This window comes from Rhipicephalus microplus, chromosome X, assembly GCF_043290135.1.
Source record: "Rhipicephalus microplus isolate Deutch F79 chromosome X, USDA_Rmic, whole genome shotgun sequence".
Classification (NCBI taxonomy): Eukaryota; Metazoa; Arthropoda; class Arachnida; order Ixodida; family Ixodidae; genus Rhipicephalus; species Rhipicephalus microplus.
Window position 1 is genome coordinate 380,370,786 of NC_134710.1, and position 72,089 is coordinate 380,442,874.

At 45.2% G+C, this 72,089-nt stretch overlaps 2 protein-coding genes across 3 annotated transcripts in view; both read right to left on the reverse strand.

Annotated features, from left to right (window-relative positions):
• Nucleotides 1-5,393: 5,393 nt before the first annotated feature.
• LOC119185699 (uncharacterized) lies at nucleotides 5,394-50,971 on the reverse strand. 2 transcript variants are annotated; one of them, XM_037434592.2, is made up of 8 exons: nucleotides 50,781-50,971; nucleotides 47,853-48,011; nucleotides 42,269-42,481; nucleotides 34,326-34,386; nucleotides 27,826-27,935; nucleotides 21,888-21,951; nucleotides 13,786-13,953; nucleotides 5,394-5,756 (listed from the first exon to the last, which is right to left on the reverse strand). In XM_037434592.2, the coding sequence occupies exons 1-8, from the start codon at nucleotides 50,808-50,810 to the stop codon at nucleotides 5,683-5,685; spliced, it is 879 nt and encodes a 292-aa protein (XP_037290489.2). In that variant the 5' UTR covers nucleotides 50,811-50,971; the 3' UTR covers nucleotides 5,394-5,682. The 2 variants fall into 2 exon arrangements, with proteins under 2 accessions (XP_037290489.2, XP_075737737.1); XM_075881622.1 differs by having other exon boundaries at nucleotides 5,509-5,756; nucleotides 27,826-27,932; nucleotides 50,781-50,940.
• Nucleotides 50,972-61,274: 10,303 nt separating this feature from the next.
• LOC142775391 (uncharacterized) overlaps nucleotides 61,275-72,089 on the reverse strand; it is a 20,435-nt gene continuing 9,620 nt past the window's right edge. Inside the window, exons 2-3 of the mRNA XM_075876754.1 lie at nucleotides 71,566-71,804; nucleotides 61,275-61,623 (exon numbers count right to left, since the gene is read on the reverse strand). Of these exons, the coding sequence (XP_075732869.1) occupies nucleotides 61,275-61,623; nucleotides 71,566-71,804 (588 nt within the window). The remainder of the gene's footprint in view (nucleotides 61,624-71,565; nucleotides 71,805-72,089) is intronic.

A 72,089-nucleotide genomic window follows, 5' to 3' on the forward strand; every position in this document is an offset into this window, starting at 1 on the left:
AAGTGCCACCCACCATATGCTTAGGGCATCCCAGCATTATCGCAATGGTGGGCAGAGTGTCCCATTATTGCCCACTATCTAGCCTCTGCTTTCCACCATCATTTCTGCTTTACCCATCATCTGTACACCATACCACCCAGTATGTCCCGGCATAACCACCATATTTTCCACTACGTCCCACCATAGCCATCATAATTTCCACCATGCCCACTATTATTTCCACTACGCCCACCATGTTTTCCAGTATCCACCATGGCAATTTTTCCCGATAGGGTAGCTTTACCCTCCCTGCATGAAACAAACTCATTTCCCCTTTCCTAGTCTAAGTCAGTGTTCGAACCCACGAAACAGCACCATCTCGGTAACATTACCAATCTTTAAGGTTCCGCTTTTCTTTCATTTGTGAACCGGATACAATTACAGGGCCAGAAACATATGTTATACAAGCTTTACAGTTCGAATAAAAATGTTTCTTTTTTTTCCGCAGCTAAGTATCATCTTCGTCCTACGCTTCGCATTCACGTGGCTACAGTGGCTAGAATAGGGAAGTGTGATGAGCGCGCCGGCTAGCGTGTAGCACCTTGGGAGAAAATTACCAGATGGCGCTGGCACACGTTTGCACGTCACCCAAGGCGGCGATGCGCTGCGCAGAGACGGTAATCAACCACACGCGCGGCCAATGTGAAAGATTTAAATTAAATTTTTGCTCGTGCATGGCCTCAAAAGGTGACCGAGAAAATATACTAATTAGCTTCTGGAAAACAGAATGCTTATGGTGCGCGACTGAACTGAAATATCGTCAGGTCGACAAGATGCCGAAAGTGAGCGTGTGACGGCACTGAAACGTTTTGTTGATGTGAAGTGGTAGAAGAATGGAACGATGAACTCAGCTGTGAGCCACTGCTTGCAACACTTTCCACGTCGAACTAACATTTCCTCAAGCACTAATCTGTAAATAAAGCCCACAATTCAAAATGTCCTACACAGAGACGAGAATCACGAGTGGTATTTGGATGAAATTCTTTTATTTTCTGCACGCACGTCATACAACGCATTTCTTTGTAGTGACTATCTGTTTACAACAATGCATTCTCAATAATTTGTCGCTCGTCCTTTTCATCCCCAAGAAAAAATGTTTTATAGTTCACAAGCGTCTTACAGAACATTTGGCTGCAAGCCAACGTGATGCGCCTGAGCTTCAGGTACTTTCTCTTTTCACGGGAAGATGCTCGCTCCTTATGGAGTACCTTTGTGTAAAAAGGAAATGGGTGAGCAGAGTAAAACTTGTTTACTTGATTGGCGAGGCTCGGACCAAGTTGTGCGCAGCCCACTGCAACATTTTTTTTTCAAGCAGAAAACAAGCTTTTGCAAGCTGTCACTGTGAAGCTCGTTGTAGCTAAACCACTTTGAAAAAGTGATTTCAAAGGCGTCTACAAACGCGAACAGCTTCTTCTAAAGGCCTACCCATAGATGCCCGCACGAAAGGGGCAAAAGCGGTTGGCCACCTGGAAGGGGGGCACAGAATCTGTTCTATACGCTGACTAGGCAGCGGGGCACTCTTTAAGTCATCTAAAAGGGGTGAGTAAAATCTGCCTCATACACTGATTTAATAGGAAGGAGGCAACCTGCAATGAACCTTCGCCCCCCCCCCTCCCCTGAACGGCAAGCGCGCCCATGGGTCTACCAGTTCCTTTCAATGCGGACAATTTCGCTAATTACAGTGTGCTCAAAGTGCCGGGAGATGTACCGCTCGCTTAAATGCAGCTCGCACACAGCCGAGTTTTCTTGAAGCATCTTCTCAGCACGCGGGATCACTCTCCGCCACTGCGCTAACAGAGCTTCGTCGTTCGCAACGCCGAACAACGCATGCTTTTTTTTGCTGACTTGTAGCCTGTAGTGAGCCCCGGTACGAATAAATGGCTTGGTTTTCGCGCCATGAGAATGCATACGCAAGCATTGGTGTTAGAGTGCCACCGCAATTAAAAAAAGACGAGGACGAATGCGCCCGACGAAACTGTCGGAAACGTGCAAACAACGTATAAACGATTGCGCGCGCCTCCATGCGGCTCCTCCTCGGAGGCTTCAGTGCGCTCCATAGGCGCCGCTTGCCACTTATCACACTTTCCTATTCTAGCCACAGTAACGTGGCTGCCAGCGTGAACACTCCGCGAGACGTTCGATTTTGCTTCACTGTCATCATCCCTACTGGCCGCTTACTTGAATCCAAATCCAGGTCTTTAAGCCCACCGCACGTCGTGTTCTGGTCACGTCATCAGCGTATGAAGGACTCCGTGAAAGGCTTGTCTACCGCACCACTAGCGAATGCAATGTTTACGCTAGCTTCGGCTCTGAAGAATTCGTTCATTGTACGTTTCATTGGCCACGCTTCCGGTGACTTGGACTGGAACGTAGCCGAGGAGGAGTTCACTAACCAATCCACCGCGATGCTTGGAAACCACAAGGGGGCTGTTCCAGATACCGGGAATCGCCGAGTGTCACGCCTCAAGGCACATTGCCGCAACCATTCGAGCTGGACGGGTCTAGGAAGCAGATTCCGGAGCTGCCGACGAAGACGCTCTGGGCAGCAAGTCGTACCTTCCCTTAGCTCTACAATGTTGGCATAGCCCGGCGCACTTGTCTTCAAGGCGGCGTCAACCCCTTCGCATATGTTATCGCCAGTTCGCTACGGCAGGCTTTCGTCGCGTAGTCAACGCCCACCATCAATGTAAGGAAAAATTTGGTCTTCAAAGCTGCCACGCCCTTGTCACAGGCCCAGCATGAAGCAGTGGATCGTTAAAGCGAATCTTCGGTTGCCTTTTAAAACCTGGCAAGCGCAAGACTTTACTTCGCATGACCTAATCATCCTCCGAGACGCCTAGCGCATGGCTAGAGCTGGCACAGCGATCTGTATCGCACGCCGCCGGTGACGATGACGTCATTTTGGTGACGCGGAATGTCGAGTACGCGGACAGCTCTGGACCGTTCACCGGCTGTTCAAGCAGCGTTATCAAGCGTCGTAGAGCAAGCCGACACCATAAACTTCCCACGCTAACCCGGGTACCCGGACGCTTGCACACTACGGTAAGGCATAACCACTGTAGTCATTCAGGGCCACGACAAGCGTCTGTTTCCACCAGCCCGTCACACGTCCTCGGGCGTCTAACGAGCCAATACAAACGTCAGTTATCGAGCCCCTCATCGACTACAGCTGCAGAGGAAACGACGACGTCGCTACGCGCACCTGTAGCGTACTCGTATAGCACCACGCCTGCGGCTGATGCACCTTCAAGTCGCACACGCCACACACCTTCATCGTTTTTCTGTTTCGGGCCGCAGTTGCCCGGGTGAAGGCAAGCGAGCGGTCACATCTCCGACGAGCAGAGGTGTACCGAGGAGTTCACGACCTGTGATGCGCGGCGAATACATCATCGGGCAACCGGCAACCGAGTGACTAGGCCCAGTAGAGCGCCGTAAACGCCGTGGACAACTTCGGGGTAGTGAGACCGAACTGCTGGCTACTTACATGGATCGAGGCCGGACAGCGTCGTCCACACGTGGAGCCCACGAACCACAGCCTGGCGTTATCAACGGCCTACCTATGTTTCTGAACATTGTAAATATTTGAATAGTTAGATTTTTTGGTTGCCGCTAAAGTTGCAATTCCTGTAGGTCGTAATAAATGTCTTACGAAGCGAATGCACCTTTTACTTAAGGGTGAAGGGGGGGTGTATTAGGTGTTTGATACGCCTGGGTGCTCTCGAGCTTAACCCCTTAACTTGGGTTAAACCAAAATTAGTAAAGGAGGGTAAGATGATTTGACGAATACGACCTGCTGCTCATGACATGATTGTCACAATCCCGTCGTTTACGTCCTCGAACACTTTTCGACAGAGGGTGGCAAATACCCGCGGGTGTTACGTGCCACTGGTGTGTGGTTACGTGCAAGCAGTGATTGAGAGTTTACATCAACCCAGCAATGGGAAGTACAGTCATAGGTAATTTTAACGCGTGAGCATCAACAAAAAATTTTTTAATCTTGTAACCTTAAAAAACCGGGGGGGGGGGGCGGGGGGGACTCATGGGCAGACCGTTGGCAGGAGCACACCACTACTTCATCTTCAGTTTTTGCCGAACCTTGCGATCTTGAGGGCTTCACATAAGAAGCGGGGGAGGGGGACGCTGCAGTTGGGTGCCTTGATGCTTGCTCTTGCACGCATTGGGGACACTACGCTGCGGCGATTCTTCGCCCCCTTGTAAAACACCAAACAATGTACAAGATAAGGCATGCCTGTGGTGGCAATGATTAAATCACCTAATACATCGTGGTGCACACATACATATGCAAGACTCGTCGGTATTTGCATGCGTTGCACGATACATATAAAAATACCTCATTTACACTCACACAATTGCTGTGCCCAGATTTCAGAGTTGGTTTTACAGAAAGTGTGTTGTCCTTGACAGTTGAGAAATTGAAACAAGACCCTTGGGACAATTGCGAATGATGTCTTTCCTAGACTGAAATCAAGGGGAGTCATGGCAGAAAGCTACCATGAGGGATAAGGCAGAAAGCTGGATGCCACTAATGCCATGGAAGCTTAATTGAATAAACATTTTGTCAAATTGGATGGCTACTATTATAATATAGAAGCTAAAGTTAACTAGTAGAGGGACCCACAAGTGGCGAGATCTTTCTCAGCTTTACAAGTTTAGAAGCTCAAGGAGTGCTTCACCATGGTTGGATAGCGATGCAGGTCAGTAAAGGTGAATTTGTCAATCTGGCGAACACTGTGATTACGCCGATGTTGCATAAACTTTTATTGCATTATTAACCATGCAAATCAGAAAAGGTGTTTTCACTCAAAGTAAGTTTTACAGATCTTCTATAAAGGGAAAAGACTTTAAACATATTGCCACGTTCCATTTCCCAAGTTTTTGTTATCGTCCCAAAACACCACACGATTCTCAGCGCAAACCGCGCCTGCAGTTTTGGAGAAGGTTCCGGACTGTAGTAGATCATTTCGATAAGATCACTCCCACTGCGCGAACGGTACAGATTGTTCTGGAACCTACGCCACCGCCAGCGATAACGCTAGAACATTCGACGGCAAGAGTATAAATGCCGACACGCTTCGCCGCTTGTCAGTTGTTGAACGAAGGCTGACGCTCCATTCGCCGCTATCAGTCCGAGACTGCTATCTGTGCGAGACTGCTGCTGTAATTGGACTTTCCGTTTACCGGGCACAGGTTCGCCCAAATAAACAGTTAAATCCCAACACGAAGTCTCCTGTCTTCGGCCACGTCATGACCCCGTGACATCTGGTGGAGGTGCCGGGTATCGATCCCAGTACCTCTCGCATAGGTGATCCTCAATTCGGACAGAGTACGCTGCATAATTTTTAAACACTTTATTTACACTCTGTTCTGGTATGTTCTTATGGGTAAAGTGTACAGCAAAGTGTTGGTCAGAAGGCACCTAAAAGGTAAGGAGGCAGACACAGCACACAATCCAAGCTGTCAGATTATATTTTCTTTGCTGCAGAATGCTTGGAGTGCCGATGATGTGCTGCCTCTCACAGAAAAAAATATAAAGACTTGAAAGCAGTGCACGCTGCACATAGCTCAGTTGACCAGGAACAGACGTGGGCAGTCGCAGATTGAAGGCACAGACGTGGAAATTGCTCAGTCCAGAGGCACAAACTGAAGTACGCTTTGTGGGACAGGCTTGTCGATTGCCTCCAGGTCCACAAAGTCATCTGTATAAATGGTGGATGAGAATGAGCACATACCAAGAAAATTTTACTCGCAGCTTTGGATTCAGGCTAAATTAGAGTTTAGTCATCTCGGGGTGACATGTTTTATAATAAGGTGTTCCATACAGTCAGCTGCATTATATCTCCTTCAGGCACAATGTCTACCTTTCAGGACAAGACATTTCCATGAAAGAGCAATAAAAACAGATTTGGACTCATTTAACCCTCACCCTATTCAGAGAGAGATTTCATTTCTCTTCAACGGCCCCGCCGCGGTGGTCTAGTGGCTAAGGTACTCGGCTGCTGACCCGCAGGGCGCGGGTTCGAATCCCGGCTGCGGCGGCTGCATTTCCGATGGAGGCGGAAATGTTGTAGGCCCGTGTGCTCAGATTTGGGTGCACGTTAAAGAACCCCAGGTGGTCGAAATTTCCGTAGCCCTCCACTACGGCGTCTCTCATAATCTTATGGTGGTTTTGGGATGTTAAGCCCCACATATCAATCAATCAATTATTTCTCTTCAACGCGCACGTATTTTTGCAGAAAGTAAGCTTTTCTGAAGACATACCTATCATTGCGGAGTGGCTCAACGTGTTATATTCTGGAATCGACATCAAAAATAGTGTATCATTCGTTGCCTCGCAGTTAATACCACTAATAGCAAATTGTACATGTACTATTTAAAGTCCTTCTACTAATAATTAAACATATCTTCTTACGCCGTAATTTCATGTACTTACTAAAGAATGCTTTTTAACATAGAATCAGATTTTACGGTGTGCCTCGCAATATGGTATGCCTCACAATAAAGCACAGAAGTTTGACAAGACAACGCATCACAATTCACACCTTGTTCTGACAATGCATGAGGGACAACTTACACCCGCGTTATCGCCGCCGTAAGCTTTTATTTAGGCGTTCCTGCTCATTTAGGCGTTTCTTCAGTGTAACACACAATGTGACACTTTCTATTGTATCACACCCCTATATAATGCCACTGACCTCGTGACCATAGTAATCATGTCACTCTGTTGGAATGCGAAGGCATAATTCTGGCTTCAAAGACGCAGTTGAAGAGGACCAGATTCTAGTTCTAGATGCCTTTGCTCTCATGGAAGTATAATGAACAGGATGCATATTGTGATAAGAACCGAGACATGCACATGTAGGTATAAGTTCGTGACAAATTTTTTAAATGAGGGACAAATAAAGTGTACTACCAAGGATTAGCTGGAGATGGTCACGGTAATAATACGAAGAATCTTGAACTTAGTGCCACAGGCATGGAACGAGGTTTAGCTATGCCAAAGCGAGTATGTGCCATGGTGTGAAAAAAGAAGAGGACTCTTGGTGTGCTCGTGCTCTAACGTTCGGTTTGGCTCGACGTCCAGCGCTGCTCCTGTGAACAGACGTTGTGGTCGTTCTGTAAACATGGGACATTTTCTGGTGGAGGTGCTGGGTAGTGTTGTATGCACTGCAATCAGCAGCAAGGTCCCGACACTAGCCGCGACTTGGAAGAACCAGCTGACCTACTGCGTAGCAGGCGACAACTAGGCCTACCTCCTGAATTCGGACCATTTCCACAACTCTGCAGTACTATGGCTAGTGCGGGAACGCAAACCCAAGAAACATCAATGCTGCCTCGTCCATGGTTCTTCAATGCCCCGCGAACCCCGAAGCCGTTCCACGGTGACCCTTACGAGGATGTCGACGACTGGCTTGACGACTACAACCGTTGCGGCAGCGTCAACGAGCGGAACGAGCAGCGAAAGCTTCGGTATGTCTACTTTTATCTCGAGGACTGTGCACGCACTTGGTTCAAAAACCACGAAGCCACTATGACAACCTGGCCAGAGTTTCGCAACCTGTTGCGGAATTCCTCCCGAAGCTCTGACCGAAAGGAGCAAGCGGAACGGCTCCTCAATTTCCGAAACCAGCGTCCGAACGAGAGTGTTGCCATGTTCGTTGAGGACATATCGCGGCTGTTCAGGTGAGCTGACTCCTCAATGACTGAACAGAAGAAGGTGCGCCTCCTAATGCAGTGAGTGAAAGTGCAGCTGTTTGCGGGACTAGTGCGGAACCCTCCCAGCACTGTAGAATATTTCCTCCGCGAAGCCACGACAATGGAGAGAAGGCTAAGGCAGCGTTCGTACCAGTAAGAGCGTCCTGGCAGTCTTTCGTCAGTGTCGTTGGCCCTGCCAACACCTGACATCACGACTGTAAGAGACCTGACGGAGCTCGTGCGCAGTATTGTGCGCGAGGAGCTGCAAAAGCTGAACGTGGTGTCTTCTCCACCTCATGTTGCTGCTCTAACGGATGTCGTTCGCGAAGAGGTCCGGCAGCTGCTGCACCCCGTGACGACTCCCGCGTGCAGCCGAAGTCCAACCCTTGGCGGCCCCGTGTCCAGCCAAAGCTCCGCTATCAACGTACGCCAAAGCAGTACGTACTCCTGCACCAGCTGTTGGCTATCCGTTCCGTCCGTCCACCCTGCAGACGGCGCCGTCATTCTACTCAGGACCACCGCAGTACGGCAACCCACCCCTTACACGAAAATCCAGTGTATGGCGTTCTCCCGACAACCGGCCTCTATGATATCACTGTCGGGAACCAGGTCACATCTACCGTGAGTGCGTATACAGGCACATGGGTCTTCCTGGCTTTCGTCCGGATGCTCGTCGACCCAGAGATGGTGAGCGGCCCCGTGCTATCGCCGAATACTTGGCAAGCCAACGATCCTCAACCCTTCCGTGTCACCAATCCCGCTCACCGTCTCCACGGCGTTCCACGTCACCCGGCCAACAATCGTCCTTGCAGGAAGATCGCCTAGATCCACAATCCCGCGCCGGGGAAACTAAGAACAGCGACATCTGGGGGTGAGGCCGCTGTTGATCGACCGTTACAAGACCCTCCCCCGATCTGCCTGCCGACATCCGACGATATCCTTTCACCGACGTGTGCCATCGACGAAAAACGTGTATCTGCTCGCATCTCTGTCCTTGTCGACAACCACCCGCTGACCGCTCTGGTAGATACGGGTGCCGATTATTCCGTTATAAGCGCTGACCTCGCTGCACAGTTAAGAAAGGCAACGACACCTTGGGGACATGGAACCAACCTCCGGACTGCGGGAGGTGACCTATTGACACCGCTGGGAATGTGCACTTCCCGCCTCCGAATTCGTGAGACGACGTACATTGTTTCCTTCGTTGTATTGCGCGAATGCTCCCAAAACCTGATTCTCAGAATGGATACTCTTCGCGAGCATGGAGCCATTATTAACCTTCGCTACCTGCTCATAACGTTATCCAACGACCATACAGCCCTAAAAAAGGATGCAGTTGCGCAGATCACAACACTTCTAATTGCTGATGACACTATCGCACTTCCGCCGCGAGCCAGTATGTTGGTAACTGTGGAGAGCGACTGTGACAACAAGAGTAGTGGCATCGCGGAAACTAACCTCTCGGTGCTCTTGGCTCGGCACATTTGTGTCGCGCGCGCTATCGTACAACTGAAACATCGGAGGACTGAGCTTCTGATCCCGAATTTTGGCGGCCAGTACCAACACTTGGCAAAGTGAACAGCGATCGCGAGCTTTGAAACCATCGATGACGAAGAATGTTCCACTATCGCTCCGATTGTCGCTGCTGCCGAAGGTAACACTGCATTAGCCAGTACAGTTGACGTGAATTGCCAGCTATCCTCTGCACAGCAGCAGCAGATACGCATGATTTTACGTACGTATAGTGACTGCTTTGCGTCCACCTCCAAAATCAAGCAGACCCCAACCGTGAAGCACCACATTATAACGCCTACCGAACGGCCTATGAGACAGCACGCCGACCGCGTGTCGCAAAAAGAACAAGAGGCAATACGTTTTCAAGTGAAACAGATGCTCGACGACGACGTCATCCAATCCTCGAATAGTCCATGGGAGTCACCCGTCGTACTTGTCAAAAAGAAAGACGGCACTCTTCGATTTTGCGTCGATTACCGCAAACTAAACAAGGTGACGAAGAGAGACGTCTACCCTCTCCCACGCATAGATGATTCACTGGATCGACTTCGACATACTCGATATTTTTTATCAAAGGGTTTACGCAACGGCTACTGACAGATCGAGGTCGATGAACACTACAGGGAAAAACAGCATTCATAACTCCCGTTGGCCTCTACGAATTCAAAGTGTTACCATTTGGATTGTGCTCTGCACCGGCAACGTCCCAAAGGATGATGGACACAGTCCTGTCCGGTCTGAAGTGGGAATCCTGCCTCGTGTATTTAGACGACGTTGTTTTTTTAAACATTTGAGCAACATTTACAACGACTCCAGTCCTTCTTCGTCGCTATTCGATCCGCAGGCCTATTGCTAAAACCGAAGAAGTGTCATTTCGGCTACGAAAAACTGAAGTTCTTCGGCCACCTTATCAGTCACGATATTCTACCAGACCCAAAAAAGACCATGGTCGTTGCTGCATTTCCTCCACCTTCGAACAAACGGGATTTGTGCCGGTTTTTTGGGTCTCTGCGCCTACTACAGGCGCTTTATTCAGAGCTTTGCCAACATCGCTGAACCCCTTACCCGTTTAAAGAAGGAGGATGCTCCTTTTGTGTGGGGTCCAGAGCAGAGAGCCGCTTTTTCCAAGCTTCAATAGTGCCTTCAGAGTGAACCCTTACTAGGGCACTTTGATGAAGATGCCGCCACCAAACTTCACACTGACACAAGCAACATCGGTCTTGGTGCAGTGCTCGTCCAGTGGCAAGACGGCACTGAACGTCCCATCGCTTATGCTAGTCGCATTCTGTCATCTGCGGAAACTAACTACTCGACCACAGAGAAGGAATGTCTTGCTTTTATTTGGGCGATAACAAAGTTCCGACCGAACCTGTATGGCCGTCCATTCAGAGTAGTTACGGACCATCATGCCCTCTGTTGGCTGGCCAATCTCAAGGACCCTTCAGGGTGCCTCGCGAGGTGGAGCCTGCGCCTTCAAGAATTAGAGGTTACAGTCGTCTACAAGTCGGGCTGCAGGCAGACTGTTGCTGATTGCCTTTCGCGCGCTCCCCTCACTACGACATCAACTGACGATGACACCGATGGCGATTTTCTTTGTGCAGTCAGTGAATCTCACTTGGCCCAACAACAGTGGAATGATTCAGAGATCCGACAACTTATCAAATACCTTCAAGGTCACAGCTCGAGTCCACCATCGGCATTCGCACGTTCAGGGTCATTTTGTCTCCGCAACGACATCGTCTACAAAAAGAACTTCGAACCTTATGCGACTGAATACCTCCTCGTCGTTCCACCAGGGCTACGTGCTGACATTTTATCTGCCTACCACGACGAGCCTTCCTCCGGCCACCTAGGATTCGCACGTACCCTTGCCCGGATTAGGACTCGCTACTACTGGCCAAAGCTCACCCAGGATGTCAAGCATTACGTTAAAACGTGCAATCATTGCCAGCGCTGTAAAGCCCCACCTGTGTGCCCTGCTGGTTTATTGCAGCCCGTTGCACCCCCGTCACAAACGTTTGAACAAATTGGCATGGACTTGCTTGGACACTTCCCGAAGTCACATGATAGCAACCGCTGGATCGTAGTCGCCACTCACTATATAACGAGGTACTGCGAAACGAAAGCCTTACAATGAGGCACCGCCAAAGAGATTGCGTATTTTTTTCATCAACAACATCGTCCTCGGCCATGGAGCGCCAACAGTTCTTATCACTGACCGTGGAACAGCCTTTACAGCCCAATTGATGCAAGACGTCACGAGACTTAGTGGAACAGCTCATCGTAAAACGACTGCATACCATCCACAAACCAATGGTCTGACGGAGAGATTAAACAAGACGCTCGCTGGCATGTTATCTATGTACGTCGACCGCGATCACAAAAACTGGGACGAAATTTTGCCATACGTAACGTTCGCTTACAACACTGCGGTTCAAGAGACTACGGGTTTCACTCCCTTCCGGTCGCTTCACGGTCGAGAAGCAGTTACGATGCTGGATGCCATGCTCTTGCCTGACGTGACCGATATTCCTACTGATGGGAACGAATTTATCCGGCTTGCCGGCGCGGCCCGCCAGCTTGCGTTCAAGCGGATCCGAAAACAACGGCGCATCGACTCGCAGAGGTACAACTCCCGTCATCGCCATGTCATTTATCATATGGTGGTTTTGGGACGTTAAACCCCACAAATCAATCAATCATTTACCAACCCGGTGATCTGGTGTGGCTGTGGATCCCCGTTCGCCAAAGGGGCCGCTCGGAAAAGTTACTTCATCGCTACTTCGGTACTTATAGAGTACTACGGTGCCTCACCGATGTCAAATACGAAATACTACTTGAAGACACAACTCTGCGATCTCGATGTTCCCAGCAGGCGGACATTGTTCATGTGTCATGGATAAAGCCAACTACCCCCGAGTCACCTGACATTGCTTCATCATGCGTCTTTGTGCGTGTACGCGATTACTTTACCTTTTAATCCGCATTGGCCATCGGGGTGGTACTTTTTTTTCGAAGGGGGGTAATGCCACAGACATGGAACGAGGTTTAGCCATGCCAATGCGAGTATGTGCCAAGGTGTGAAAAAAGAAGAGGACTGTTGGTGTGCTCGTGCTGTAACGTTCGGTTCGGCTAGACATCCAGCGCTGCTCCTGTGAACAGACGTTGTGGTCGTTCTGTAATCACGTGACAGTATGTACCAAAATCGAGATATGAATTTGAAGCATGACGTAGTGGAGTGCTGCGGAAATTTCAACCACCAGCCTCAACCATTTCACCTCCGTTGAAATGTGACCGCCACGACCGGGATCGAAACTGCAACCTTTGGGTCAACTGCCAAGCACTCAAACCGCTGTTTTATTGATGTGGACAGCTAGGAGTGGTCAGGTGAAACACTTGACCGTGTTATATCACTAATCTATCACCCTCACCTTTCGACATTTCAGAAGACTGAACTAATACATATTTACATCAAGTGATAAACTTGAAGGAAGAAAAATGATAAGAGCTCCTAGGTATCTTACTTCCCCTGTTGTCGTGACATAGGGAAAGTGAAGGCGAATGTCTGATGCGATGTACTAAACCTTCACAAAAGTGCACCATGAAATCGGACAGAGCTTGCCAGATTTGTGGCAGGAGCATAAAAAGCCTCACTATGGGCCATACGAACGTGTCAAGCAAAAGACAAATCTGAAACAGCAACGCTGTCTGCGAGATGCCATTTCGCAGTTGACAATTTTCAGCTTCCTGTTTGTACTGGTAATGAGAGAGCAAACAACAGAAAACCAAACAATGAGAGACACTTGCGACACGCTACGTGCCCAGTAAGTGTGAGTCTGTTCTCCAAAAGGTTGTGCTGCCTCGATTCTGCACCAACTCGACAAGAGTTACGGTAATTTTTGCATCGCTATTGGTGTCCAGTGAAATCCTGGCAGCAAAAGTAGCTTTGTTCGAGCATACTCGGACGATGCCCGCGCACGCACGTTTCCCGTCCCGTTGAGCCGTGTTCCGCGGCAGCTCCAGCTGCAAATTTCTCCTACAATGATGCATCATCACCGCGTCGTCTGCCAGCGCGCATAGGCTGGCGGAATCGCGCCACGTTCCACAGTGAACCTCAGCAGTGCCGTGGTGGCTTGCACTCGTGTCGTGGCCGTTCCAGCCAAACAAACCGCACTGCACGCGTCGTGCTCCGCTCAACGTATGGCACCGCAAGAGTGCACAAAAATCTACATCGATGCCGCCAGCCAAAGATCCCATGAGATTCCACAGTAGTTTTGCCATTTCAGGTTGCCATTTGCAGTAACATTTTTACGACACAAGGTAGTTTTTAGTAACATGCACCAACATCAGCATCACCCAGAGTGATTGTGCCAGGACAACACAAGCAAGCATAGCCACGCATTACCACAGTGGACATTTCTGGAGTGAGCTTATGCTTGCTGTGACACTAAATTCAATGTCTCCATTCTGAAACAACCTCAGCACTCAGCCTGGAAAAGTAATTTTTCAAGTGCTCACCTTCCATGTAGCCCAAGTCCAGCACGGGCGGGGGTGGAATTTCTGGGGGAATCGGTGAAACAACCGCCACGCTGCGCCTAAGATGCTGCCTCGCGCCACGCAGGTCCCTAAACACCTCGAAGTGCTTGTCCTCCAGTTTGAATTCCTTAGGCAAGTCGAAGAAGCTCTCTGCAGAGAACGCGGAAAAGTGGTCGAATGCGAAAGGTATAGCTCACCACAAGTAATTTATATTTTTGTAATTTGCTCAAGAAAGGGGTATAGAAGTATAGTACTTCTTCGTTAGGCCCTTGCAAATACTCGCATATTTCGAATATTTGAACGAATATGACAGTATAAGAAATCACATCAATGCAAAGTTATTAAAAATAAATAGACCAGACCTCTACATGTTACAGAAACGGGGTCTATAGTTGTTTACTTGACAAAAATTCAAGGGTTTTCAAGGACTTTTAAAGCTATGTGTGCAAAGTTTCAAGGACCACACTGTCCGTTAAAAACCCAATTACCACGTGTTCAGGAGAAGATGAAGGCTTCAAATAACTAGAATTGATCGAAAAAGGGTAACATCACTGGAGCAGATGTTGAAAACATGGCTCCAATGTGATTTTCTTACTAGACAACTTTCAATCAAAGTTTCTCAGACTTGCATAGGTAATCACTTTCACTATGACACAAGTTGCAAACTTTCACTCAAATAGGAAAAACTATGGAACAAATTATGCAATACCTTGTTGTTTTTTCTTAATTTTCGCATCAATATCCACTATCTCCTGCTGCTTGTTCGTGGCAGTCTTCCTAAGGACGTTTGACTTGATGCACATCAGGTCTCTAATTGTCTCTGCATTCTCGGCATACAAGTCTGTGGTAGCTGTAAATTCTTCAACAGCAGCTTCTATTTTCCTTTTTTTGTAAGCATTGCGCACCTCTTCCTGAGTGCAAGATTAATTTTTGTGTTTCTCTTCCTCCTGCTCCTGCCTTTTTAGAGTTTCCAGGAATCCACGGTATTGGTTCCTTGAAGAAGCTACCAATTTTATTTCTTTTATGATGAGCACAAAGAAAAGAAATTGAAGGATTTCGAAGGATTTGTGGAAATTCCACCACATTCAATGCCTTGAAAATACTTTATGAACTTTTGAAACTCAAGGGTATTCAAGGATTTCAAGAACCCATGTGAACTATGAACAAAATAGGTAGTAACTTATTACAATTACTTTAAAACTCAGTTGATCATAGAGGTGAAGTACAGTCCTCAAAAATAACTGAGTATTTACAGAAAAAAAATCAATTACTGTTGCATTACTTTGCTTGACTACTTTATTCACATAACACAAGCACACAAGGTTACTCAAACTACAACGAACTATTGCTGCTTGCATGGTCAAGAGGTTCAGAAGCTTGCGTGAAGGCTGGGTGGCTTACCGTGGCTGCTACAATGTAGTGTTACAGCTTTTTTCAATGAGAGTTCATTATCAAAGTTGTGGTTGCCGATTCTTTCATGTTTTTTTTTTTCATTAAGAGGTAAGCTCCTACACTAAACACTATCTTAATCCATGCGATAGAGGGAAGGGTGATGTCACGTAGGAACACCATGCACACCAGCCTAGGTTGAGTACTGCTTTGATGCTAGTGTCGATGTCCTCTATGAAGCGACACGCTTTGCTGTGGCTTATTTTTGGGTAATGTGTTGCTGGTAAGACCAATAAAAAAGTGAGAAAAAAAGGCTCTGACGAGGGAGGGGGGCCTACAAAGCAGTTTCATAAGTTTTAGGACAAAAGCTGCTGTAGAAAACTGGTTACGTGTTTATTTTGGAAAAAAATGTGACAACCTGTAATCAATTGCAAGAATGTCATTGAATTTTCCAGCATATTACAGTTTCTGAAAAGTAACCGATTATATTATGAAACTACAAAATGTAATTGATTACAAAGAATCTAACGTTACCGAGTTATTACAACTCTGAAATGTAACCGCATGTAGTCCTCCCTGTAAAGATGGCTTCAATGCAGTAGAGAGTTGCTGTTCTGTGATTGTATATCCACCTATATGCATCTTTAAACAAAGCAGTGTTGCGTTTGGCGGGCCACTCTTTTGCCGCGGACGCCAAAACGGAAGAAAAGCAGCCGCCTCATTTTGTGGAGATAAGAAGCAGCGTCAAAACGCCCTGCTGTTTCCATGTATGGGCACTGCACGGCTGAAATTACACTACGGAGCACCGCTGACGCCACGTGTTGCGCAGAGAGGCGACACGTGGCGTCTTCTTACCCCGGTAAAAGACACAATACCATGCTTCCGCCGATTACAAACGTCGGACCACCACACTGTGCGTCTGACTGGTGAGCCACCGACTCTCGAATCAGTACGAGATGTCCAGGTATGGCCCCTCGAAGGCGCCTAAATCGCGATCGCCGTTCGACAAAGCTTGGGTGGTCGGCGCGAGCGGCGAGATGACAAACACATTTCACCTCGCTCGCTGGGAGCAAGATTCGCCAGAGGAGGCAGCATCGCCGGGACCATACTTGTGTTTGGTTTGTGTATGTGTGTTTGTTAGGGGTGGTGCCGGCATAATGAAACTGGTGTGTGCTGCGCGGCATGTTACGGGACAGTGTCATAAGGACCATTTCCGCGATCTAGAGATCGGGGGAGATCAGACTGTATTTATTCAGCCCTTGCGGGATGCTTAGAGTAGTTGACTGAGTTCAATAGACAGCCTTTTTCAATGTAGAGCTTTCAATGCAAAGCTTCGGGTTAGAGAGCCCGTGCCATGTAAATATTGTAAATAAACCCTCCCTACGAAGTTCAACCTCCTCCTGCCTCGAAGTCTGGATCCCGGATCTCCGGTGCCGCAAACCCCGGTTGCAACAGCAGGCAGTGTAGCTGCGCTAACAAAGTCACGAAAACGTAAAGTATATTACATCAAAAGACTGGCAAAAGAAGTCTCTGGCTTTCCCATTGTCTGCCGTTGACTGGGCTGGTGTACACTCCAAGACTTCACTTTGAGAGCTGTCACCACACCCTAATTATCAGGGGAGGCACCCCATACCTTACTCAGTTGGAAATGCATATACCGCCATTCCACTAATGTTTTCAACAGTAACGGCTGCCGGGGACTTAGAATACTGCATTCCAAGAACTGCCTACTTCCCCGAATTTCACTCCCGACAAGCTGGAGAGCAAAAGGAAGCACTTCTGAAAAGCAGTACATCGCTTTCTTATCAATGTATGTTTAACTTCAATGCTATACTACATAAAGAGATCAAGAAAAGGGGTACTGGCGATTGTGATGATCAGTAAAATGACTACCTATTTGCTGGGAAAATGCTCGTAAGCCAAAAAACGCAGCAGGTGACCAGAGAATCGTACAACGGGCTCTGCAACAACAACAACAAAAAAGCCCAAATCCGCCTATTATAGATGGAACTGGCTCCTTTGGTTAGGACTCCCAACGAGCACAGTGAACAACAGTACAGTGTACTTTAACTGTCTTGCTGTCAACTTATGCAAGCAACGCATGGCTGAAATGTTCGAGGCTACGTCACATTGGTTCATCGGATCAGCTGGCGCCACTACCTCACTGGATAATCAGCTTCACAGAAAACACTAGACTTAACCCCTTTCCTCCCCCCCTTCCCCGTCGATGACTCTATAATGGACACTGGGTGCATATAATGATTTGCCGACTCCGTAAGACAAACTTATGGCCGTAAAGTCATAAGGTCAAAGCTGGCCAAAAAGTGCCAAAAAAGGCAGATCCTACGTACAGTAGGAATCGATGATATCCCTATTGAAAACCCTGGGTTGGTGGATGCTGGAATCGTTGGTGGATATGGTGGAAAGAATAGTTGATATGGTGGAAATATTAGTGGATATGGTGGAAACTGTAGTGGGCATAATGGCTGATGTTGGTGAGAGTGTAAAAATGACGGCAGATGGAGGTGGCGAGCCAATGGTGGTGGCGGTGGCGAGCCAATGGTGGTGACAGTAAAAAATGCCGGCTGATGACGGCTAGAGTGGAAAAAATTGTGGCAGATGGTGGTAGTGGTGGCGAGCCAATAGTGGTGATGGTGGAAAATGCCGGCTCATGGTGGCGAGGCAAAACGTGTTTGGTGGAAGGCTTGGTGAGCAAGGTGGGTGACGGGGGCATGATGGAAGTTTGGTGGATGGCGGAGGCATGATGAAAAGCACATGACAGTATGTGAAATCACTTATCTGTAGTGTTTCATTCTTGAATGCGCAGAGATATATGTTTACAGTCAAAAGAAACCAACGCTGCTCATTACGCTTTCTAGTACGTTTTTTTTTCATTCCTATGGTGTCAACAACGCTTCAATTTTTGTGGAGCATAGAGTATGCGACCGGGAATATGTTTACATTTCGCGCACGTACTTACATTAATTTGACATCCGCGATGTGTTTTTTTTTTGTTGGGATGCTTAGAAGACTGAAGTTGTCACTGTGAGCATGACAATAAATGTTTTACATCGGCGCGAAGTTGTCAACAAATAAATGGGATCCAGTTCACAATTGCCCCTTTCAATGTTAGAGCAGAACACAGCGCAATCACTTGATGTCGCCACGCTAGAAACGCAACTCTGGTAATTCTTGCAAACCATTGTTTGAGCCGTACCTTTAGGTTAACAAAGTGCAGGCGAATACGCATAAACTTTCAACTTTCGACATGCGTCGAGATGAGGCCCAGCGAATTCGACTTTCACCGTTTTGTTCTACAACCATGATTTCCACAAAGGTTAGTCACACCGACCGAGATCGTACAGGTGTTATCGGCGCTTCAGGGTTTCAGAATACAAAATTTTGACGAGTAGAAATGACAATACAGCACAGCTGTGGCATCGTTTAACCTAAATGAAGCCTTTTTTATTGTGTAAAGTGTCCGCGCAAGAAGCGACAAACATCAATGCGACGCGCTTGCAGCACTTCCACCAAAGGTACGCCTCCCCTCACCGACAGCCACCGGTCGCACTCACCGGCACTTCGCTGGCTCTTATGTGAGAACAGAGGTACGTCAATTCGTACACCTACTGAACCAACATGATAGCATAATGTTTTTGGCACACTGAATTCGTTTTGGACAAGCCGTTATGTAGCTGTTCTTAACGACAGAGCAACAGCGGTGCGCTGGCACTACTGCGGTGTACGTTGCGCGAAAAACATCAAAATCAATTGCGTGGGCGTATCTATACCGAATGGGCATAGAAACGTAATAAAGCCTGAAGTGATATCGCCCTTTGGAAAGAGCGAGAAATGAATAATAAACTCTCCAGTAACCACCGATAAACTCTACCAGCTCCTCAGCCCACTGAGTTGTTTTTTTTTCTCTTGCGGTGGTAAATGATAACAAATACATAGCACCGTTGCCATTATCGCAGTGGCAATTGTTACAGGCAGCAGTTGTTCGTGTTTATCAAATGGGCAAAGTTTAGTAGCAGGTGCAGATCCTGTCCCTGCCGAGTGAATGAAAAACAAAACCGAAGTTAAACAGTGATTTTGTGAGTTGACTACTTCTTTAACAGCAGTGACGTCATCTGTCGGCGTGGCGCAGTGGTTAGTGCGCTCAGGTCATAATTCGGAGGTACAGGTTCAATCCCACGCTGGCGCAGCTTTTTTTTTTCTTTTTTTACGGGTGCTTGCTACATTCTTTTTTATATAATAATAATAAATATTTCTTTAGTGGCAGCTCGTAACGGTGGTTCTGGCGCTGATTCGCGCTCCACCATTGCCGGCTGGAGCGCGCCATCCACCATCCGCTCCACGATAGCCACCATACATCATGTGCCACCAACATTTACACCGCCATAATCCACCAAAATGGTGGTTGGTGGAATCCATCATTCCGGGCGTTTTTTCAATAGGGATGTGAAGCAAGAATGAGAAATTTTGATATGTCACTTTGAAGTGGGCACAACATTACGAGGTGGAAGTAAATGATGCCGTACATGACTTCCGTGTCATGATTATGTTTGGATGTGTCGTTTACCTTCGTCGACTATTCATGTCACGTGATACCAAATTTAATATATGTGGAGCTAGCGAAACAGCCGCGAGCACGCTAGGAGCGTGGTATGTTGTCATATTTTCACATGACACGCGTCCCATGATTATCATGTTTGCACCAGTCATATACCTTCGTCATCCATTGACGTCACATCACACCAAATTTGGTATATGTGGCGCTAGCGAAACGGCCTCGACTGCATCATGAAGGGCCCAATATACTCCAATTTTGCGTTGACGCGCGGGCAGGCTGGGCACAGTGACGCTACGTTAGCAAAACGCGAGCGCTCTATAGTCTGACGCCAGGCGCGACCAGCGTCCGTCGGTGCGGCCTGACGGAAACCGGCGTGAAATGCGACATGCTGTATTTCGCGCTGATGCGTTACCCAGACAACACTGGGTCTCCCTGTGTTCGTGACGGAGGCACGCCGGACGCGCTGAAACGCGCATGCGTCAAAGCAACGCAGTGCGGTGCGCACCTGTGAGTATATGGCAGGACCGGTGCCTTGCGTGGCAATGCTGGCGTGACGCACTGAAATGAACGCCGGCGAGCACGTGCACCGCGTTGAAATGTATTGGCGCCTTGAATGTGGCATGTAGTCATGTTCTCACATGACAGGCATCTCATGATTATCATGCTTGCACCGGCCGCATACCCTTGTCACCATAAGCATCTGTCAAGTTTGGCATATGTCAAGCTAGCGAAACGGCTGCGAGTGCATCATAAGCGTGGCATGTAGTCATGTTACATGACACGCATGTCGTGATTATCATGTTTGGATGTGTCAATTACCAATGTCGTCCGTTCACGTCACATAATACCAAGTTTGGTACATGTGAAGCTACTGAAACAGCCGCCAGCTCATCATGAGCGTGGCATGTAGTCATGTTGTTACATGACATGCATCTCATGATTATAATGTTTGCATCAGTCACATACCTTCGTCATTTATTCACACACTGTAATACCAAATATGGTTTATGGGACGCTAGCGAAACGCCTGAAAGCGCATCTTGAGCGTGGCATGTAGTCATGTTATTACGTGACACCCATGTCATGTTTTTCTTGTTAAGGTCTGTCATTTGTGTTCGCCGTGCAATCATGCCATACCATAGAAGTTTTGCAACAAGCCATGTGAACGAAACCACCGCAAGAGCTGCAGGACCATGACATGTAAATTATGACATTCATGGCATACATGTCACGATTCTCATGTTATGACCAGTCAATTATGCTCACCATACAGTCATGTTATGTCATACCAATTTGGTATCGATACCATTATCGAAACGGCCAGGAGAGCTAAAAGTCGTAGGCGGCTAGATAGATAGATAAATACGCTCAAAGTCGCCGAAGTTTTCTAAGAAATGCTTGACATTAAAAAAAAGCAACAGCTTGCATTCAGCCAGAAAGCCTTGCACAGCAGAACTGGACGTACACGATTCTGAAGATTGATCTGGTAGCGCCTAGGTCGTCTTTATAGGCCTTAGCTATAAGTGATGCAGCTAAAAGGTTGATTTTAAGTTGTTGCTAGACTTTAGCTAGGTCGTTTTTATGTCTATTTTCAGCTAGGAGAAGTTCGATTTGAACCGCAGATAGTGACACGACACGGGCACGTCATCATCGGCGTAGACTAACCGTCACTTCGGAGCCTTCTAACAGCTGCCGACGTTTCTCCCAGTACCTAGTATTATCTCGTCCTTGGCTCACCGCCCTTGCTTCGCAGCCATTTGTTGTTCAGTTAAGTGTTGCCTTTACCTTTAGTTCACCATTGGTGAGTAGTTGGGATTTACACTATTTCTGTGGCACATACCCGTTAATGATAGCTTTTTGGTTCATGGACAAGGAACAATTTGCTGAACAGTTTCCCATTTGAAAAAGAAAAAAAGCTATAAGGACTATAAGCTATAAGCTATAAGACCTGACACGAGGACGCTTTTGTTTAGAGTCCCCCCATCAATGTGATCTGGATTTTTATTTTATTTGAAAGAAGTTGCACAAGGCCTAGCTACAGAGGTCAGCCTAGCATATCGCAGCAACATGAAAAAAAAAACTGAGGCTTCGAGCTAGAATTCCCAAACCTATGACATACCTGAGCAATCGAGCTTGTTGTGCATCTCTTCCATGGAAAGGTCGCCAGCCTTCTCTTCAGGACTCTGCAGTAAGCAGCACACAGGCAGTCTTGAAAACAGCAAGGTGAACTTCCAAACCAACAAACTAACTTCTAGTCCAACATCACACAATACGGACATCATCATCATCATCATCATCATCATCAGCCTGACTACGTCCACTGCAGGACAAAGGCCTCTCCCATGTTCCGCCAGTTAACCCTGTCCTGTGCTTGCTGCTGCCAATTTATACCCGCAAACTTCTTAATCTCATCTGCCCACCTATTCTTCTGTCTCCCCCTAACCCGCTCCCCTTCTCTGGGAATCCAGTTAGTTACCCTTAATGACCAGCGGTTATCCTGTCTACGCGCTACAAGCCCGGCCCATGTCCATTTCCTCTTCTTTATTTCAACTATGATATCCTTAACCCCCGTTTGTCCCCTAATCCACTCTGCTCTCTTCTTGTCTCTTAAGGTTACACCTACCATTTTTCTTTCCATTGCTCGCTGCGTCGTCCTCAATTTAAGCTGAACCCTCTTTGTAAGTCTCAAGGTTTCTGCTCCGTAGCTAAGTACCGGCAAGATACAGCTGTTATATACCTTCCTCTTGAGGGATAGTGGCAATCTACCTGTCATAATTTGAGAGTGCTTGCCGAATGTGCTCCGCACCATTCTTATTCTTCTAGTTACTTCAATCTCGTGGTTCGGCTCTGCGGTTATTACCTGCCCTAAGTAGACGTAGTCTTTTACAACTTCAAGTGCACTATTACCTATCTCGAAGCGCTGCTCCTTTCCGAGGTTGTTGTACATTACTTTCATTTTCTGCAGATTAATTTTGAGACCCACCTTTCTTCTCTCCTTGTCTAACTCCGTAATCATGAGTTGCAATTTGTCCCCCGAGTTACTCAGCAATGCAATGTCATCAGCGAAGCGCAGGTTACTAAGGTATTCTCCATTAACTCTTATCCCTAACTGTTCCCATTCTAGGCTTCTGAAAACCTCCTGTAAGCACGCGGTTAATAGCATTGGGGAGATTGTGTCCCCCTGCCTTACACCCTTCTTAATTGGTATTCTGTTGCTTTCTTTATGAAGCACTATGGTAGCAGTTGATCCCCTGTAGATTTCTTCCAGAATGTTTATATATACTTCATCTACGCCCTGAATCCGCAGTGTCGGCATGACGGCTGATATTTCTACTGAATCAAACGCCTTCTCGTAATCTATGAAGGCTATGTATAGTTGTTGGTTATACTCTGAGCATTTCTCTATTACCTGATTGATAGTATGAATGTGGTCAGTTGTTGAGTAGCCTGTTCGAAATCCTGCTTGTTCCTTTGGTTGATTGAATTCTAATGTTTTCTTTACTCTGTTAGCAATTACCTTTGTAAATAGCTTGTATACTACAGAGAGCAAGCTGATCGGCCTGTATTTCTTCAAGTCAATAAGGACATACTGATTCTTAACTCGTGAATCTGAACTGCACAATACAGAAAAATGTCACGAGACATAATAAATTTTACTGTGACAAAACAATACTATATAGCAAAATTAATTGCCAATTTAGGATTTGAACCCACTACTCTGGGCCAGCAGTTGAGCACCAAAACCACTAGACCGTTGAATTGGGAATGTTTACACACCCATCATCACACCGAATCATCATCACACACACAATTCTTTCATATGTCGGGTTTAACGTCCCGAATCCAACGTATGATTATGAGACACGCCGTAGTGGAGGGCTTCCGAAATTTTGACCCCCTGGGGTTCCTTAACGTGAACCCAAATCAGAGCACATGGGTCTACAGCATTTTTGCCTCCATTGAAAATGCAGTCGCCATAGCCGGGATTCGATACCGTGACCAGCAGGTCAGCAGTCGAGTACCTTAGCCACTAGACCACCACGGCAGAGTCTCACACGCACAATAATCTTGAATCCTTGTCCTATCCATTGACGAAAAGATATGCCAGTCTGTGTTGATTTGGTTCATATGTGGGGTTTAACGTCCCAAAACCACCATATGATTATGAGAGACGCCGTAGTGGAGGGCTCATTCCAGCGCACATAATTTTCACCGAAGGAAGTCGTGGGTCTAGAAGCTCCAGCTAGTTCATTTAAGGGACTTCGTGAATAAAAGCGTGACCCACACCTTGCTGCCTGAATGATATCTGAATTTCATCAAGACCCTGGCGGTGAACGTCAGTATTTCCAAATATAATATCATCGGAGTAGCTGAAAACGACACATTACGGATTACCAAGACGACCTTCCTGTCTGTAAAACCTTAAAACAATGTCACAGATCATGTAAGCGATGCATGGTTTTATGCACATCCCACATTTTTAGACTTACGCACTAGGCGTGAAACAAAAGTACTTTAAAGGTAAAGTAAGTAAAAAACTTCTATGTTAAAAGAATAACTAAAACTTCTAAGTAAAAAGACTAACTAAAACTTTTAAATAAAAAGACTTTTAAAGAAATACCCCAACCTTCCTCATTTTCATACACCATTTAGTTGCTTACGCATTTTACAACCTGAGCAGGCAGAGGGGAATATTACAGGTTTTAGGGGCGAAGCGCCTTAGGTTGTGGGTCTGTCCTGTGGTTCTTTAACATGTCCTCCAATTTGAGCACACGGGCCTACAACATTTCCACCTCCATCGGAAGTGAAGCCACCACAGCCGGGATTAATTCCCGCGGCCTGCGGGTCAGCAGCCGAGTACCTTAGCCACTAGACCACCGCGGCGGGAGGTGCCGGTCTATATTGCTGCCACATTTGCCGTTCAGAGGCACTTCTTCGCTACGCAAGTTTGAGGAAGCCTCGACAAGTGACTGTAGTTTTGTTATTTCAGTCTGAACACAGCTGTGTCTAGAATGCATACGCCATGCATGCACGGGGGATGGAATTTTCATTGCAATGCGCTAAACAGAGCCTGTATCGCAAAAATTCAGGTGTCTGCGGAGTTGTCCATAAACAAAAAATGGACGTCAATTCCCTTTACCCGTGTAGTGGCCGATGTGTACACCGAAAAGGAATAATAATAAAGAAAACCGAGGAGAAGCAAAGCATGCAGGGAAGGGTGTTCGAGCTCGACTAACACGAAATCTGGGGAGGAGTGAAGCGCGCACCATTTTGAGAGATTGCTTTGACGAGGCACTAGTGGCACAAAGCCTGAAACTGGGCATGCAGCGAAGGGAGTTACTGCTGCACTAAAGTCATCGGCTATTTGTTGGGCTATTTGTTGCCTTTGTTTTCGTCGGACTGGTCGCAAGTAGTGGAATTTAGCATATTTTCGTGACACGTAGCCTTTTTATGATGGACTGCAACTTGACACGCCACGACAACACTTGACGCCGACAAGCAGGCACCGGAAGGTGCTTGACAACCAGTAATATCAGTTGGAATTTTATGCACCCAAAATTCAAGGACACTTGAGCTTCACCTTCAAGAGTAAGGCATAACAATGTGGTTGGGCCTCGCACCCATCGCCTCTTGAACTGTTAACCCGTTTCAATACCTGGTTCTTGCCTATGTAGTGTCGTAAGGCAACGAACAACTGTGCGCATAACATTGGCGGTTTCAAGGCATCACTGAATGGCTTTTGCAAGTACACTAGGTAAAGAATATTTCTTTTGCAATCAGCGAAGGAGTCCCCACATGTCTATAGAGCAACGCGCCGCAGCTGTTTAATTTGTGGATGGTTCTGGTGCTGATGACAATTGAGTCATTTGTCTCAGTGCTTCGTAATGGTTGGGCCTTTCGAATATCCACTCCTTGCTAAATTCACATCTCCCGATGCCTGGCACTTTCAGCTTCTCCCACGCAATATATGATATGTTAAGGGATCTCTTTCCCCTACACAACATCCATAGTGCCTTTTCCCAAAGCAGTTTCAACAAACTTGTGGCTTTGTGGTAGAATACCAGCTTGCCACCCCCGTTTGATCCTCACTCAGAACCGGAAATTTGTATGACTTATTTTATTTGCATCTTTTTTTTGGTCACGCACAAGATGATTTTTTGTTGCCACCAACGATGTCCACACTGACGCCTGAATTTTCGCGAAATGTGCTCTTTAACGTTATTGTGTTTAAACCACTGCAAGAATATGTGGGACGCCATAATAAAGGACTCCGGAAACTTCGGCAAACATCGATTGATATGTGGGGTTTAATGTCCCAAAACCACCATATGATGAGAGGTGCCGTAGTGGAGGGCTTTAGAAATTTTGACCACATGGGGTTCTTTAACATGCGCTCAAATCTGAGCACGCGGGCCTACAGCATTTCTGCCTCCATCGGAAATGCAGCCGCCGCAGCTGGGATTCGACCCCACGACCTGCGAGTCAGCAGCCGAGTAGCTCCACCACGAGACCACTGCGCCGAGGCAAATTTCGGAAAACAGGGGTTCTTTAACCTGCACCTACATGAAAGCACTTGGGCTTCAAGCGTTCTTGCCTCCATCTAAATTGCAGCCGCCACAGCCAGGATATGATCCCGCGTCCCGCAAGTTGCCCACCTCGACCACTAGACCACTCGAAAACGAAGCATGGCTAGCGCATCAGCAGAAAATGTCAAAGAGGCCCAGAAGGCTATCTTGTTGAACTATTAAACACAAAGTTTACGTATTTTGCAAGCCTTTTATCTCCCGTTTGCTATGGCTCATCATTCTCACGATCCAAATGAATGCTTACAAGCGCATCTTTAATATTTTCCGTGCACTGCCTGTCGAATCCAAAGAGAACCATGCAATAAGAGCTAGAGCAGCTCGAATGCAGCACTATGCTAGTTGTCGTTTCAGTGTGAGGAAGCACATTTTGTCTACAGAATAGACAGCATTAAATGCTTTATTCCCAAGAAGGAAATATTAGCTCTATTTGAAACCTTTATTTCGCCCTTGACCATACAAAAAATTGTGGAATGTTTACTTACATCTAAGAAAAAACTAAAAAAACCTATTGCTTTATTTTAAATAAATGTAATTATGTTATTTAGTTCAAGCAGCTGTTAACTGCCATTTTGCACACAGATTACGTGTAAAAGTTAATTCGAACTTGGTTAGAGGCTCTTCAGTAGTGCTGTCTCCTACACTGAGTAAAAGTAAACCACGAGAGCCTGAAGAAAAATATAATCACTTACTGTGACGACATAAAAGTTAAGTCTGCGGGGAAACGGCATTTTAAATCTTATCATGTACCCTAGGTGGCCAAAATGACGTTGAGCAAAAAGTAGCTATCTTTGTGCGGAAAATTTTGGTTGAAGATAAAAAATATATATATTTCCTCCACGATTAGCTGTGCTTGCTCAAATAATGGCCCCAGACACAGACTGAAGAAGTTAAAGCTTAGGTACTCCACGAACTGTAGTAGGTTACCATATAAACATAATTTCTGGCTCACCCTATACAGGCACGGAAGCCTCCAATGATCTCGGTGTAGTACTTCTGACATGCAAGACGGAAGAGCTACATTTTCGTAAATAATATTGAACAAATTTTGGGAACACAAACAGAGCGGTTGTCTTTAAACAAAAGCCTTAGATGCCTATTCAAACAGGAAATTTGACTAATGGCAGCCGCTGCCCTTCAGCGTCTCAAACGAATGATTCACAAAATATTATCACGTGATCATGACACCATGATGGCACAAATTCTGGCGTGACATCATGAGACGTAATGCCAGTCGATGCCGCCACAGAGCAATCGCAATTCTTTCGGCGGCGAACAATACCAAAGATCGCGCAACCTGAAGAAAAGAAAATGGAGAAGGCGCTTGGCGGTGGCCTGTGAAGCCATGACTCGTGCTCCCTGCTGCCTTGAACATCAACCGAGCAGAGACAAGGAGATGGCTTTCAACGAGTCATCTTAGGCGAATACACAAAGGGCCTTGCGAGTTATGATTGCGGCATCGATACACCTCACCTGAGGAATGTCCTCTGGAACCGGCACAACCGGTTCGGGACTTGGCACATTCAGGCATGTTCGTGCTGTGGCACTGTGAACTTCCACAGGGCGCAGCTTCGTCCCATCTGCTGCAATAGATCGACAATAACATATATCTCAAAGTTAGCCATGAAAAAAAATCATTTCCAATAAATGAGGAGAAAGCGGCGGCCTGATATCCCTTGGAGAGGTCAACGAACCCAGTAATTTAGGAACGACAATGGCTCCTTGACATGGCCTGCAAGAATAGTAGCAACTAGATGCACCAAATATGTAGGCTAGGGCAAGTAGTGATTTTGGTCGAATAATTTTGAATCGAATTCGAATAGTCTAAATATCACATAGTATTGTAAAAAAAGGAACATAATTGTCATGACCAAACAAACCTGCACAATATTTCTAAAGATTCAAACAAGGCCTGTGCAAATGCCGTCTTTTTTTTGCATCAAAGGAACTGGAAATAACTTGAATTGTAGCAGGATTTGACTTTCCATAGAATGCAAGTGATAGCCTGTAAAATATGTTAAGTTTTAAAATTTGTAATACTTAGAGTCTATAGGTCGGTATAACGAGCTTTTAAACTGAAAATAAAAAAAAATGAAACAATGTCAGGCTAATATCTTCATGTAACCTTGAAGTGGGGCTTCGCGGCAGTATGCATTTCTCCTGAATACGTGTTTTCACGCACCACTTCACAACAGTGAGGCTACTTGTACAAAAAGTTACATGTGAGATGGATTTTCCCAATATTAACTAGAGGGGACTCTGGTGCTGCGATCGCTCAGCAATCATGGGAATGATGGGTGGTATACGGATTCGCCTTGTCTTCATACTTGCAGGCGGCGAATCGCACTTGTGGCTTCGTTTATTACTGTGTTTTGGTTTTGTTTCGAAGGACAAAACGAACCCTTTTGAGCCTCAGAGCCAGATGTGAAATGTTCAGCCTAAAAGAATAAGGTGGTAAAGTGCAACCGCTGTACATAGACAAATCCATGTACTACCCATCGTTCCCATGCTCACCTACAAGCAGTGCATTCCAGCTCGTATGCACAGTAGCGGCAGAGCTCCTTCTAGTGTATATTTAGGAAACTCTATAACATGTGAACTAATATATACTTAGAAAAATGCTTTCACAGCACAGCACAATTCTACTGCCGTGAAACCACTTTTACAAATTATTACACGCAGACTAATAAGCACCTATATGTTCGTCTTGAATAATTAGAAATTTTCAGTAATTTAAATCAAAGCAAATTCAAATACTGCATCATATGTGTGAATGTTCGAAGCACTTGAATATTCGCCCAAGCTATAAATATGCTGAGAGTAACAATCTTGGATTTTACATAACACCTTTTGGTAAATACAAGTGATGAGCAGAGGTAGAACAAAAAACGTTGTTGTCTTGTCAGCTGCTTTGAAGACAAAACGTTCAGTTCAGCAATGTTTCTTGTTCTACCACTGTTCGTCACTTCAAGCACCCATAAGGCCTGCGAGCAATCTCGTTTCAGACTACCAACCATAGAGTTTCCTAAAATTAACTAGAGAGGACTCTGGCGCAGCGCTCGTTCAGCGACCATGGAAATGGTGGGTAGTACACGGATTTGCCTAATCTTCGTGCTTGCAGGTTTCAAACACACTCACGGTTTTGTTGTTTACTGTTGTGTTTTTTTTCGAATATTAGAATGGACCACTTTGAACTTTGCGACCCGATTTGTCATGCCACGGCCAGGATCGAAATGCGGGGCACGTTTCGATTTGCTAGCTATTCTTCGCGTGACCTTACAATTTGTTGCTATCACATTCAATGCTTCGCCTTTGCAGCAAAGCTGTGGCGTTTTTGTTCTCCAATGATCAACCAACCCACTTGCATTATAGCATACTGCATTTTCACGCTTGTAACTCACACAAAATATGCAGTGAACTTGACTAAAGTGATCTTTCACTATAGCAGGGGTGCTACAGGCAAAGTAGAAATTCTAGCGATTTGTGGAGCAGGAACACTTTGCTTTTGGAGCAGATAAACCCGAATTTGTAGCAGATTACGGGAAGACATACCTCCATTTTGGAGCAGAAATTTTAAATTTGGAGCAGTTAAACAAAAAATTTACTTTTTGCCATAAGGTGACTTAAATAGCAATTAAACAGCCAAGCACACTAGCACAAACATAATAACAAACTTTCACACCTACTAACAAGACAAAAACAAGTGATCTTGCATATGGCAAGAAGCTCATAAAACTTGATTAATAGAGACATGACAACTTGACTAGTCTAATCACTCAACTTGACTAGTTCAGACACCATTCAACTTGACTAGTCTAGACACCACACAACAATGCTTTCTTTTTTTAGAAATATCTTCAAGCTCACTGAGCTTTTTAAGCGCAGTCTCCAGGCTGGCGTTCCCCTTTGCCAACAGTACATGGCCACTTGACACTTTATTCACGTCTTTTTCTTGGCACCAGCGTTAATTACTTCTTCTGTACTCGTGAGCAATGCCTCGCTGGCTGCCACTTGGTTCTCTAAAGCAGCTTTTGCTGCTTCGTGAGTGGGCTGCTCTACGACAGGATCTTCCGTTGCCTTGCGCTTGCTTGAGCTTGCCTCGATGCTCAATCTTTGTGTATACTTAGCCCGAGCTTGCCTCACACTCTTCAGCAGGTAAGGGTTGAGTGGCACCTTAGTTGCATCTCCGTCATAATGCTGAAAGAAGCTCTTCACTTGGCGCATTCCATTGATGCTGGCAATGCTCAGCGAGCTTCTTCCATCTAACAGGTTCTTGTTTTCGCTGAACCCTCTTTAAGCATCAGCATTGCCATGTGGTAAGGAAAGCAGTGCTTTGATAATCTTAGTGTCACAAACGACTGCAATTTGCATATCGTCTGCGTTCCCCATCGTCCAAGGAAGGGCGCTTTTGTGTTGGGAGGACGAGATCCGGCGACTAACCACCCAGCGATGACGCCGCCTCGTCTTCCCTACACCTGTACAAAAAGGGGCACGTGCGGTATAAAAAAAGGAAATGAGCTCCAGATGGGACGGGAGCACGCGTACGCCCACGAAAAAGTTTGGACTGCATCCGGAGGGGCAGTTGACGTACAGTCAGCAAGATGTACAGTCGTCGGTGTCGCGAGTCTCGCGTAGGCAGCGAGCATGGAGTGACCGATGCAACGTATTGAGACGGCTGCAATTCCGGGCACCCTCGTCGTCTACCAAGCCGGCGAGATCTTCAGCGGTACCCATCAACTCCCCTACGTGCGCCAAAAGCTGGCCTAGTCCATATGGAACTTTTTATTGCGACTTTTTTAAAAACCTTAATTATAACCAGCCTTTTTTAACATTTGTCGTTGTGTGCGCTGCAACGCACGTAGAAATTCAAAAGCGTGACCATGATCTTTTTCATGTATTTTCTTGTATCTCTTTTTGATTTCCATCTTGTTGCTATCTTTTTAATATTCCGCGTATTTGTCTTTTGTCTGTACCTCTTGTAGTGTTGATTTGATTGATTTGGGGGGTTTAACGTCCCAAAACCACCATTTGATTATGAGAGACGCCGTAGTGGAGGGCTCCGGAAATTTTGACCACCTGGGGTTCTTTAACGTGCACCCAAATCTGAGTACACGGGCCTGCAACATTCCCGCCTCCAACCTCTTGTAGTGTCCTTCTATAGAATAGTTTGTTATGTAGCTGTTCTTTTCCATAGCGCGTATCAGTTTTTCTCCTCTGTTATTTTTCTAATATTCTGCCTTTGCCCCTGTTTTAAATGCTTGTTTGTGTGTAATCAAATCTCCGCGTCTGTTCTATGAGTGCGTCGGTCAGGCCCACACATCAACACACGGGCAACCCCGCACGGGTCGAGCAACCTACAAATAAATTGGAGATGTGCTACTTCGAGGCCTTTCAGGCGTCGCAGGGCGAAGCGTAAAGTGGAAGCCTGCGAGTCTGCTGCACGTCGATGTTGGATCGGCGGGGCCTCACCCGAAGTGTGTGACACTCAGACAGCAACGGATACTTCAGTTCTCTGGTGATAGTCTTCAGGCAAAGCACCTTAGCCCCAGTACACATCCACCCTTCCTTCCAAGTGCAGGGTGCCTCTGTCCCCATCACACATAAGCATGTTCCATTCGTTGACCAGCAACGACACTCGATCCCCACAAATGACCTGAGGCTGCAGCTGCCAGGCAATGTACCGCAAGGACCGCATCTCCTGTTCAGCATTCTCACACCTTAAGGCAAGGAATTTTGCGTACATGATTACTTTGTGAGAGGAAGCTTCTGGAGAAGTGCTTTTGCACAAGTGATGTAGAATGCACGAGCCCCAAGGTGGAAAGTTTTTTTTCTCTGCAGAGTCCCAGTCTTCCATAGCCTTCTCAGTGTCCATCCCAACTTCCGGGTGCACCTTCCAGAACGCTCCATTATCCAGGTTCAGTTTTGTCAACTCTTCTGCAGTCTTGGTGCAATACACTTCACTTCTTAAAACACGGCTCAAAACTCGTCGCACCAGTGCCAGGATCTCACCATGAAGGACAAGTAGAAGTGGCTCCACCTTCGAAACGAGCGCTGAAACTCAGCAAAAAGTTCTGCTGCGTGTCTTAGAAACAACATTTTAGCATTGTCAATAGTATAGACAACAGCAACTCGTCCTTTCGGTTTGTTCTGCAGTTCGTGTAACTCTTGGCAGGTTATAATGTTAGCTATAAAAAAAGTGATAATAAAGGTCTCCTTCGTCATATTCAGAGTCATTATTTTTAATCTGAGATGCTTTCTACAGATGCTCTTTACATGCATCGAGTATTCAAAACTTGACAAGTTCAGAATACTCGATGACAAGCTTTCAATACACCATATGGCTAATTTGTGCATTTTGAAGTTTTTAGTGCATGACATGCTAAGTTGTGGCCATGAGTGCAAGCAATACTCTGTGGCTCACTAATCACAGATATGTGTTGATCCACTCATTTTTTAACCAATTATATTGGCGATGCTTTGCACATAAAATTGAGAAATTTTTGCTGCAGAAGAGCATAACACCCAATGTTACAATTAAATAGCAGAGCAACATCGAATATCCTTGTTTGCTTGTTTTTTCATTATGCAACATGCTAATTTTCGTCGACAAAAGCGCTCATCACTTCAACCTGTTATCTTCAGAGTGCCCCAGGGCTCCGTTTTAAGAAAGGCTGTTTTTCTCATTTATATAAATTATATTCATCAAGGTATACATTCCCGACTCCGGCTATATGCAGATGACTGCATTTTGTATTGACCAATAAGATGTAAGGATGACATTGCTAAGGTACAAGATGACGATTGAAAGATGGTGTTCACAATGGCAAATGGACGCGAATACAACTGAAACAAAGCTTATGAGATTTAACACCTCCAGCTAAATTACAGAGGAAACTCACATTCCTAATGATAAAGCCTTAGAAAACACAGCATCGTTTAAATATCTGGGTATTCATCTCTTCAGTAATTTGTCTTGAAAAAATCATGTGGATTTTGTTGTTTCTGCGGCATGCAAAACACTTGGCTTCTGTTGTAAGCTTCGTAAGGCTGACAGTGGTACTAAACTTCTTGCATACACTACCATACTCTACCCGGACCTTGAGTACGCCTCTTTTATATGGAACCCGTACCACATGTATCTTATCAACAAACTGGGATCTATGCAAAATAAGGCAGTGCGTTTTATTTCTGGTAATTATTTGCAGCAATCAAGCATCACAAAAATAAAGTATGAACTTGGTCTCACCCCCTTGTAGACTAGAAGAAAAATATGCCTGTTAGCCTTTATTCTTAAACTTTTTGATCAACCAAGTACATTCTCTCAAGCGCACATCTTACCTGCCAAAAAGATTTTTTCTCGTATCAATCACAAACTTAAGGTTGAGCAACCTTTTGCACACACTAACCTATTACAGTTTTTATGCTTACACCTAGCTACCTCAGAATGGAATCGTCTCCCCAGTAACATAGCTGAAATAAATGATAATGCAGTAATTAAAAGTGCTCTAAATCAGGAATTTTTATAAAGGTACATCCTAGCGTTAAGTATTAGAGATTACTCTTAACAAGAAAAAATGTGTATCCTAATCATATTGTCGCGAAACCTCTATATGCAAGACAAACAATGTGCGTGTAATTCCTGTATAACGAAAGAAATGCAGTACGTTGATGCCGATTGATGACAAGTGTACTACTAAGAATTTCTATTTTTGCTTCACTGTTTCTTTTTTTCATACCTTATTTTGTTTGTTTTGCGCTTTACAAAGGGGGGAGCATAACATTTCATGTAATGCCCACCTTGTACTCTTAGTGAAAATAAATGAAAAAAAAAAGTGAGAATAGCCTCTAGATTAAACAGCAACCTTATTGCAACCACAGTTTTAAGAAACTACTTCATCGGTCTACACCAATTTAATGTTTGTTTTCGCCTATTTTCTGAAAATTTCCATATCTGCTCAAAGAATTGAGCTCACCACTGGAGCAGATTGTAGGCGATTGCCCTTGGTCCACGCTGCTCGTCTTTTCACTGGGGGCCTGCAGAGCAAGGTTGTCAAACAGAAAATCGTTAGCCAAGAGGAGTTCCAAATCACACTGCTCTATTTAGAGAAAGAACTTTATGGTTGTAAATGCTTTGAAACACTGGAGTTTCCTAGGTCAATGAAGCCTGTAAGATCATTGATGATTAATTGATATGTGGGGTTTAACGTCCCCCAAAACTGCCATGTGTTTATGAGAGAGCACGTAGTAGACGGCTCGGAAAATTTCGACCACCTGGGGTTCTTTAACGTGCACCCAAATCTGAGTACACGGGCCTACAACATTTCCGCCTCCATCGGAAATGCAGCCGCCGCAGCCGGGAATCGAACCCGCGACCTGCGGGTCAGCCGCCGAGTACCTTAGCCACTAGACCACCGCGACATGACAAGCCTGTAAACTCAAAATTGGAATTCTGTTGAGGTGCACCTAACAGCACAACTGACAGTTACACATTTCTTGAGAGCTTCACAATACTCACAATCCGAATGCTTCTCAGACTTGACCACTTCCTGTACAGGCAGCATCAAAGTGTTTTAAAACTTCCGGGCCCAACTGTGTGCGTGTGTGAATGCAGACGAGTGCATTCCCCTGCCTTTGTATAGGGCCCAGGGCTTAAAATAATTGGTGTTGTTGAATAATATAGTTGAGTAACTGTTCAAAAAAAGAAGGTAGGACTCGGTTCAGTAAACTTGTTTAGGAAGAAGTAAGGATCAACGTACAAGACTCGACTCACGAATGCATGCGCCAGTCGTTGATTACAATAAGGGTCGCGTGCACCATATACAGCTGTGCGCCACCGCCACCGGTGTCTGTAACCACTAATGCGCAAGAAAAGAAAGCGAAGTTGATCGAGGACACCAAGGGCGCAATGAGATTCGAACCTATGTCCCGTGCGTGTCAGCCCAGTATTCGACTTTAGAGCCACGCCGTCGCTTGAAAATTTGTGGCAAACTGGCAGGCTTGATGTGAGTGATGAAGTGTTGTATATAACAACAAAAGTACAACCAGGCGTCAGACAATGCTAATGGCGTAACGAGTGGTCGTCGAATGTTCGAACAATTTACGAAAGCTTCAGGTATAATTCTTTATCGTCGTCAGCCACTGCATAAAAAACTGTACGAAATTCCATGCAAGTGTTTAGCGGGTACCCCGCTTCCACTAACATTGACGAAGAGTGGCGTAGTGAATGGCTCCGTACTACACAAAAATTATAATCAATAACGGTGTAGTGGATACCCTTCAAAAGTTATTCTAGCAGTTACCCAAAGAGTTTAAAAATGCTCTGAAAGGCCGCTCTTCCAGCTTTCGCTGTGACTGTGCTGCGGCTTCCGCGCAGGCCTGGCAGTTTTTTCTATGTGCGGATCAAGAAAGCAAGAGCGCGAATCTCGTCATGTTCGTGTACCGGACCGTGGTGCAGGAATCTTGAGCACATTATGAGGTCTCGAGGAAATCGCATTTTGAGGAGTGCATGATAGGTAGCGTTCAAGTGAGCCAAAAGTTTTATTGTAGTTGACAACAGCTTTTAGTGTCGATGCTACTGACTAGACAAACCATTAAGGCAGCAGTGCATGGTGTTGCAAAAAAGAAAACTCGTCGTGCCATTCTCTGGTGATACCCGAGCACAGTACGTGCTCCTTGATGTAGACGGCCACGAATAGCGACAGATGGAGACAACATGTATAGCAAGTTTTAAGCCATGGGACACATAGAGCAGATCTGATGTGTAGAGTTTGTACAGGGTCCGCTTTTTAGGCCACCCTTCTCTCACGCTCGTACATATTTAGTTCAAAATAATGTCTTTCACAACCACCACCATCACATGGTATATTGAAGGTAATTGAATAAATGGGCTCAAAACAATAGAAAATAAGGTAGAAAGAAGAAGCAAGCATCACGAACAGCCACCACACCACTTCTCCAAGCCGAGCATGTGCGGAAGCTAAGCAGCACCCACCTGTGCACCCACCAGTGGAAGCTAAGCAGCACTTCCACTGTGCAGCTAAAGGTGTGCGCGATGCGTTCGATTGAACAAAGACAGCTATGGGGCGTCCTAAGAAAGTGTGGTCTGCCTAGGAGGAACTCGAGCATATCGAAACGAGACGTGTTGGTCGACGGGAGTACGAGTGATAAAGGGCCAGTGCTTCGCTGTGCCAAGCTTTGTGCGACAGTGCTAACTTCCCGAGAATTTTGAACATGAAAGTGTTTTATGCCAGTGTCTACCCCGGCTCCACTGACGTATTTTCTTCACGGATATGACGTAAAATATATACTAACCGACTGCAATTGAAGAAAATTTCTGTCGCCAGGTGTCAAACCTACGCCTCTCGCTCCGCGGCGCGCGGCACGGAACGCCCATAGAGGAACGCCTACTGTACCACAGATTGATCATCCCACTTGCTTCCAGATTTGTTGATATCGTTTAGTGACTGCTTTTCTTTATTTTGACACAGGTATCATAACAACTTTGACCGCTCACGTTTGATGCGCTCGAACTCCACATTGTCGTGAAGAAGGTCGTCGTCGTCATGCACCCTTCCTGAAAGCATGGTGCAGAGTTCGTGAGATCTTTAACCCTGTTAGGGCTTGTTCTCGCGTATTGGTGAAGTCGAGATTGACTTCACGGCACAGACGCACCTTGGCATGGAACTAGGCCGTCATACTCTCGTTGCGCTGCTGCACACGCTCTTGCATCCTGCGCCATGTTTCCGCCACGAGAGTCTGGCTGATGAAGGTCCGACGGAAGCATGTCGCGAGCTCTTCCCTCGACGAGACTTGAAAGCCCCTCGAACGGTACCAATCCTTGGCAGCTTCCACTAGTCGGGCCTTAGCAATTTCTAGCGTGTACGCTGCTGGCCACCCATAAAGGTTGCACATCGCTTAGACATGGCTCAAGTCGGGAATCACCTGGAACGTTGGCGCTAAGGTTGCGCCGCACCAGCCATAGACAGTAGTTCCAGCAGGGTTGCTAGTAGTCTATCCTTTTCTTGGAGAGCTTGGAATCTAACGAGTCGATATAGTGTTGCCACCGCCAGTCGGGTTGTCTCTTTCGTCAAAGCATTCCATCTTAGGTTAGGGATACTAGTTCCGTGCACTGTTAAAACTCGCGTTTATTTTTCTTGGGTGACTGGATAGGCAATCCCACTTCCGAAATGTTATCCTGCGGTGTATTGAAGCACCCAATCCGTTGTAGGAAGGGAAAAATTTACTTTACTTCCGAGAAAACACAAGCTACACAGGCTACACACCACGCAGGTGAAACGGCACGAGCGTCACTCCGTCTTCATCATCGTCTTTTTTCACACTGTCTACAAAAGGGCACATGCATTTCTAAAGGCTGGTGCACACCAGCGACTTGCTGCGGTCACCTGACCATTGGAGACTGACGACTGAAAAGCGACTGATGTTCACACCGGCAGAGGCTGCATGCGAGCGACCGGAAGTCGCAAAACTGGAGAGTCACGTACGGACCTCGTTATCAGAGAGAAATCTGGAGACCGGCGCCGATCAACTGATTGCCACCAGCTGAGTGAACGGAGTGAACCGAGCGCGCCGCATTTATTCTTTTCGTCTGTACTCGCACAACGTTGAAAAAAAAACAAAAAACAAAGATTGAGCATCGCTGATGGGTTCCAGCAGCTTTGCGACTGCAGTCCGGTCAGGAAGCGACTAGCCAAAGCAGTCGCTTTGCGATTGCTTGCGACTGTTAGCGACCAGTCGCGTACTGTCGCGCCACCACTGCTAGTCGCCGGTGTGCAGCAGTCTTAAAGTATTCAGAATGTTCAAAAGACACCAGCCCTTTAGCTAGGCATTTGGCAGTCTACAAGTTATGGAAGTTAAACATTGTGCCATTAGACAGTCATGAAACTTCACTTGAGGGTGCCGTCGTGCTCACCAACAATCTTTAAAAAGTGAAAGTCAACGAAAGAATCACTTTAAGTCCTGGCCCTATGTACAGTGTCAATTTTTATGAAAGGGAACACTAAAACCCGTGGCCTGCGCACTCCGGTGGCTGCTGGCAGGGCGTTCAAGGGGCAGCGAAAGCAACCAGTCTCTTTTCACGTCATCTTACGGCGAGGAAAAGAACCATTAATTACCAATACAAAACGAGCGAATAAATTGCAACCCCCTCCCCCTTCAAGGTGATTATGCAAGAGCCAGTAATCGCATTAAAGGTGAAGGGGTTGCAATCTTGCCGTTCTATATACGCAACAAATGGTTGTTTTGCTCGCCGCGAGATTTTTTTTATTTATTTATTCAGATACCTACAGCGCCCAACTGGGCATTATTGTAGGGGAGAAACAAACAGGAAAAGATACAGGTAGTATATACAACATGAAAATCAACAAACATGTAGGAATAAAGATAATATCAACACTCTACACATAAATAACATTATAAAAAGACTAAACATCACGTTACTAAGAGGTTGATAAAGGTTGTACAATACGAAAAAGCAACAAAACATAATATTAAAGTAAAACATTTAAACATAAAAAAACTTTATAGATACATAACCTCATAAGAAAAACAGTAGAAAACACAACGCGAAAAGTGTGGTTGGTCTCGCTCCCGCTTGAACGCACTGCCGCCCCGCCACGGTGGTCTAGTGGCTAAGGTACTCGGCTGCTGACCCGCAGGTCGCGGGTTCGATTCCCGGCTGCCGCGGCTGCATTTCCGATGGAGGCGGAAATGTTGTAGGCCCGTGTGCTCAGATTTGGGCGCACGTTAAAGAACCCCAGGTGGTCGAAATTTCCGGTGCCCTGCACTACGGCGTCTCTCATAATCATATGGTGGTTTTGGGACGTTAAACCCCACAAATCAATCTTGAACGCACTGCCAGGAGCCGCCAGTGCACGCAGGCCACGCGTCGTCGTGTTCCCTTTAATGCAGCGCATGACTTTTGTTGCAACGCATGGCTTTGCACATGTTGCGAAAGCCCTGCGCATGGCTTTTGGACGCGGCATCCATCTCTTTAAAGAGAGAGAGAGAGGATGTGCGGCTAAGCAAAGCTGCTTGTTTTCTCTCTCCACAGGAAGAGGGTGTGACACCCAGTCTGAAATCCATGCGCTGATGGACTGCAATGGGTACGTGTGGTCAGGCCTTTAGACTGCTGCCCGAATAGGCTTGTGCAAATAGTGAATTTCAGGTTTGAAGCGAATTCGAAGCAAATAGGAATTTTGGTCGAATAGTTTCAAATCAGGTTCGAACAGTGTCTATATCACATGTTATATAAAAATAGAGCCTATGGCCTCACCCAACTAATCTGTACAATATTTTTAAGAATTGACACAAGGCCTGTGCAAATGCCTTTTTTTTTTTCATCAAAGGAAGTGGAAACTGAATAGTAGCAAGATTTCACTCTTGGTAGTATGCCAGTGACAGCCTGCAAAGTACTTTAGGTTTTGAAATTTGCTATACTTGGAGCACGAAATTCGGCATTTAAACTTGGGAAAAGTGAATAGATGCGAGGGTAAATATATTCATGTAACCTTCAAGTGGGGTCTGCGGCAGTGTGGATTTCTCCTTGATACACGTTTTCGCGGCTTAGCACCACTTCAATGCAGTGAGACTTTTACCGAGAATTTTACAGAAAGTTACATGCGAACCAATATGCATATATATAGGTGTTTTCACGACTCGACATTTCTTCATTGCATTGAAACAACCTTTAGAGGCAACTCCTGCAATTTTTTGAGGTGAATGGATCTCAATTAAATTCTCTGGATGCGTTCCTTTGCACATTTCCGTCATTTATGCCAAATTGCAGTTTTGAGAGATGCACCGATTGTTTGCAAATGAGCTTTAAAGATTGCCTCAAAAAGCTCGTCTCGCTTGCCAGAATTATTGGTAACACTGTCTGTGTGACGTCATGTTTGGCCAGTCAACGAAAGTGACACAGCTGATGGCATCGTTACTTTCGCCGCTACAGCGTTTATTGTGCGGCCACAAGACGACTGCAGTGGTGTTTCGCATGGGTATAGCACAGGAAAGCTTTCTTCTTTCCTCTGTGCTCTTGGGCCGGCACTCCGCTAGTCTGGCTTTCACAGTTTACATACTCTGCGCCGGCGGGACTCCGGTTCTTGCCAAATAGTACGTCATAAGCAGACAGGGGGCCCGGTTTGGTTTTGGTATTGCACTTTTTTGCTTATTGAAAATTTTCAAATTTCCTGCGCATTTGAGCTACTGGGCTAATTATAAGAGTGTCTGAGGAACGTAGAAACACCAGTACCTTGACGTGGTTCAAAAATTGCCGGTGTTGGCCTTTAAGGGGTGTTACATGTAGCTAATATGCACCTATTCGTTAGTCTCGAATAAATAGAAAGTTTCAACAATTTAAATTAGATTTGGAGGCAATTAGAATACTGCACTATTCGTTCAAATATTCGGAGCATTCAAATATTCGCACAATTCTACGCCCAAAGTGTCAGCAGCTGATGTGCTGAGCAACCTTAGCAGTAGCACATTTATTAAACAGACATGCACTGAAGTGTCGATGAAATCGGATATATGTGTGGGAAAACATAAGACGCCTATGCATTCCCACAGATACGAGATTGGGCACGAGATTATGCAACGCTGAACATTGCCCAGTTGTCCAAAGCATAAGCACTGAAGCGCACTTTGTGCACTTGACTCATTCTTCGATTTAGAAGATTCCTGGCTGTTGGATCTTTTATCTCGCAATGAATGTACAAGCAGTAAGGGAGTGTATAGCGAACTATCCCATTGTTGTAATAGCAGATGCATACTTGACACCGGAATTTCTTGACAATGTTAAGCACTGGTGGCAATGCCATTTCACACGCGTCAGGCATTCACAAGGGCTAGCTTTTTTGTGACTTAAATCATCGAAGAAGGGCTGCACTGCGAACTATATATATAAAAGCTTATTCCAGCAACCGCTTAATAGTTACCACAAGTTTGGTGTGGTAATTTGGCACTAGCGACGCTGTAGATTCTATAGTGTAAGAAAACGAAGGGTGCAGACTATGCAACAGAAATGAATGCCAAGTATTGGATGAAGTCTTGCATGCTTCATACGAGTGTTTTAGAAATCACGCCCATATGCATGACTCGACACTGGTGTACAGTAACAGCGAGTTGATTCAAACCCTGGGGTCTATAACACAGTATAGGTTGCTAATAACACAAGTCGTGAATGTCCGCACTATGTCCAGACAGTGGGCTAGTCCGAGAGGACGGTAACGACAGTGGCCCGCTTTAGTCGCTGTTGTCGACGCCATGAACACTTCCCGGAGCTTCCTTGAGTGCAGTGTTGGTGAAGTGCAAAGTGTGAGCAGGCTTGAGATCATGGCACTTGCGGCAGCCAACTACCGTACTAAACAATGTAGCATCACCGATTACTTAGACAAACTTTTTTTTTCGTCGCATGAAACATGACTGTCATTTCACTTTATAATGCGTTGTTCTTGTTTTTTTTCTTCATTTTGGTTAATTAAAAATGCATTTAAATCGAAGAGTTTTCGCGGTCCAGTGGTCTTCAAATCGTCAAGGTTTTACTGTATAGTATTTTCAGAACACTGAGAATGCTTCAGCTTCGGAGAAGCTAGGCCTCCACTTTTTTCAACAAGACTACAAACCTTCAATAAAACACTACCTAGAGGCTTAGTTTCATTGAAATGTACGCTCGTACCTCACTATAATGAAATTGCATCTTACGCAAAAATAAGCTTACTATACCTAAAATTTTAATAAGAGTACATTCTTAACATCATGCAAGAGTATTCCTTATTGTCTTTATTAGAACCGATATATCCTATCTGGTTTCGTTAGTGTGAGTGTGCATTTTTTTCAGTATCTTTTTTTTTAAATTCGGCGTTTTAGGTTACCCAGCATGGCTTAGCAATACGCATCTCACCTCAAGGGATGCCATGTAGTCGAAATTGTCCTGTGCATACTGGGCACACATCTGTGGCTCGTTGAGGTCGGCTGCATCGATGTCTGGCACCCCGGGTGGCAGTAGAGAGGCAGAGAATGCCTGGGCATTTACAACAGGCTCCTCCTCCTCCTCGTTGATGGAAGCCTTTTTCAGGCTCTGGGACAGTAGAGAAATCTCCTTGCCAGCCGCGGTCTGCCAAGGAACATCAATAAGTAGATTACGGCATTGACAACAAATAAAGCGTTTTCCAAATTGTAAAGTTAGCTTTCCAACGGTGGCTGGTCATATAGTGCAAATAACCTGGTCAAGTGCGGTTCGCTTACACAACGACATGAAAAATGTCGAGTCTCCTTTTAATATAGAATCTCAATAGAGGAGCTCCAGCACATTCAACTAAAACAGAGTCTCTGCTTGAACTATGACAAGTGCCGGCATCATTCATTCAAATATGCATTGAAAAAAGCACACTTGCAAATTATAAAAAGGGTCCATTGCACGAATTCAATACAGAATATTACTATGGAAGTAATGCTCAGGGAGACACCCAATGCTATAAACCTTTCATTCAGCAAAATTTAAGCACACGGTTATATTTTTACACTTTAAATAATCGAATTCACTTTGGAGTGCATTCAATGTTTACCAAATCTTGAAGCATCCCAACTCTGAAGATTCGCTGTGGCGTGGAGCCACAATGTCGCGACACATATTTAGGGAAAATATAAACTGCCCCAAAAGCACACGCCAAGCTTTACCCCTTAATGCCTGAATTATGCAACTGCTGAAGAAAATAAAAACGTCTCATTTTCCAGCTTTCAATAGCAACCCTTAAATGATTCCACAGCTACACTACTACAATGCACAATTAATGCATACTTCTATGTATCGTATGTCTTGAATTCTTAACATGTCACGGAAGGCCGGACCTTGCGATAAAGAACATACTTCAGAACTACGCAACATGTGTGCCACGTCTCGAGAGCGTACACACTAAATAAACAAAATTTTATTGAACATAGAACTTGTGTCAGCCAGGCAAGAAAGAACGAAGAAGTGAGCGCTCTTGCATGCACTGTCCGCCAACAGCTACGGAACAATTATTCCAGCATAAAATGCATTACATAAGATGGTGCTAGATTTTCCTTGCTGAAAGGTACGTTCCTCGCAAGTACTCGACAGTCAGCATTAAAGGCAGCCCACATTCCGTGACTTGCTTACTCGAAGTACTTCGGTATGTCATGAATTCGTGACATTAGACAACAAATCGTGAAAGGGACACTAAAGGTAAACAATTTATGTCAGTCAAAAGTCAACGTTTGAGAAGTGAGACTTCAAAATTTTATGCAGCTGTACTCTACTAAGCGAAAAATACACAACATGTGCGCATACACTGGAATCTTTTGCAACGAGCATTACTGTGCTGACCTTGCGGCGACTTTCCCAACAGAATCTGAAAAAGAGCTGCTAGCCAGCCAGATAATGGGTCAAATGCGATCATCTCCTTCAAACCAAAACTTTTAATTAGGTGACTGAGTAAAAAGAACACAAAGCAATGAATAAACAAGTATGGGGCATTCGAAACCGTATAAAAGCGGTGCAAATCCTTTGGCACACAAAGACACTGAGGCTTGAAGTTCTTGTCCTCTTAGCGCTTCAGCACAAGGAAGAAAACGAGTAGTGGCTTCACACGGTGTGTCACCAGAAGTCGCCTTGAGCTTTTTGGAACCATTAGCGACCGAAGGCACCCCACTTTTCCAGAACGAAGCCACAAACACACAGCCCCGCCACTGTTGAATAGTCAAGGCAGTCAGCGCTTTGAACACTGTGCGCTCCGAGCGCATAACAGAGCGCAATGAAGTTAAGAGTACCGTGGATAATTACTAGCATGCAAAGTAGTTATAAAAATAACTGGCCATGCATTCCAACATTGTCACCTGGAGAATAGCAGTTGGCATCAATTTGGCGGATGGAGAAGGTGGGTCAAAGGTTTTACTAGAATACGTTCCACTCGCTCAGTCCTCAATATCAGAGTACCGTATTTACTCGCATAATTGACACACTCGCATAATAGGCGCACTCCCCTAGTTTGGTCGCGGAAAATATGACTGATTCCGCACATAATAGGTGCACCCCGAACTTGGCCACGATCAGAAATGATTCTGCCCCTCAGCGGTACAGTTGGAACGCGGTCCCGTACCCTGGAGAAAAAAAGAACGCAAATCGACGAGGAAATAAACGTTAATGCAACGACCTAATGGAACAGGTTTGTCGAAATAAAACTTGAAAAATAAATAAAGAGTCTATAAGCAAAAAAAAATGGCTGTTCTATCTATTACTGATACCCCTCCCCCCCCCCCCCCCCCAATGTCTCTTTTCACTCGACGAATGTGCAGATTTAAAACGCAAGAACCGAGTCAAAAAAAATTTTCAAACATTTTACCCCGCGATTGGCGCACCCCTAACTTCAATAATTGGAGTCTAAGTCATCTCCCACCCCTAATTTCGAACCGAATTTTCTGAAAAAAAGTGCGCTTATATTGCAAGTACACCTATAATGAGAGGTGCGGCTGTACGCGTGCTTGAGAGAATTCGCAAATGTTTCTTTTGCTGTGGTTTTGAGCAAAAACAGCAGTTTCTCCCAACCAGCTTTCTAAACTTCGCAGTGCTAGCTTTACTATTATGCAAATTTTTTTAACAGACGTCGGAATGAGTGCGAGCGTGTGGAGAGTATTGAAATCAGCACTCTGGTGAAAAAAAAGCAGCCGCTCAAAACGTGTTGCTAGCAGCGATTTCAGCCTAAAAGACAAAAGTTCTGTATTTCAATTGCCATAATGAAATAAGCATTCTCTTTTTGGTACATTCTGATGTAAAATCATTAAATTTTTTGCATAACATACGCAACAATTCGTATCGTATTTTGAATAGCTTTTTTCGGTTGTTGCCAAGCTTTCCTCTAGTGCAACTTCCGCGAACTAAATCTTGCAATTTTTTAGCGCAGTTTCTTTCCCCACACTATAGAATCATGGAATTGGTTACTTGGCGACATTCGATCACTCCTCCTGAATGATAATAAGACGTGGTGAAAATCGTTATGTATAGGAAAAGCTTAATTTTTTATTTTTGCAAATAGTTTGTTAATTCTCATATCTTTTGTCTGTTAAGACCTTTCCTGCATTATTTAATCACACTGCTGTAACAGCACCTTCACAGGCCTGCAGTAAGTAAATAAAAAATATGAATATAAACCACGACAAGCCCAGAGACTACCGATATATTTTTCATGCCCTAGGCCTTTAACCCTAAATGGAAATTTTTCTTACCTGTTTCGCACCGAGTGAAATGTGGCTGCTTGTGGCCTGGTGACTGCCGTTAGTATCGATGCTTTCATACTGTTAGTGCCAGCGCACTTTTTAATATTAGCCTAAAATTAAATGCTACACTTTCTCAGCAGCAGCAGCCATTGTGAAAAGGGGCTAACATGAAGGGCTGTTGCATACACATTCAGCAGTGAGAAAGCACAATCCATTGGCCACACAGAGAGCAGGTACACTCAAACCTCAATTTAACAAAGCCACACCTGGCACGGAAATACTTCGTTATATACTAAAATTCGTTATAAACATTTCTATCACTGTAGCTATGACATAGCTATTCTTAATTTACTTAGTTATAACCAATACTTTGTTATATCGAGTGTAGTCACCTAGCGAAAGCTTGATTTTCTGTTAAACTGCGACAAGTATTTTAACAGGAGATCAATTAAGTGACTGTGCAAACCCTACTTTTGTACACAGACTTCCCTTAGCAAGCAAAGAAATGAAACTTGGGTGCTTTGCCGGCTGCAAGCTTTTCAACTGGCGTGATACCGATTCTGCACAACATTTAGGCCATTGAGATCAAAATTCCAGGCAGCAACAATGCAATAATGTGTTTTGTGCACATACGAGTGCACACCGATTAGAAATTATCTTATGCGTCCAGTATCTCTAGGGCCTATTTTCCTTTGTCGCACTACCCGCGGGCACACAATTTGTTCGACGCAATCGTCCTACACCCGCTCTTCAACAGTCAAAAATTACACGAAAGATCCACAGAAAGTACCACAGCCCTCAGCTTGTGTCGCACCGCGGAAACATTTCGGCACGCATACGATTCCCTCTGTGGCACAGCAGCACTGCAGCCCCTTTTTGCAGCGTATGAAGCTGCCCCATAGCGTGACTGCAAAGTTTTGAGGAGTCTTGAATGATTGGCAAGTTTCCACCAACATTGTCCGAACATTGAGGTCGTTTCGTCTTGGGAATGAAATTTCAACAGTCTGCGCCGAATAGTATTTTGCCGTTAGCGTACGTTGAAGTGAGCATATCTGTTCCCTAATTATTCCCTTTCTTGAATATTGAAAGAGTGTAGGTGGGGTCATATGGAAAAGTCTGACTAAGTGACAACTTACCGCTCATAACTCTCACTGTTACTTAAATCCACCTACTACCAGAAAGAATTTGATGTAATATAATAGAATGCAAATTTCTATTCCCTATGAACTTAAAAAAATATACCAGCCTATAGAAAGTCCAAGGGTTCAACATGGTGCTGAAGGCACTCACTTTTTATAAGGTAGTGTTCGCGCAGGGCTATGCAGCCAACAACTTACTGGGAGCCTAATATGGAGCTGTATTCAAATTGAAGCACTTTGTAGCAAGCTAAATCTGCAATTCCACCATAACATTGCATTCTCAAACACAGACAATAGAGAATGAAATACATTAAAAGAATATATATGCACATATACACCCCATAAAGTGAATGGAGGTGTAGCAGCTGTTGTAGCTCGGTTGGCAGAGCATCGGACGCGTTATGCGAAGGTTGAAGGTTCAGTCCCCGCCCATGGCAATTTAGCTTTTTGTACACTTTTCTTCCCATTGGCATTACCTAATAACATCCCCTATACTTTCCTTGGCAAGACTGTCTGTTAGATCACAATAATATTAAAAGAATATGCCATGAAACTAATTTCTCTGTGATGATATTGCTATACTCCGCAACAACTTAATGAAGCGAAGGTCATTGAGGTGGGACTCATATTTGCGTTGCTACGCTACTAATACAGCGGCTGGCAGCCAAATTCCTTTCTGTTTGGTCACATTGTTAACGCAAACTAAACAGCGCATTTGCGGGCACACAGTGACCTACTATTTCGTGGATGCCATGCTCACTCTGAAAACCATTGAAAACCATGGGAAGGCTGCAAAGATGGCGTCATTAAAGAAATGAAAAGGAAGAGATTCTTGCAAATCAAACAAATATTTCACCTACAACTTTCCACAACTGTGTGTCTCGAAATAAAGCAGCGTTCATTTAACCGGAGAAAATTATAGTAAACAAGTACAACTTAAGGCATGGTAGCAGGCACAGGTTTCGTTCCTTTAGCTTCCACAATGCAGTTAAGAAAATTTGTCGCCTAATATGGCACCACACACCAATACACCTACTGCCCACAGTACTTGACAACCTGTGCAGTTTACACTGGTGATTGCAATGCTATGATGTGTTCTACTGTCAGTCTTGCCTTTGGTGCTGCGATCCTGTTTGGCGGTCGCAGTGGTGTTCTCTGTGGCGATCGGTTTGCCGGCTTTTGCACCACTGTGCCGAGCTTCTGACCAGCAACGGCTGGCTTTTGGCTCGCTTGGAGTGGCTTCTTTGCAGCAGGCGAATTCTCAAGCCAAGTCTGTAAAAAAAAAACGTGCACAAAAAGCATGTCAGAGGTTGCATCAAAGGGGCAATAAAGTCATATTAACAATTTGCGTCAGAGTGAAAGCTCAATGTATGACAACATATAAAATGACAATATTAACAGTGCACTACTTAATAGTGAAAAATTCAAGGTAAATGCAGAAGAGAACAAGCGCCGAAGTAGGACATTTTCAAGATGATCCCGATGACATCAGACGGACCGCCTACAATAAATCACTAGTAATCAATCTATCTGCACAAAATAAAGAACCTTCCATGCATCAAGAGACGCAATAAAATACTGCTTGTTCGTTTCAGTTTGATTTGAAAGAACCGCCGGATGTTACCATGAGGAACGGCCCAAGTGGTTCAATTTTCGTTTGGTTACACGGGACAGGTGGTGCGATCTAGCGGGACGAGGTTGAAACAAAAAATGTCTGCAGTCTCGAAGCGAATGGCGGGAAATTGATCAATGGCCGTTGTTGCTGCTGTGGTTCCTGCCGCTTTCGGTCACTGAGAGTAGCACAGTAAAGCCGGGCAACGTTGTGCACGGCAACAGTGACTCGAGTCTTTCCGATCGATCTGCTTCTTGAGGCGGGTAATTCGAAGTGCGCTAACCCAATGCAGACCATCAAAACACGATTTTATTTCAAAATAAGCTCTTCCTAGGCACAGAACACTACAAGGATTTAGGACCGCCATTACAACAATCAACGTCGAGACTTAACAGTCGCCTTTAGTGTCCCTTAAAAGACGAATGGATCGTTTGGCTTTAGTAGAAGCAGCAGACCATGCGAGACAGAAGATCACAACATTGGTCCTGGTCGACTCCAATAATAGCATTTCACCCAATGGTGAGGGTACCATTGAATGTGAAACAACGTTTGCCAATCATGGAACAAGGCAGGGCCTGTCAAACTCAACATACATTAAAGGAATGTCGCACACACACTTGTGTGCGAACACTGAACGAAAGGTTCCTTGCCAACCATACATCCACGTTCCAGTTCCCCAGATTTCTTATCGCCCCGAAACACTACACAATTTTCAGCGCAAGCCGCGCCTGCAGTTTTCGAGAAGCTTCCGGACTTTAGTAGACCATTTCGCTAAGATGACGCCCACTCTGCGAACTGTACAGATAATTCTGGAACCTACGCCACCGCCCGCGATAACGCTAGAACATTCGATGGCAAGAGTATAAATGCCGACGCACTTCGCCGCTTGTCAGTATAGTTGATCGACGGCCGACGCTCCGTTCACTGCTATCTCTGCAAGACTGCTACTGTTATCGGGCTTTCCGTTAACCGGGCACAGGTTCGCCCAAATAAACAGTTAAATCCCAACACAAAGTATCCTGTCTTCGGCCACGTCACGACCCCGGGACAATACAGTATTGAATATGCCTCACAGGCATCCTGAAGGGCATTGCATAAGATAGCATCAGCAATTACAAAACAAAAAATACAAGCAAAACCCTAACAATGTTGTACAATAACACGCAACAGAAATCAGTTTATCACGGAAAGTTTCACTGAGAGAGACTGATGATTGGGATCGAGAAGACTGCTCCTATATACAATTGCTCTAGGCTGCAGCGACAAGTTAAATGCCTGCTAAGGGGCTCTGAATGAATGCCCACAAAACTGATTGCGTTGCAATTACTTCGAGATGTGTGCACGGGAGGATGAAGCTGAAAAACGTAAATTATCACTGTAAATGTACCTAAGCAACAGACAAGACAAATATGCAATGATGTTGAAAAGACAAACACAAGGTGCTTTATTCAGGTAATACTCTAACAATAGGCATAGTTGCAAGAGGCTGCTCTATTCTGAATGGCCTCCAACATATGGACTAGATAATCTTGTTTATGTTGACTATGTGGATGAAGACATTTGTGATGCATTAAACTAGTCCCAAAATGTCCAAGCAGTCGGGCTGCTATGAAGCCTAGATGTGAAATGGGGGCCGGGTGGGCCGATGTGGTCGACTCATTTTGCGCTCCGAATGCCACGGCAAAAAATTTCGCAGACGGGAGACTGTGTGTGACCCTTGGCTACGCCATTGCTTCCGCAACTCGTGAACAGGGAACTGCCAGAAAACGAAACTCTAGATTTCCCAGAGGCATCGACTTACGCCACGAAGCCTAGCGCAACGTTGGAAACCGGGCAAGTCATGCATCCCCCATTGCAAAAAAAAAAGCCATCCCGTGAATGTTCGACTCGAGCCCAAGAGACCTTAAAGTACAGAGAAACACGAACGAAAAAATTGGCTCCTAAAATCACGAACTAAATTAGGACAGCGCACGTGCGTGCATTCGGTGATCTAGGAGCTTTACAATGAGCCAGCGTCCACTGCACACAATAAAAATTTAACAGAGCCTGTTTAACACCCTGCGTAGTCTATACGTCACGATAAGTGACCACGCGAAAACCTTCGAAAATTCCCGCCATACATAGACCGAAATACCAAAACGTGTATTGGCAGCCACGGCGGGCACCTTGAACAAGATTCGAAACAAGCGGCTGGCAGGACAAAATGGAAATCATTGCGCTACGTAAGAGCGCACCGCTGTTTAAGCACGTTCACCCAATGACATTCAATTTAGGCCACAAAAAACACCAAGGAATGCCGATTCCGCAGCGTCGAAGACTATTACAAGAAGCTACCAGGCGCGCTACAGCAACGGCCCACTGCAACAGCTTTCGTAAAAAAATGGGCTAGCATTGTCAACACATTCGCCTAGGCTTCGTTGGCCACTCACCCATCTTGAAGAACGTCCAAAAGTGGCCATGTCTTCAGGAGCACAGACCTTTCTTCGAGACTTCGCTTCCACGCTGCAACGGTCGTCCCTTTGAATGTGCCGCTGATGCACCAGCCAGCCGTCCCACACGCTCCCGCAGCACGTATGAGCCTTTCTCAACGGTTCCAATGCGTCATATTGGCCCACGTGACCCGGCCCCAGGCACCTGGGGGCCACGAGCTGTAGTACTAGTCGTAGTATCTATAGCGCAAACGTTCGCGCGTAATTTGAATTGTCGTGCACACGCGCAAACCAAATAAATAAGTAAGTAAATATGTTTGTTTGTTTGTTTGTTTGTTTGTTTGTTTGTTTGTTTGTTTGTATCCTCTAATCCATGACTCGTACCCACTCTGGGGGATTGGTCGAGAGAACATATAGTCTTATATGGACAATAACTGCATTATTGCTTACAACGAAAAAAAAGGGGGGGGGAGTTGTATAGGGAAGACAATATGTTAAAAAAAAGAAAGAAACCAAAGATTTGGATATTGCGAAAAAAGAATCAACAACAAAGTAGACACTAATAGCTATAACTTGATTTTGGGAGCCGACCAGACAGCTGGTTTTGCCAAACCCGATTAATTTGGTATGTCACGGATTTATCCAGAATTGAAAATTACTTTTTGACCCGGTTTTTTTTTTGAGTATCTGTTAACGTGGGCTTTATGTTGAAAAACGTTTAGAGTCTTGAATAAAAGTACCCACCGCATCGAATGCATCTCTGTGGCAATTTTCCAAAACAGAGGCACCAAAACTTAGAACATTTTCTGTGGTTAAATTTAAACCTAGCATCGCAAATGGAATATCTAAAAGTCGTTTCCTAATTAATGCATAGTTACGACATGAGCCAAAATAATGTCAATAGTTTCTGATTCTTCGCAAAACGGACAAAGAGGAGAAAGTCTCAGGCCAGCTCTTTGTAAATAAAAATTTAATGGGGGGACACGGCACCGGCATCTGGAGAATATAATTTCAAGTTTTTTTGACAGACTCCACTGGGCTTTCTATGAAAATTTGAGGTGCTGATAATCTGTCCATTGTGTGATATTTTCTAAACTATCTGTAAAAATAGCGAATTTTCTATATCTAACCCGTTATAAGTATTCTAACTCGGGAAGTACTGAAATTACTGGTCCATCGAGTGATGCACATGCCAAAGCATCTGCCAATTTATTTAATTGTAATCCGCAATGACCTGGGACCCACACTAATTTGAGGAGTTTTAAATGCGGCCGTGCTAATGTGTGGAACGCTGCTAGGGCACGAGATTGTTCAGAGGTTGTCAGAGCTGCAGACACCGAAAGTGAGTCTGTTAGGATGATTGCACTGGTCTCGGTCGTAGGAATTTTACGAAGAGGTAAAATAATAGCTACTAGCTCGGCTTCAAATATAGGAGTGAAATCTGGAAGCGTTACTGAAAAAGACCAGCCGAGGAAATCAGATGCGATTCCTATGCCTGCCTTTTCATTTTCGACAGAAGCATCTGTAGCTATTACATTTTTTGTTTCTGCATGTACCAAGTAATCGTTTAATGTAGTGGTCAAAAATCTAAGAGATTGCAACTTGGCTTGTGGGGGGAAGATTTCATCGTACTCTATTATAATGTTGATGGTTGAGGAATTAGTTTCAATTACTGTGCTAATGTCTACATTTACGCAGTCCAGTTTCTTTTTAACGAAAATTATCTGAGGGGTATGAAATCGAGGCCAATGTGCAAGAAAGAAAGAGTCAGGGTCGCTGATAAATGCGTACTCTGATATTCGCACTGGTATACTGTAGAACTTTAAGAAGGTTTGAACCGTTAGAATGCGGAATCGACAGAGGAGTGTTGGCAATCGCGCTTCTTGATACAATACATTAATCGCCACGAACCTGGGAAGTCCCAGGCATATTCGCAGGGCTTCTCGCTCTAACATTACTAGCGGTTTAATTTTATAACCAGCGGCCCCCGAGAATAATACACACCCAAATTCCAATATTGGTTGCACATACATTTTATATATTATTAACATCGTGTGTCTGCGCAGCTCGTATTTTCTGTTGCTTAACCTGCGTAATAAAACTAACGCCCGTTGTGCCTTTGCTGTTATATATTCAATGTGTGGGCTCCAATTTAGCTTTTCATTATAAATAATTCCTAAGTACTTGACTGAATCTACTTGTGGAATAGGTTCCCGATTATACAATACAGAAATTGAAACTGTATCTGCTATAGGAAACACCAAGCGCGCACTTTTACTGATGTTCAATGACAATGGAATCGATTGCAACAAAATTTCTAGTGTAATAATATATCTTTGCAGTTTTTGATGTAGTGAGTAAATGTCGCTCTCTGCAGCGAAGAACGCGATATCATCTGCATAAATGTAGACACTGACATTCTGAACAATTGGAATAGAGCTCATCAGTATATTGAATAATGCTGGAGATAGGACGGACCCTTGGGGAACACCATGTTTCTGTTTGAATTTATGCGAACAACAGCCATCCTTCACGCAATACAATTTCCTTGATTTTAGGAACTCTGCTATCCACTCAGTAATATACTGAGGAAACTTAAGACTCTGCAAGGTGGTCAGTAGAATAGAGTGCTCGACACTGTCGTACGCTTTAGCTATGTCGAGAGTTACTAATGCGGCGTACTGTTTCCTTTTACGAGCAAGCTGTATTCGTCTCTCTAAATCCGCATGGGCGCACCAAATTGAGCATTCACAACGAAAACCAATTTGATTTGGCTTTAATATGACCTTATTCGTCATCCAGGAGTTTGTTCGGCCTTTTAGAACCCTCTCTATGAGTTTCACCATGTTCGAAGTTAGTCAGATGGGTCTGATTATTTTCATGGTAAAACCTAATCCTTGCTTTTTTAATAATGGGAATACCTTAGCTATTTTCCAGTCATACGGTATCCAGGCATTCTTTAAAGAGTAGTTTATAAGATTGAGGACGTCGCCGGGGGATAGCTTGAATAAAATTTTAATCATAGGAACGGTGATTCCATCTGGACCAGGAGCTGACGATGGTAGATCTCGAATGACTTTTGATGCTTCAGACAGCGTTACGTTTTTGAAGTCAGTGCTTATGCTAGACTTTTGCCAGTTGAAAGCCATTATCGAAGAAAATCTAATTTCTAGACCTCTGTCAATTGACTCTAAAGAGTTCTTCGCTTCTTTCAATGATAGTTTTTCATAATCAGTATTTAATGTAGACGGCAGGATTTTGCGAGATCGCATATATTGAAATAAAGCTTTCTTGTTTTTAGATTTCGAGAGAAAATCGAAATGCCTTTTATCATATTCTTCTTAGTTCAGGCCACCGTGTGTTTAAATACAGCGGCAAGAAATTTATCATCTGACCAGTTCTTAGGGGACTGATTATGTATTAGCTTCTTCCAAGCTGCCTGTCTTCATCTGTGATCTCGTGAACAGTGGGAATTCCACCAGGGGTTATAGGGTACTCTCTTCTACGATTTAACAGCAAATTCAGCGTTCTTGTATGCCCTTTTGATTACTGTGCTTATTTTCATTGCTTTAGTGTCATCTCCATTCTGAGAAGGAGCATCTAAAGCAGTTTTTAGGTCGTGTTGAAATTTTGCATAATTTATATAGGTCCGGGCATGGAAGCATGATGGTTTGACGGGTCAAGCGATCTCGAACATTACTCGAAAGTGGTCACTAATGGAGGCGCAATCAAGGGCTGTCCACGATGTACTAGCAATGGCCGAGCATACAAAGCTTAAATCTAAGGCGGAGCGTGAATGATCTCGAATAAATGTGGGAGTTCTAGCGTTAAGGCACAATAAGTTGTTGTCTACCGACCAGTCCCACAACCGTTGTCCACACTGATCTGATCTAAAACCCCAGCAGGTATGGTGAGAGTTGAAGTCGCCAACTATAATTTTTTCTTTACAGCCTGAATTAGCAGCCATATCTAACAATCTCGTGTCTTGAACGACTACAGGAAAGTAGACGTTTATTAGCGAGAAAGGCAAGTATCCTGGAAAGGTAATATCTAACGCGAACGTTTCGCATTCAGAAGACATACATTTGTATGAGTTTTTGACTTTTAAACTAATTTGATTGTTTATAAAGAAAGCTGAACCTCCACCTTTGGATGGACGGTCTAGACGAAAGGTTTGGAAGTTGGGTAGGTGAAATAAATGATGTGTGGATAGCCAAGTTTATTGTAATGGAATAATAGCCGGATCGAATTTGGAAGACAGGTATAACAGATCTGTTATGGCTGAGTGAAGAGATCGGCAATAACAATGCATAATTTTAAGAGACCCTATGATTTCGTTAAAATGGTTTCGGCAATTACCTTATCTAAAATACTTCCTTTTAGAAAATTGGTTTTTGAAAGGTTGTCTTTCTGGTATTTCTTGCTTTTTGCATGTTTTGGCGAGCCAGGTTTTTTCTATACAGGCTATCTAGAACGCTTTAGGCATTTGAGATCTATGTCCATATCTTGTGTGTCCTGAGAAGCTTCCTGTGCACCCTCGCTTTGCCTCTGAACACCTTCTCCACAGGGCTCTGCAGACTATGCATCCGGTGGAGTTATCTCAGATTCTCAGAAGCCTTTGTCCACTGCAGGACAAATGCTTCTTCCATGTTCCGCCAGTCAACTCGGTCGTGTGGCTTACTGCTACCATGATACAACCGCAAAAGAGACAAGGAGCGCGGTGTTAGTTCTATGCTTTCAAGTATTTTTATTAAGAAGTAGCATCTGCTTTGAGAGTTTTTCCTTCAGAAAATCATTCTGGCAAAAAATATCAGGTTGTGTTAAGTTCGAAAGACAATCAGACCTGCAATTGATGACTCCTTCAAATAACTTTTAAAATACGGGCAACACAGAAAGAAGATATGAAATTCCATCACATTACCAAATTTGCATAATGGACATAACCTGGTAATTTTTACGTCATAAGAAACACACCAGCAATAAACATTAAATTAGTGAAATAAGACAAAACGTTTAATATTTAGAAGGCGCAACCTGAATAATGAGAACCTATATTTATAAAGTGACACCAAGATCAGAACATCGTCAGCTCTAGTTATAGGAATGACACTAAGATACAAAATGCACCATCTACAACTATGATACAAATCAGGCATTTCAAGAAAGAAATGCCATTTTACCCCTGCACCACTTTGGAGGGCCAAGCGCAACTCCTTAAATGACGACACATTGCAGACTACCGACCACCGCACCTCAAGCGCGTTGGCTTTGTTGGGCTTCGCAGTTTAAGTTCGTGCTGGGCCCTCCCATATTCAAGTACACTCCAACCGTGCGAAACGAAACGCCCGATGACATTGGCCACTGGATTTTATGACGTAGGGGTGGCGGAATACATCTGTCACAGTCTCTTAGGCCACTATAGTAGATGACTAGAATATCATGAGTGTTCATAACAATGATTATATTTGTGTTACTTTCTCATTATTACCGCACGTGCACTTTGCGTGCTATATTCCGAAGTGCCTTTATCTCATACACCCAATTCGAAGTCGACCGACGGTTGATATAACAATGCTCACTCATTCTTGAAGTCTCGGTAGAATTTGGCAGTTGCACTGTTCGGGGTTTTTGGTTTCGCTTTCATTGTTCGGCTAATACCAGCAACTGCTTTTTTGGAATGCTCCACCGGACACAGCATCTTTGCAGGAAAGGCTCCCGTTCTCTCGTTTAGCCTGACGAACCAACTCTAATTTTTTCATCGTTCATAAATTTGATTTATTTCAGTACTGCGATATTGAGGTCTCTACTAATCTTGAGGTCTCTACTAATCTCTGTACTGGATATTGAGGTCTCTACTAATCCAGCCATATTAAAAAAAACGCCAGGCCTGCGCGGAAGGCGCAACACAGTCACAGCGAAAGCTAGAAGAGCGGTCTTTCAGTGCTCTTTTCTATTCACTCATTGGGTAACTCCTGCAAGCCCACTTGCTCGGTAACCACTACGGCATTATTAATTAAGCATTTAGAGTAGTAGGCGGGCGTTTCCTATGCTATTCTTCAACATTCTTTTGGGAAGCGTCGTATTCGCTAAACGATTGCGAAGATTTTTGTGTCAAGTTGTTCATGAAGCAGCTGAACACGATGAGGAATTAGGCTTGAAGTTGGTATGCGCCACAGTTAATACATAATAAAGAACAAGCTTTCGTAATTAGTTGGAGCTTTAGACGACCCACTGTTTGCACTGTTCGCAATTTGTGACGCCTGGTTTTTCCGTTGTAGTTATAAAATACTTTACTACTCATAATATTACGATTTCTTTGCTGACATCAAACCTGCTTAGGACAAGTTTGCCTACAAGTCCCAAGCACCGGCGTAGCTCAGTAGTAGAATACTGGACTGGCATCCAGCAGACCCACGTTCGAGCCCCACTGTGTCATTGGTATTAGATTTTCTTGCTAATTTCGCGCGATGTGGGTACGAAGGCCTGCAATGGCGGTGGCGGAACAATACGGCGCGGCGCGAGACCCGAGTCGTGATCTCATAGGAGCGTTTGCTGTACAAATACTTCAGGTAATTGTGAAAGTAACGAGCAAGACTTGAATTACCCTTATGTTAAAGTTTTCGCAAGTGTTTCATAATAATGATTAGACTTTAGTATCCGTAGTTTGACGCACCAAAACCATAGTATGAGTGTGAGGCACGCCACAGTGCAGGGCTCCTGAAGCATGGCCACTCGTGTTGTTCACGGCCGCTGGAACGGAGAAGAACACAGGCCTCTGCCATTTCGCCTCCATCGCCTTGGGTCAGCAGCCGAGTACCTTAACCGCAGCACTACCTCGACGAACAGGTTGCACTTAGGGAAACACCTCGCATAGTAACATGATAGGGCATTGAAGTTTTTCGTTATTTACTTTCGCCAAAGCATCAGGTGATACCTCATTTGAATATTGCATATATTAGGTTGGCGATTTCTGGGGCTGCTAAATCTTGTATCATTTAATATTTCTATTTCATTAAAGCTGCAAGTTGATAATCTCTGGTTTCGGAGAGATCACTGGGAACGATTTATTATCAAAACACATGCTTTTGTAAAACGCATCTTTTTTTTTTCTCTTTTTGGAACGACGACAAGAGCCTAAGGTCATCGAATGCCTCTCACAATCAACGATTATCAAAAGTAACGAAGGAACAAGGTTTCTTTTTTTTTTACCCATTGTCAGCGTGCATAAGATGTGTCTGTGCTAATAAGTATGTTCTCAATTGTGGGCATCCCAGTTGACTTGAATTACGACTCGTTAAAAAAAAATTTAGATGATTTTCGGGTGCGTGGTAAAGCACAATGCCACAACCAGGATGAGGATGATAAGTAGAAGACACAGCGGTTAGATTGTATGTACAACAAATAATTTTGCGGAGCTAGTTCGTGACACAACCCTAACTAAACTGTCGTAGCGCTTCAATTCATGAGGAGAGGACATGTTCTTCCTCACGATGGTCATTTGATCGCCCCGGGCACAATAGTATTGTGAATGCAGCTTACACAGCGATTCGTTCACTTCTAAGTAAGTATGATGTCCCATATTGTCGCTTTTTTTCTTTCTACTGTTCGCAATTTTCTTTTCACTTAACAAAGCAGAAAGGTCCAGCCAGTATTTCGTGCATGTATTTATATGCTGCAATTTCAATTTCTTCTTTGTACCTATTTCGTTTTGTGCCGTGCAATTTTTCGCTGACGTGATGTACCTCTATTTGAATTTGTATACCCCCAACAACAATGTCCCCACAGGGCCCTGTTGATACATGTATAAACAAAGAAAACAACAGGGCTGCGTCCCGCCTAGCCTGCTTACGTGTAGCTCTGCGCTGCGCATGTCCTGAGCTATCTAAAGCGTCAAGCACTGCGCTGCAAAATGTGACGAGTCCGATCTAATACAGACACTTTATTTCCCTTGCACAGCTCTCTAACAAAGCACAATGACTGTTCCCGTGTCTGGGTGAAGCAAAAGGTTTCCACTCTGGAAAAGGTACCTCCAGGCTTTGCTGCACACTCTCATGTGCTGCGTTACAGACGCCTAATGGGTACTCCAGTGTCGCGAATGGAAGAAATATGACATAGAGGGCATTTTGCAGTGCTACTTACTGTTGGTATCATATGAAACTTTTAAAGAGTCAATGCTACACGCGCACGTGTTTCTTTTCTAGCAGCGTGCTTAATTTTCCCACCACGAAGTGAAGCGAGACTGCCAAGTGAGAAGGCGCTGAGAACGATGCCCAATTAGGCAATCGCTTTCTACTTTTGAGACGAAGCTCAAAGCATCCTTCCAAGTTTTTTGCCCGTAACCAGTAACGCCGAAGCTGAAATGTATACACAACAAGCTCTTTATTGCCTGCGCGATATTGGTCAGCTGTTGAGAGAAGAGGCGAAAGCCACGAATAACTAAAAATTTGGATGTTACTGAATTACATCTGCACGAAAGTCTTTTGTTAACTGAGGTTCCTCACGTAATATTGAATACATGCAAAATCCCTCCATAAAATAGTTGACGGATGGAAAGTGCCAATATTACAGTAGCTTATAATTGCGAATTGTGACCGCAGGAAACACAGAGGAAAATTTACAGATTATGAAGAGTGGTTCATGTTGACCATTTTGTGTGTTCTGTCTCACTTTTTAATGTGCTTTTTGCGACCACTTTTCCGAATAATGTGTAAGCAAATGAGCTACACTCCAGCCATCCAAGTCCTAAAAGGTATACTCCAACTTCCGACATGTGGAAGCAAAAATAAATACGACAAAGCAACTCTTCCTTCATCTGTCTGAGTAGTTGCAGCACAGGAGAACGAAATCGTAGGGAACCATTGAATTGTCAGTAGCTTACTACTCCGTTCGTTGGGATGAAACAGCATTGAAAGTGTTTTAATTATCCCACACTATAAAAAGTTCGTAAAGTGCTTCTTTCTAGTGACTCCTTTCCTATTGCTGTTACGTGACTGGAACAGTTCATCGCGAATTAAACTAGTTTTTCCACAGTCTGATTTATCTCGTATACGTGTATAATGTAGAACATAACGAAAGATCACGTACTTTATCTACTTATGTGGTGTTTCTTTTACAAAAGGGTCTAAAACAGAGAGAGTAAGATATTATCATTCTTCCCATTCGCTCCAAGATCGTGGATTTGAAATGAAAGACAAATAAAATGAAGGTATTGGGCACTTTAAAAAGTACTGATCTTAAATGCCAGGACATAAAGCAGTTAAGGAGGCATGGTAGTGTAAACCCCTCAGGATATCATTTGCATTTTTGTCAACAAAAAATGTACTGTACTCTGATAAACAAAGCTATGGAAGCCCGACATCGAGCGGCCTTTCTAAGTGGTTTAAAAGTCGCGTTCAAGTGCGCTGCCCGCACTCTGGTGTAAGCAGTAAGCACACGAAAAACCTAGTTTTTCAGAAATGGCGTTTTCTGTACATTTTTCAACTTCAATGTACCTTTCCTCAAATATTTTTGAATTTATTACCACGAAACTTTCTATGCGTGAACTACAACTTATTGAAAAAGGTCTTAACCAAAAAAAATGCCAATTTCGTAAAATGTGAAGCTGCAACAAAATACACAACAATACGCACCCTCGTTCGTGTTGTGAAAGCAGTATTTTCATATTTTTACATAATTTATGAAACTAATACTTCTTTTAGTACGGATATAACCTAAGAGTCTCTACAACAACACGGCCGAATATAGTTACAATACTTTTGGTAGTTGTAGAGAAGAATACATTAAATAAATGAACCCCCTTTAAAATTTTAGAGTAGGCCATAGGAAGGATAAGCAACCTAGGATTACAAAAAGGGTGTCACTTGATACCCAGTGGCATTTTTGTGAGCACGTGAAATTAATGATAATACTTGCAGCCGTTTCTAATCTGCTATGCTTAAACTGACATGTACCATTTACCCTACAATATTCCCTTAAACTCAGGAGAAGAGCTTAAGCAGTTTTGGAGGCTTTCCAGAGATGCCATGAACACGTAAGAGCTGCCGGCTGTGCAGGAGTTTATCCCTGTTTACAGCAAGGACAGCTCACTGTTTTAGCCGCTACACCCACGAAACCAAAAAGGACACCGAGAAAAACACAAGATGGTGTTAATTTTTTAGCAAAGTATTCCGCGTGATCAATCCAAGTCCAAAATTAATGTTTCACAGAATATCACAATAACCGAATCTGAATACTGAGTATCAAATTATGGTGAGCTACATAAATTTTACCTACGAAATATAGATTTTAAAATTTGTAGTAGGCCCATTCATTTTATCAGCACCAAATGACTGTGTTTTTCCCGGTTCCACTTCAAGTGGGCTTGGCTTTCTTGGAATACATAAAATAAAGAGAGACCAGATGATTCGACATGAACTTCGAATTTAATTATGATAATGCGCAAAATTTATGTATCGCGGCCGAAAAAGTAGGGTGCAGTGTGCCTGAAGTTAATTGCTAACTCCTGACACATGCTCGGCCACATCCATCCAGCGAATCGAACTGGTTAGACCCGATAAAGATGCGGTGCGACTTCAATGCGCGCCGGGTCACGTTGACACAGCGAGCTCCACCGTGTGCCTGCATGTCGGCGAAATAAGGGTGCCTCAGTTGGCGAGGTGAGCCCGTCTCGGCAGCTGGCGTCTCGTCGCACTCCGACTCTGTGCGGAGCACGCAGCGCCGGCGGCATTCTTCCCAGCTGCGGTACACGCCACGACGGCCCACGGACAAGCACGTACCCTGCGGGAAGCTCCACGGGACGCACTTCTTGCCATGAAAGTACCACGGCACGTCCAGCACGTCTTGCCTACATAAATGTAAACAAGTTATTGTGTTGTTTTATGATCACCATAATTTGTAAGCATCTATGTTGAATGCGTTAACAGCGTCCATTGTATGTACATAAGCCACCTAAGTCCATGAAAAAAAAAAGTTAACCAGCGAATATAATACTGCCTAATCCAATTTTGGGCCATTTGGGTTAGCGAAAAGTTGATGCAAGCAGTTTCAGAGACACTTGTATGTATGTATCTGCAGCGCTATACCACGGCTTGAGTAGAGTGACTGGCGCGAACAATTATGTGAAGCCCATTACACATAAACAGCCGTAGACAGAGCGTAGCGACAGTGCCTCACTTACCGGGAGGCTACGGAAGGCCGTACCTTCCATAACATCTCACCAGTGAGGTGTCCTCTCACGTGACACTCGCCCATATCTAAAAGATGACGTCATCAGTGACCGCACAATGCAGCATAGTGGCACCACGCACACTACTGTAGCGCTACAGGCGGTCTGCGTAATCTGTCCTAGTGGTGGTGTTGGTGGTGGGGGTTAGAAGAGCAAGAAGGCGCCTAAATTATGCAACCTGGTAGGGAGCGCGGCGCAGCGCCTAGAAATCTCTCGTCACTATACTGTGGTTCGCTCTTCTTCGCACCCTCTTGTTATCAGTGCTAATAATAATAATTTTTGTATTATTATTAATATTATTATTATTATTATTATTATTATTATTATTATTATTATTATTATTATTATTATTATTATTATTATTATTATTATTATTATTATTATTATTATTATTATTATTATTATTATTACCACTACATCGTCACGGGGCGAGGTCTTGGCTTACAGGATAGCCTCCACCGAGAATCGGCAGCCGAACAAGATGTCTGAGTTGCCTCTCACGCAAGCGCCTAACGCACAGGCGTCTTCTTCATCTTCGCCGCGAAGTGCCACGCTTGCTCCTGTCGATGATGCACCGTAACATCACTCCCCTGCGGCGGAGGCGCGGTCACGGCGCTTAGTACGGCGGCGACGAACGAGGAGGGTGATACGGTTTCAGTCTGGAAACGTGTACAACGTCTGTCTGGAGTGAGGTGGTCGAAGAGGCATTGTTTAGGGGTTTAGGGGTAGCTCCTTCGGCGCTTGTTCTTCCAGACAGCTGGAATAGTTTTCGCACCTCCTTACAAGATAAGAAAGAGGCAGATAAGCACCATCATTGGCAAGCAAGTAATATGCAATCTACTCACGTATTTCAGAATCCCTGCCAACTTTTCTGAGTAGATTCTGCTTCGGCGAGCATACATTCAATCTTCGTGTCTTCTTTGTCACAGGTCATGCCGGACTAAGACGAACTTTGTGCGCGCCGAGCCTGATCACTCATTTCGCCCTTCGAGTTCAATTATGAATATCACGAACTACGTGCCACTTTCGTTATTTCTAAAAAATGGACGTGCTTCAAGTTATGATGCACAAGAACTTCACCAGCAATATGCACTCAATAGAATACTAAACATGTTATGAACGACTGTTCGCTAATTCCTCAGATCAAACTCATGTTACTTGCGGAAAAATATCTCTGCCACGACAGAGACTTCATGGGTTAAAACGGCAGGAGCCCGATATTCACAAACTTTTACAAAAATTCTCTATATTTTAACTAAGACATCCCGTATAATTTTCACACGTAGGAAACAGAAAGTCAATAGCATACAATGTAGCAACTAGTGGACTTGAAGCATTTCAAGTCACTGTCGCTGTAGAGCCAATACTATCAAAACGCAGGTAGCATAGCAAGCACGGCGCCTCCACTGAGAAGCAAAGAACATGTACGCTTCTTGCTTATTGCTACTACACTATACTTAAATATTCGACCCGATGCAACTCGCAGCTGTCTGTCTGGAGTGAGGTGGTCGAACTATTACACTATTATCACTAAGTATTACATTCTGGTAAATGTATTGTCACGTGCTCGTGACGTCGATGAAGGCATCAGTCAGCGTATTCAGACTCAAACTCTATTTGGCCAAACTAGTGGCCAGGAAATCAGATATTTTAAGCAAGCGATGTGTATACATGGTTCACTGGTAGCGCCTAACAGAGCGTGGAAAATCGATATTCTGATCCGCGGCAACATGGGTCATCATTTGTACGCGTGGCTTCGAATATTCGAGCGTTATCGCTGATGGCCGAGTTTGTTTAATAATAAACTTATATGTAGCGTCTGCATCCTGAAGCCAAAGAGATGGTGTGAAAATAATCCGGAATGCTCTCGAACATTCTGGCGCCGATTGCGGGAAGCCTTATCTGCACGTGCAATACGCCGACGATGTGAAACGTACCGTTTGGGGTAGTATAGATCATGAGACTCGCGCAAAATAAAATCGTGATGAAGGCTGACCGTTCCCCCTCCAAGCTCCTTCACGTAATGTCACCGTTGTTCTTTGTCCGTTACTTCTGTGGGCCTGAGCTATGCGAGAAGACGCCCCTGCTCGAATACAGCTACTCGACTAAACATCGTCAAAAAATTTGAAGAACACACAATATAACAACGTCTAAACAATAGAACTATTGACTTCTATACAAAAACATAATTTGGATCGAATCAACCATGGCTTGGGAACGGGCATGATGAGTCCGTATACCAAACTATCCTGGGACATTTTCGAGGATACACGGTGGCCTTTGCCAGGATGGGTCAACGATTCAGCGTTTTCGATTAAAGCCTCCTAGTTGGGCCAGTGTGGCCGGAGAGACATCAAACGCAAACCATACGCAAAATTACGGGGAATATGTGTATTCGTAACGTATAATAATAAGGTGGACAAAAATGTCATATATACACCAGTTTAGCCTCGAGGGCACAGCAATGATGCAACAGTCAGAAAGTGATTGATTCATATATTGATTATTTATTTATTTATCTATTTATTTATTTATTTATTGAATAGGTGATTAATTGTTTATTTATTTACTTATTGATTAATTATTTATTTGTTTATAATTATTTTAATTAATTTTTTAATTATTTAATTATTGTATAATAATTAATTAATTAAACACTTGATTGATTGATTGATTGAGTGATTGATTGATTGATTGATTGATTGATTGATTGAATGATTGATTGATTGATTGATTGATTGATTGATTGATTGATTGATTGATTGATTGATTGATTGATTGATTGATTGATTGATTGATTGATTGATTGATTGATTGACCAACAGACCGACTGACTGACTGATTGATGCACGGGTGTAAGGAAAGGACTTAAAGACGCCGAGGAACGGCAAATCAAAACTGAAGAAGACGAGCGGAGGGCAGGTGGCACGAAGGCGACAAGAAGAAATGAAGAAGAGAAGAAGAAGGCACGTGCGATTACGAGGCAACTGTGCGCCAATCAGCTGATGACCAGTGGTGGCCCATAGAGGTGGCGTGCCACGTTGGGCCACGGGTGACCATTACGTGGCAGTAGGCTGTGTGACTGGGGACGAGCCGGAGCAGCGGCAGACGGAAGACAGCGGGCCGAAGCGTCGGACGCAGGCGATCCAGGTTTCGGCCAGGGAACGCGGCCATCCACGCTGCTGCCGTCCAACCACCAGCTGGGGCGGCATTGCCGGCACGAGTACTGCATCTCGGGGCGAGGCCTGGCCTGCTGTTCTCTTCCTTGCCGAGGGCACTGCGGATCTCGGCGAGGCGTCTCCACGGTCAGCCGTTCAACACAGCGATGAACGTGGCCTGGCTAATGGTCACGGTTGCGTCGAGCATCGCGTCTCGGCGCACGCTCTTCGCTGGGCGGGCTGGCCATTCCCCGCATGGAGCATCGCGTCTCCGATGCGGGTTGACTGCTCAGTAGTCGCACCCATGCCATCAAGCGCCGATGTCACCAGAGCGTCGCACTTGGGAAAGGGACGAGCGAGATGTTCTGCCGGGCGAGACGCGGGCGTGTATACGGAGGACCATGGAGCCGGGCGAGGATTCAGGGTGGCCGAGGATTCAGGTGCCAGGGGAGTTGCTGGCTTAATCGAGGATCGCCGAGCGGGGCCGAGCCATACCGAGCGACGCGCCAGACTCGGAAGTGGGCCGCGAGCTCACGAGCTGTGCACCCGAGGGTACCTGGCTGCGCCCTGGCCAAGGCGAGGAACGCCGGTGAGTAAGCTGCCGCTCGGCAGCTGTAGCGAGCAGCATTTCAGCACGGCACAGACGGTGCTGTGCTGGCCAGAACCCGCACGTGGAACCGCTACGCCCGGGCGGTGATCAAGAGCTTGGAAACGAGGTCCGAGGTCGCGCTGGTCCAGGCATCTCCGCCACCGCAGCTCGAGGGTTGAGGCCACGAAGGCAGACGAAGCGGTGCGCCGCTCGAGAGGACGAGTTCCTGGCAGCGATCCTGAGCCGGACGTGGGACCCGTACGTGTCGGCCAGGTCGAGCTCCGGTGTGTCGGTTCGAGGTCGAGTCCGTCGGCCTGTGCAAGGTCCAAGGACGGGGCCTGCTGAACGGCTCCTGCCTGGGTGCAGTGGCCGTGAGCAGGTTCGTAGGCGAGGCCTACCGGGTGTGGTCCTCGTGAGCCGTGGCCTGATCCTGGACCTCGGGAGTTGCGACCCAGGCTGCTGGGTTGGTCGCGACGTCCGATTCAACGGCGCTGCACACGGCAGCGCATCCGTGTGCGGTCAGCCGTTCCAGCCGTGCTACCTTTGCCCTCGCGCACGTCGACGACCGCATCATGTCGGGTCGACGGGGACCCAAACTGCGACGTTCCCATTCCTGGACCAGGAAGTGCACAGCACCGAAAAGAACAAGGTGTGCCTGTACAAGTAGGTGTTTCCGCCGCACCTGCCGCACGCGACGCTGGCCTTCATCGGGCTGCTGCAGCTGCTTGGGGGCGTGTTCCCCATGCAGGAGGCGCAGAGCCATTGGTTCGCGCAGCTCATCAACAAGAAAGTGTCACTTCCTTCTCTAGTGTGCAATATAAAGCTTCTTTTGTTCGCATCAATTGTTGATGTTAATCCTTTCTCGTCCGCTATCGACAAACATAGTGACGAACGTCCTTTAACCATCACAATTTCTGGCGCCACCTCTATGGGCCACCACAGGTCATCAGATGATTCGCTGACACTCACGCGCACATTACACGCGCCTTGCCCCGCACTTCCGCCGTTGTCGTTTTCTTCACTCATCACAATAACCCCCCACACAAAAAAGTTGTTTCAGTCAAACAACTTTTCTCACAATACACAGTGATGAGGAATGAAAACAGGTGTCCTTTTTTCCTCCGCTTGATGGCATGGGTGCGCCTACAGAGCAGTCAACCCGCATCGGAGACTGTATGCTCCATGCGGGGAATGGCTAGCCCGTCCAGCGAAGAGCGTGCGCCGAGACGCCATGCTCGACGCAACCGCGACCAGTAGCCAGGCCACGTTCATCGCTGTGTCGAACAGCTGACCGTGGAGACGCCTCGCCGAGATCCGCGATGCCCTCGGAGAGGAAGAGAACAGCAGGCCAGGCCACGCCCCGAGATGCAGTACTCGTGCCGGCAATGCCGCCCCATCTGGTGGTTGGACGGCAGCAGCGTGGACGGCCGCGTTCCCTGGCCGGAACCTGGATTGCCTGCGTCCGACGCTTCGGCCCGCTGTCTCCCGTCTGCCGCTGCTCCGGCGCGTCCCCAGCCACGCAGCCTACTGCCAAGTAATGGTCACCCGTGGCCCAATCGTGGCACGCCACCTCTATGGGCCACCACTGGTCATCAGCTGATTGGCGCACAGTTGCCTCGTAATCGCACGTGCCTTCTTCTTCTCTTCTTCATTTCTTGTTGTCGCCTTTGTGCCACCTGCCCTCCGCTCGTCTTCTTCAGTTTTGGTTTGCCGTTCCTCGGCGTCTTTAAGTCCTTTCCTTACAGCGGGGTTTAATGTCCCGAAACCCCCATATCATTATGTGAGACGCCGTAGGGGAGGGTTCCGGAAATTTTGACCACCTGGAGTTCTTTAACGTTCACGAAAATGTAAGCACACGGGCCTACAGCCAGAAAGTGGAACGCTTACGGAGACTATCAGTTCAGTCTTTTGCATCTGTTCTATCGAAACTCGACAAGAATACGAGTCGTCTACCGATGTCCGTCAAGATAGCCCTCGCGACCACTCCCTTGTGATAAAGGTTGGGTAAAAGCAGGAATCCAACTCAACCATTCTGCATGCTAGCCAAATATTCTACCAAAGAGCCACGCCTCATCTCACATCTACTTTTGAAATAGACCGTCACGTGCGTATGGCGTCCATATGGGATGCAACGATGGCTACCGAATGTCATAAGCATTACATATGCAGCCCTATGATACAGCCGTCATGGTACTTAACGATCAACTGTCGTTAAGCGCAATGCACTGTATGTGATGTATAGTTTCCATGAATCAAGGAACGGCACGAATACACATTGCTATTTTCATTTCGAAATCATTAACGAAAATCAGTGCATCTCCAAGAAGTGAATGACGATGATGACGACAGGGCGAAGCTATAAGCCGTAAGGTTCATGTCTACGTTGAAATCGCCGACTACCACAAAGGACCAACAGATGAATGGATGGATCCACAGACGGACATGTGGATGTCCGCACGCGAGGAGGAACAGGTGAACGTATGCACGGATGCATGGACGGCTGGACGCATAGATGGACGGCCGGATGGACAGATGGATGGATGACCAGATGGACATGTGAACGCACGGATGGACGAATGACAGATCAGTGGCCGGACAGACTGATGGACGGTTGAATGAATGAGTGAACGAACTGACAGACGGACGGCGCGTGTGATCACATATAATGCGTTCATATTTGATTACACATAACGTCGGCTCTTTATCAATCAATCTAATTTTATTGATAAAACGTAAGCAATTGTTACAATTTAGCTGGACCACAGGCCTACTTTGGCTAGTGGTCGGTCCATATCCGAGAAGATAACTTTGATATAGACTGACTAAATCAGAGTTTTCATATGCTCGGTCCATATAGTAGTTTCGCCACGCACATACCTTTTCGTTATTTGTAGTGCTGGTGTTCAGTTTTTGTTAGTATTTTGGGGGCTTCATAGACACCAAGAAGGTCGGCCTTATAGGAGCTTCGCCCAAAAAGCTGGCATCAGCAGCGTTGATCCAACGAACGCATAGAATAGCTATCATGGCCGAGCAGGAATTGAAACTCATTATTCTGCGTGGCAAACAACTATTCTATCACAAAGCGAAGCCAGGTCCCGGAACTGTTTTTGAAGTAGGCCACAATGTTCGTTAAACGTCAATTGTGTCTGCAGTGCTGGCTATAAAATTCTATAAACGGTGCATATGTACTCCTATCATGCAGCCGACAGGTTGTAATAACTGAAATTGTACTGAAGCGCCATCAAGTGAAGCTCATTTATCGATACATGGCCACACACCTCGCTTGCACAAGCGCTACGTATCAGCTTATCGCTTCTGGTGTTGCTAATACCTATGTTGCTGTGGGAATCGTTACACAACAGTAAAAGTGGGAATGTTGATCAAATCTATGTGCATACAATATTCGTACGTTTAGCGTCATTTCGCAGCGTTTGGCTTAATACAAAATATACAACACAGTCACTTTCGCTTCGCATGTTTCGCATGACGTCGATTGCCAACGTACGTGGGATCTGTCGACCCTTTTTTTGTGTGTGTGTGTCTCCTCTTGCTGCTTGACGTGACAGAATACAGGCGGCATTGTTTTCTCTATCCTTAAAGAGCCTTCATGGGCAGGCCTCACACGTGTGCTGATGTTATCGCTTACGCTCTTCATGCAACCGACATGACTACATGAGTGCCTAGACTTTTGAGTTCGTCTGCTAGCCAATTTTTCCCCAGCTGATGCGCGCTTTTGTTCGCTCGTCTAACCTGTGATGCGTGAAGGGATGTTGTCGATATGATATTTATTCACAATAGGATGGCCACGACATCTAGAAAAAAAAAGAACGCCGACAGTGTCAATGCATTTGCTAATACAATAAAAGACAAAATTGGTTGTACGCTTTTCTCACTAGCACCGATGATATTGACGCGAGAGCGTTAAAAAGCTCGTGTCGGAGAACTTCCGGTATCTGCGGCGACGCCATTAGTTGCGAGCAAAACATCGGCGTGGTCCTTGTTTGAAAATGGTGGTGAAATCAAACATTTATATTAATGTTTCCGTGCTGCAATCGAGCACAAGCAACCTGTGCGGCAAGGAGTTTTTCTAGAGAACTACGCCTACCTGTGCATGTAACTGCTTCGAAAATAAAACCTATACAGAGGTCATGCACCGCAGGGAGTCGTGTCAAGAAGTGCAATGGTGCTTAGCAGATTATTACGATGGCACCAGATGTCACACCTTGATAATTGCGCTAATATTGGGTAGTAAGCAAATCCACTCATCACACAACCCCCCCTCATTACACACCCACCCTAACACTTGGTCCTAGTTCTCACCCAAAGCATCCACAATATTGCACAGCTGCAAAGCTCCGATTATTCATAGCTCACCCATTGCCTCATACGCAGAATACATGGCTCAAGCGTGACGGCTTATAGATGATGTCAAGGCAGCATATTCGCGTGCGATTAACCTGCTTCGGTCTCAAAATGACGTCGCTGGAACGCCCTTTGGCTTCTGTGCGTAAAAAGCGACAGAATCAAAATGCAAGTCAATGCGTTTGATTCGATGCACTCTAACAGGCCCGTTACATCATAATGTTGGCCTCCCAGCATGTTGGTGCTTCTATGTGATATATTAAGGTATGTCAGTGCAAGCGATCTATTGTTTTGCGGGCGCACACTGAATACTTCGGTAATTCGCAAAACAATCTTATGGCATATTGCGGGCTTCATAACTGCACTATAGCCGTGAACGCGTTGCCTTCTTATCGTCCTGGCTGAGGTATCCACGGAAGAATGTAGAATGTGGAAGCAAATCATAGGATGCTGCAAACGCAGCCTGATTACGCTTTTGCAGTCTGATCTTGAAGGCGCAGCTTAAACGTCCTCAAAGTTTTAAGTATAGTGTATGCTCACTGTGAGCAAGCAAAGTGTAGTGCGGTATACTGTGCGCGACCTTTACCATTGCCTTCACAGCTTCAGTTTATCAGGGTACATCAAGAGAAACATTATTTTTATAAGCACAAAAAGCCTTTCCTTTAAGTTTTACCATTTGCCGTCTAGAGGCGAAGCAAGGTCGGAGATAGTATACGAATAGGCCCCGTATTTACATGCTTGACTGCAAATATCGTCGAAAAGAGTGAACATCGTTGAAAGAGTGAAATATCTGAAAAGAGTGAACAACACATTTGCTTTGTGCGCGTGAAATTCATTGAATTGTATTCTGGAGGCACTGCATTAGACATGAGCGTAATCTGGCAGTAATCTTGGAAAACGAAAGAATTGCCTCCAATATAGCATGCGCACAGCCTGCGGGCGCCATCTCGAAGGCCCTAGTTTATAGATAGCAAGGCCACAGGTAGGTGGCAGCACCATATCATCTTATCTAAGGTGTAGAAATCATTCACCCTTTCGTGCATAGCGTCGCACTCTCAGCGCAGCGTAATAAAAACTATAGTCCTTAGAACTACTTAATTAAGCAATCTTAGTATATAGAAACAGGCAACAGAATACTGACAAATTGATATTGTGCCTCAGATATGCGCAACGTTTTGTTTTTTTTTTATTCGACAGTGCGTACAACAATGAATGGAGAAACCAGATCAAGATTGGAGAGCGTTGAAGAAGTGGTTGAACTTTTCCCTAATATTAAAATTCTTTCGGTTGACCGACAGATGGTAGAAATTTTTGGGGTTTCATGTAAAATATGTCTCAAATATAAACCCAGTGAAGTGATTCTGGTACTGCAGGAAGGGTACAAAGCTAAATCGTGGTAAATACCTGCGAGGCCAGCAAAGGAAGAAACCAAGGTGCTTTCAGTGAACTCACCGGGTGCAGGGAAAGAAAAGTGTGCTTACGTAGCAGCGGTCCGACATGTGGCGGCCGTTGACACAGCTAGCGAGGCAGCTCTTGATGCTTGAGTACAACTTGGAGCCACGGTTGCACACGTGCACTGGGTCTGTTGCCGCCAGTACGCAGGCTTTCCAGTAGACACTGCAGTGGAATTCGTGCTTTGGATGCCCAGAGTGAGTGTACACGTGCCCAATGCACGACTCGAGGGTGACGACCTGCGATGCGCCAGGATTGCGTACATGAATGCAACATACCAAAAAGGCGTCAATGTTTAAAGATGCAAAACACCAATAAGTGAGATCTGTCTCTCGTAACCTTTTACAATATTGATTATATTAAAGAAAAGTGCTTCTTCAGCCACTGAAACTTGCCCTCTTCCAATCACCTTTTTTTACGCACGCTGGAGGAACCTCAATGCGTGGTGGCTAGAGGAAGATTTCGCAATTAGTGTGCCAGTAGTTGCCGCGCAAAAACGGTGGGCAGTGGCCGGTGCTATGCAG

Coding starts and splice junctions, on each gene's coding strand:
- LOC119185699 (XM_037434592.2), bottom strand. CDS start 50,810: ATGGCCACTTTTGGACGTTCTTCAAGATGG. Junction 48,012..50,780: donor TTGGACGTTCTTCAAGATGG/GTGAGTGGCCAA, acceptor TTTTTTTTACAG/ACTTGGCTTGAGAATTCGCC. Junction 34,387..42,268: donor ACTACATGGCATCCCTTGAG/GTGAGATGCGTA, acceptor CTTGCTCTGCAG/GCCCCCAGTGAAAAGACGAG.